This window comes from Entelurus aequoreus, linkage group LG22 (assembly GCF_033978785.1).
Source record: "Entelurus aequoreus isolate RoL-2023_Sb linkage group LG22, RoL_Eaeq_v1.1, whole genome shotgun sequence".
Lineage (NCBI taxonomy): Eukaryota > Metazoa > Chordata > Actinopteri > Syngnathiformes > Syngnathidae > Entelurus > Entelurus aequoreus.
Window position 1 is genome coordinate 37,025,998 of NC_084752.1, and position 65,031 is coordinate 37,091,028.

General features: G+C 42.3%; 2 protein-coding genes across 4 annotated transcripts; one reads left to right on the plus strand and one right to left on the minus strand.

Moving 5' to 3' along the window:
- Positions 1-10,873: 10,873 nt before the first annotated feature.
- On the minus strand, positions 10,874-11,777 carry LOC133639636 (small ribosomal subunit protein bS1m-like). Its single transcript, XM_062033120.1, has one exon. It carries the CDS (start codon positions 11,728-11,730, stop codon positions 11,260-11,262), a length of 471 nt encoding a protein of 156 aa, XP_061889104.1. The 5' UTR covers positions 11,731-11,777; the 3' UTR covers positions 10,874-11,259.
- Positions 11,501-54,459, plus strand: rcor3 (REST corepressor 3). Of its 3 annotated transcripts, none has more exons than XM_062033116.1 (12): positions 11,501-12,178; positions 12,251-12,446; positions 12,549-12,605; positions 25,914-25,991; positions 26,058-26,110; positions 36,556-36,717; positions 36,783-36,907; positions 36,964-37,318; positions 37,385-37,462; positions 37,522-37,579; positions 48,188-48,423; positions 53,697-54,459. In XM_062033116.1, the coding sequence occupies exons 2-12, from the start codon at positions 12,323-12,325 to the stop codon at positions 54,054-54,056; spliced, it is 1,686 nt and encodes a 561-aa protein (XP_061889100.1). In that variant the 5' UTR covers positions 11,501-12,178; positions 12,251-12,322; the 3' UTR covers positions 54,057-54,459. The 3 variants fall into 3 exon arrangements, with proteins under 3 accessions (XP_061889100.1, XP_061889098.1, XP_061889101.1); XM_062033117.1 differs by having other exon boundaries at positions 11,505-12,446; positions 36,964-37,042; positions 37,100-37,318; XM_062033114.1 differs by having other exon boundaries at positions 11,503-12,446.
- Positions 54,460-65,031: the final 10,572 nt, after the last annotated feature.

The window sequence follows — 65,031 nt, forward strand, 5'->3', positions numbered from 1 at the left end:
AAGTGAAGTGTGAATTATATTTATATAGCGCTTTTCTCTAGTGACTCAAAAGAGCTTTTACATAGTGAAACCCGATATCTAAGTTTGGGTGGCACCGGGAGCAGGTGGGTAAAGTGTCTTGCCCAAGGACACAACGGCAGTGACGAGGATGGCGGAAGTGGGGTTTGAACCTGGAACCCTCAAATTGCTGGCACGGCCACTCTACCAACAGAGCCATACCGCCCTGTCACCACATGACCACTGCTGGAGAAATGCTACACAGGAACACATTTACACTTTACTGGCCAGTGTACAAAACAAGTTATTTAGAAATCAATAAACCCGCATCAGCAATTAAAACATATCTTATGTGCTACTGTCAAAATTAAAATGGAAAAAAAACATTTTTAACGTGAAGAAATAAAGAAATAAAATATCTGAACTCACAATCTGCAGAACCCATTCCAGCTTGCGGGGTTGGCCGACGTGGTCTCACAAGATGTAGTTTCTCTTGAAATATCCTTCTTGAAAATGGCCTTGCAAATATGGGTGTTGTCTTGTCTCGTCATAGAAGATGCAGACCAGGCGTGTTGGCTGACTTCTTCAAGTTTACTCCACAGCGTGCTCGACAACATCCAGCATGTCTACGTAGACAACCTAAACGTGGCTACTGCGCATGCTCTTCACTACTGTGGCATGCTGGGTAATGGAGTTCTTATGTTCCCTAGCTCATGACATCACTATATATATCTGCCTTACGCCATCAGAAGGCCTTACTGACAACAACTCTTGATCTGATTGGCTATCGCAACTGTCTATCAACTGTATGTGTCCGTTCACTTACAGTGCACTGAATGTATCACTGCATGTGTTCACTTACAGTGCACTGAATGTATCACTGTATGTGTTCACTTACAGTGCACTGTATGTGTTCACTTACAGTGCACTGTACGTGTTCACCACTGTATGTATCACTGTAAGTGAACACATACAGTGATACATTCAGTGCACTGTAAGTGACCACATACAGTGCACTGTAAGTGAACACATACAGTGCACTGTAAGTGAACACATACAGTGATACATTCAGTGCACTGTAAGTGAACACATGCAGCGATGCATTCAGTGAAACATGTGTACACATGTACTAGAAATATGTATACACATGTACTAGAAATATGTGTACACGTGTACTAGAATATGTATACACATGTACTACAAATATGTGTACACATGTACTAGAAATATGTATACACATGTACTAGAAATATGTGTACACATGTACTAGAAATATGTATACACATGTACTAGAAATATGTATACACATGTACTAGAAATATGTGTACACATGTACTAGAAATATGTGTACACATGTACTAGAAATATGTATACACATGTACTAGAAATATGTGTACACATGTACTAGAAATATATATACACATGTACTAGAAATATGTATACACATGTACTAGAAACATGTGTAAACATGTACTAGAAACATGTGTAAACATGTACTAGAGACATGTATAAACATGTACTAGAAATATGTGTACACGTGTACTAGAAATATGTGTACACATGTACTAGAAATATGTATACACATGTACTAGAAATATGTGTAAACATGTACTAGAAACATGTATAAACATGTACTAGAAACATGTGTACACATGTACTAGAAATATGTATACACGTGTACTAGAAATATGTATAAACATGTACTAGAAATATGTGTACACATATACTACAAATATGTATACACATGTACTAGAAATATGTGTACACATGTACTAGAAACATGTGTACACATGCACTAGAAATATGTGTACACATGTACTAGAAATATGTGTGCACATGTACTAGAAATATGTATAAACATGTACTAGAAATATGTGTACACATGTACTAGAAATATGTATACACATGTACTAGAAATATGTGTACACATGTACTAGAAATATGTATACACATGTACAAGGAATATGTGTACACATGTACTAGAAATATGTGTACACATGTACTAGAAATATGTATACACATGTACTAGAAACATGTGTACACATGTACTAGAAATATGTATACACATGTACTGGAAATATGTGTACACATGTACTAGAAACATGTGTACACATGTACTAGAAATATGTATAAACATGTACTAGAAATATGTGTACACATGTACTACAAATATGTGTACACATGTACTAGAAATATGTATACACATGTACTAGAAATATATGTGTACACATGTACTAGAAATATGTGTACACATGTACTAGAAATATGTATACACATGTACTAGAAATATGTGTAAACATGTACTAGAAACATGTATAAACATGTACTAGAAATATGTGTACACATGTACTAGAAATATGTATACACAGGTACTAGAAATATGTGTACACGTGTACTAGAAATATGTATACACATGTACTACAAATATGTATACACGTACTAGAATTATGTGTACACATGTACTAGAAATATGTATACACATGTACTAGAAATATGTGTACACAGGTACTAGAAATATGTATACACATGTACTAGAAATATGTATACACATGTACTAGAAATATGTGTACACATGTACTAGAATTATGTATACACATGTACTAGAAATATGTGTACACATGTACTAGAAATAAGTGTTCACATGTACTAGAAATATGTATCCACATGTACTAGAAATATGTGTACACATGTACTAGAAACATGTGTACACATGTACTAGAAATATGTGTACACATGTACTAGACATATGTATACACATGTACTAGAAATATGTATACACATGTACTAGAAATATGTGTACACATGTACTAGAAATATGTATACACATGTACTAGAAATATGTATACACAGGTACTAGAAATATGTGTACACATGTACTAGAAATATGTATACACATGTACTAGAAATATGTGTACACGTACTAGAAACATGTGTACACATGTACTAGAAATATGTATACACATGTACTAGAAATATGTGTACACATGTACTAGAAATATGTGTACACGTGTACTAGAATATGTATACACATGTACTACAAATATGTGTACACATGTACTAGAAATATGTATACACATGTACTAGAAATATGTGTACACATGTACTAGAAATATGTATACACATGTACTAGAAATATGTATACACATGTACTAGAAATATGTGTACACATGTACTAGAAATATGTATACACATGTACTAGAAATATGTATACACATGTACTAGAAATATGTATAAACATGTACTAGAAATATGTGTACACATGTACTAGAAATATGTATACACATGTACTAGAAATATGTGTACACAGGTACTAGAAATATGTATACACATGTACTAGAAATATGTATACACATGTACTAGAAATATGTGTACACATGTACTAGAAATATGTATACACAGGTACTAGAAATATGTGTACACATGTACTAGAAATATGTATACACATGTACTAGAAATATGTGTACACATGTACTAGAAATATGTGTACACATGTACTGGAAATATGTATACACATGTACTACAAATATGTGTACACATGTACTAGAAAGTGTACTTTAAAGAGGTTTCACTCACTAAATAACACAAAGTGTACATTGAGGTTTGACACACTAAATAACACAAAAAGTGTACTTTAATGAGATTTGACACACTAAATACACAAAGTGTACTTTAATGAGGTTTGACACACTAAATAACACAAAAAGTGTACTTTAATGAGGTTTCACACACTAAATAACACAAGTGTACTTTAATGAGGTTTGACACACTAAATAACACAAAAAGTGTACTTTAATGAGGTTTCACACACTAAATAACACAAAGTGTACTTTAATGCGGTTTCACACACTAAATAACACAAAAAGTGTACTTTAATGCGGTTTCACACACTAAATAACACAAAAAGTGTACTTTAATGAGGTTTCACACACTAAATAACACAAAAAGTGTACTTTATTGAGGTTTCACACACTAAATAACACAACAAAGTGTACTTTAATGAGGTTTGACACATTAAATAACACAACAAGTGTACTTTAATGAGGTTTCACACACTAAATAACACAAAAACTGTACTTTAATGAGGTTTCACACACTAAATAACACACAAAGTGTACTTTAATGAGATTTGACACACTAAATACACAGAGTGTACTTTAATCAGGTTTCACACACTAAATAAAACAAAAAGTGTACTTTAATGAGATTTGACACACTAAATACACAAAGTGTACTTTAATGAGGTTTGACACACTAAATAACAAAAAGTGTACTTTAATGAGGTTTCACACACTAAATAACACAAAAAGTGTACTTTATTGAGGTTTCACACACTAAACAACACAAAAAGTGTACTTTAATGAGATTTGACACACTAAATACACAAGGTGTACTTTAATGAGGTTTGACACACTAAATAACAAAAAGTGTACTTTAATGAGGTTTCACATACTAAATAACACAAAAAGTGAACTTTATTGAGGTTTCACACACTAAATAACACAAAAAGTGTACTTTAATGAGGTTTGACACACTAAATAACACAAAAAGTGTACTTTAATGGGATTTGACACACTAAATACACAAAGTGTACTTTAATGAGGTTTGACACACTAAATAACAAAAAGTGTACTTTAATGAGGTTTCACATACTAAATAACACAAAAAGTGAACTTTATTGAGGTTTCACACACTAAATAACACAACAAAGTGTACTTTAATGAGGTTTGACACACTAAATAACACAAAAAGTGTACTTTAATGAGGTTTCACACACTAAATAACACAAAAAGTGTACTTTAATTAGGTTTCACACACTAAATAACACAAAAATTGTACTTTAATGAGGTTTGACACACTAAATAACACAAAAAGTGTACTTTAATGAGGTTTGACACACTAAGTAACACAAAAAGTGTATTTTAATGAGGTTTCACACACTAAATAACACAAAAAGTGTACTTTAATGAGGGTTGACACACTAAATAACACAAAAAGTGTATTTTAATGAGGTTTCACACACTAAATAACACAAAAAGTGTACTTTAATGAGATTTGACACACTAAATACACAAAGTGTACTTTAATAAGGTTTCACACACTAAATAACACAAAAAGTGTACTTTAATGAGATTTGACACACTAAATACACAAAGTGTACTTTAATGAGGTTTGACACACTAAATACACAAAGTGTACTTTAATGAGGTTTCACACACTAAGTAACACAACAAGTGTACTTTAATGAGGTTTCACACACTAAATAACACAAAAAGTGTACATTAATGAGGTTTCACACACTAAATAACAAAAGAAGTGTACTTTAATGAGGTTTCACACACTAAATAACACAAGTGTACTTTAATGATGTTTGACACACTAAATAAAACAAAAAGTGTACTTTAATGAGATTTGACACACTAAATACACAAAGTGTACTTTAATGAGGTTTGACACACTAAATAACAAAAAGTGTACTTTAATGAGGTTTCACACACTAAATAACACAAAAAGTGTACTTTATTGAGGTTTCACACACTAAATAACACAACAAAGTGTACTTTAATGAGGTTTGACACACTAAATAACACAAAAAGTGTACTTTAATGAGGGTTCACACACTAAAAAACACAAAAAGTGGACTTTAATGAGGTTTCACACACTAAATAACACAAAACTTGTACTTTAATGAGGTTTGACACACTAAATAACACAACAAGTGTACTTTAATGAGGTTTGACACACTAAATAACACAACAAGTGTACTTTAATGAGGTTTCACACACTAAATAACACAAAAAGTGTACTTTAATGAGGTTTCACACACTAAATAAAAAGTGTACCTTAATTAGGTTTCACACACTAAATAACACAAAAAATTGTACTTTAATGAGGTTTGACACACTAAATAACACAAGTGTACTTTAATGAGGTTTGACACACTAAATAACACAAGTGTACTTTAATGAGGTTTGACACACTAAATAACACAAAAAGTGTACTTTAATGAGATTTGACAAACTAAATACACAAAGTGTACTTTAATGAGGTTTCACACACTAAATAACACAAAAAGTGTACTTTAATGAGGTGTCACACACTAAATAACACAAAAAGTGTCCTTTAATGAGATTTGACATACTAAATACACAAAGTGTACTTTAATGAGGTTTCACACACTAAATAACACAAGTGTACTTTAATGAGGTTTGACACTTTAAATAACACAAGTGTACTTAAATGAGGTTTGACACACTAAATAACACAAAAAGTGTACTTTAATGAGATTTGACACACTAAATACACAAAGTGTACTTTAATGAGGTTTGACACACTAAATAACAAAAAGTGTACTTTAATGAGGTTTCACATACTAAATAACACAAAAAGTGAACTTTATTGAGGTTTCACACACTAAATAACACAACAAAGTGTACTTTAATGAGGTTTGACACACTAAATAACACAAAAAGTGTACTTTAATGAGGTTTCACACACTAAATAACACAAAAAGTGTACTTTAATTAGGTTTCACACACTAAATAACACAAAAATTGTACTTTAATGAGGTTTGACACACTAAATAACACAAAAAGTGTACTTTAATGAGGTTTGACACACTAAATAACACAAAAAGTGTACTTTAATGAGGTTGCACACACTAAATAACACAAAAAGTGTACTTTAATGAGATTTGACACACTAAATACACAAAGTGTACTTTAATGAGGTTTGACACACTAAATAACAAAAAGTGTACTTTAATGAGGTTTCACATACTAAATAACACAAAAAGTGAACTTTATTGAGGTTTCACACACTAAATAACACGACAAAGTGTACTTTAATGAGGTTTGACACACTAAATAACACAAAAAGTGTACTTTAATGAGGTTTCACACACTAAATAACACAAAAAGTGTACTTTAATTAGGTTTCACACACTAAATAACACAAAAATTGTACTTTAATGAGGTTTGACACACTAAATAACACAAAAAGTGTACTTTAATGAGGGTTGACACACTAAATAACACAAAAAGTGTATTTTAATGAGGTTTCACACACTAAATAACACAAAAAGTGTACTTTAATGAGATTTGACACACTAAATACACAAAGTGTACTTTAATAAGGTTTGACACACTAAATACACAAAGTGTACTTTAATGAGATTTGACACACTAAATACACAAAGTGTACTTTAATGAGGTTTGACACACTAAATAACAAAAAGTGTACTTTAATGAGGTTTCACACACTAAATAACACAAAAAGTGTACTTTATTGAGGTTTCACACACTAAATAACACAACAAAGTGTACTTTAATGAGGTTTGACACACTAAATAACACAAAAAGTGTACTTTAATGAGGGTTCACACACTAAAAAACACAAAAAGTGGACTTTAATGAGGTTTCACACACTAAATAACACAAAACTTGTACTTTAATGAGGTTTGACACACTAAATAACACAACAAGTGTACTTTAATGAGGTTTGACACACTAAATAACACAACAAGTGTACTTTAATGAGGTTTCACACACTAAATAACACAAAAAGTGTACTTTAATGAGGTTTCACACACTAAATAAAAAGTGTACCTTAATTAGGTTTCACACACTAAATAACACAAAAAATTGTACTTTAATGAGGTTTGACACACTAAATAACACAAGTGTACTTTAATGAGGTTTGACACACTAAATAACACAAGTGTACTTTAATGAGGTTTGACACACTAAATAACACAAAAAGTGTACTTTAATGAGATTTGACAAACTAAATACACAAAGTGTACTTTAATGAGGTTTCACACACTAAATAACACAAAAAGTGTACTTTAATGAGGTGTCACACACTAAATAACACAAAAAGTGTCCTTTAATGAGATTTGACATACTAAATACACAAAGTGTACTTTAATGAGGTTTCACACACTAAATAACACAAGTGTACTTTAATGAGGTTTGACACTTTAAATAACACAAGTGTACTTAAATGAGGTTTGACACACTAAATAACACAAAAAGTGTACTTTAATGAGATTTGACACACTAAATACACAAAGTGTACTTTAATGAGGTTTGACACACTAAATAACAAAAAGTGTACTTTAATGAGGTTTCACATACTAAATAACACAAAAAGTGAACTTTATTGAGGTTTCACACACTAAATAACACAACAAAGTGTACTTTAATGAGGTTTGACACACTAAATAACACAAAAAGTGTACTTTAATGAGGTTTCACACACTAAATAACACAAAAAGTGTACTTTAATTAGGTTTCACACACTAAATAACACAAAAATTGTACTTTAATGAGGTTTGACACACTAAATAACACAAAAAGTGTACTTTAATGAGGTTTGACACACTAAATAACACAAAAAGTGTACTTTAATGAGGTTGCACACACTAAATAACACAAAAAGTGTACTTTAATGAGATTTGACACACTAAATACACAAAGTGTACTTTAATGAGGTTTGACACACTAAATAACAAAAAGTGTACTTTAATGAGGTTTCACATACTAAATAACACAAAAAGTGAACTTTATTGAGGTTTCACACACTAAATAACACGACAAAGTGTACTTTAATGAGGTTTGACACACTAAATAACACAAAAAGTGTACTTTAATGAGGTTTCACACACTAAATAACACAAAAAGTGTACTTTAATTAGGTTTCACACACTAAATAACACAAAAATTGTACTTTAATGAGGTTTGACACACTAAATAACACAAAAAGTGTACTTTAATGAGGGTTGACACACTAAATAACACAAAAAGTGTATTTTAATGAGGTTTCACACACTAAATAACACAAAAAGTGTACTTTAATGAGATTTGACACACTAAATACACAAAGTGTACTTTAATAAGGTTTGACACACTAAATACACAAAGTGTACTTTAATGAGATTTGACACACTAAATACACAAAGTGTACTTTAATGAAGTTTGACACACTAAATACACAAAGTGTACTTTAATGAGGTTTCACACACTAAACCAACACTGCATCACTGGCCAAGAGGGCTCAACAGCGCCTCTACTTCCTCCGCAAACTGCGAAGAGCAAAAGCCTCAGCCTCCATCATGCACTCCTTCTACCGGGGCGTCATTGAGAGCATCCTGACCAGCTGCATAACTGTGTGGTACGGAGGCTGCACGGCGTCCTGCCGCAGGACGCTGCAGCGCACAGTTAGGGCAGCTGAGAAGATCGTCGGTGCCCCCCTCCCCTCCCTCCAGGACATTTACAACACACGCCTGTCACGCAAAGCACTCCGCGTGGCAGGCGACATCACACACCCCTCACACGGCTTCTTCAGACTGCTGCCATCCGGCAGACGACTGAGAAGCCTCCGAGCTCGAAGCTGTAGGCTGAGAGACAGCTTCATCCATCAGGCTGTCAGGAAGCTGAACTCTCTCCCGGCCCCCCCCCCCCCCCTTCTCACTCTGCCCTGCAATCTGATCTGAACTGTGAACTGAGACACTACACCCCCCCCCCCCCCACTCACCCACACACACACACACACACACACACACACACACACACACACCATCTATCACTTAGCCACTTTACTCCGGACTCAAAATGCTGCTAACTGTTTTAACTGTTTACACTGTTTACATTGCACTTTGCACTCCCATCTAAATACTTGAATACATACGTTGCAATATAGATATTCTGGTAATATCTTCTTCCCCTGTATATTTTTCCCCCCCCTCATGCGACTGTTTAAATTGTTGTCTTTTTTTTATTCTTCTTTTACACTTTATATTTATAGACACCGTGGTTGTGAGAGGAACGTAATTTCGTCCACCTGTATGTCCTGTACAAACAGTTGTTTGACAATAAAGCTGACTTTGACTTTGACTTTGACTTTGACTAAGTAACACAAGTGTACTTTAATGAGATTTGACACACTAAATACACAAAGTGTACTTTAATGAAGTTTGACACACTAAATACACAAAGTGTACTTTAATGAGGTTTCACACACTAAGTAACACAAGTGTACTTTATTGAGGTTTCACACACTAAATAACACAACAAAGTGTACTTTAATGAGGTTTGACACACTAAATAACACAAAAAGTGTACTTTAATGAGGTTTGACACACTAAATAACACAAAAAGTGTACTTTAATGAGGGTTCACACACTAAAAAACACAAAAAGTGTACTTTAATGAGGTTTCACACACTAAATAACACAAAACGTGTACTTTAATGAGGTTTGACACACAAAATAACACAAGTGTACTTTAATGAGGTTTGACACATTAAATAACACAACAAGTGTACTTTAATGAGGTTTCACACACTAAATAACACAAAAAGTGTACTTTAATGAGATTTGACACACTAAATAAAAAGTGTACCTTAATGAGGTTTCACACACTAAATAACACAAAAAGTGTACTTTATTGAGGTTTCACACACTAAATAACACAACAAAGTGTACTTTAATGAGGTTTGACACACTAAATAACACAAAAAGTGTACTTTAATGAGGTTTCACACACTAAATAACACAAAAAATTGTACTTTAATGAGGTTTGACACACTAAATAACACAAGTGTACTTTAATGAGGTTTGACACACTAAATAACACAAGTGTACTTTAATGAGGTTTGACACACTAAATAACACAAAAAGTGTACTTTAATGAGGTTTCACACACTAAATAACACAAAAAATTGTACTTTAATGAGGTTTGACACACTAAATAACACAAGTGTACTTTAATGAGGTTTGACACACTAAATAACACAAGTGTACTTTAATGAGGTTTGACACACTAAATAACACAAAAAGTGTACTTTAATGAGATTTGACAAACTAAATACACAAAGTGTACTTTAATGAGGTTTCACACACTAAATAACACAAAAAGTGTACTTTAATGAGGTGTCACACACTAAATAACACAAAAAGTGTCCTTTAATGAGATTTGACATACTAAATACACAAAGTGTACTTTAATGAGGTTTCACACACTAAATAACACAAAAAGTGTACTTTGAGATTTGACACACTAAATACACAAAGTGTACTTTAATGAGGTTTGACACACTAAATAACAAAAAGTGTACTTTAATGAGGTTTGACACACTAAATAACACAACAAGTGTACTTTAATGAGGTTTGACACACTAAATAACACAAAAAGTGTACTTTAATGAGGTTTCAGACTGTCCAAACGCCAGTGTACAGGGTGACGTCACGGTGCAGACGGCAGTCTACTGGGTGACGTCACGGCCAATAGGAGCGTCCTGAGGGATGATTATGTCGGCCTCCGCCTCCAACAAGGAAGTGTCGGTGGTCCCGCCCAGGAAGCGTGACGTCACTTCCAGGTCGTGCAGCCTCAGGTGGACAGTGCTGCCGCGCGTCAGACTGTGTGCGCGTGCGGGCCGCCGACACACGCAGTGAAACTTGGCGCCAAAATCCACGTAGAGGTGGTCGCCGACCACGTGGTAGACCGTACCCACCGCCATCTTGTACCGGGCATCTCCCATCTGCACCAGCGGGCTGGCACGCAGCAGCGCGGCGAAGCTGACCTCTGGAGCCTTCGACGGCGAGCTGAAGGCGGCGGCGAAACCCGACTTTGGCTTGTCGTCGTCGGCCTGCTGGCTGCCTGAAGTCGCGGAGCAGAAGGTCCTGAGCGGGCAGGACAGCAGCGCAACTGGCCTCGTCCTCCATAGCAACGCCATCTTGCCCCTCTTCTTCTTCTTCCTCTTCTTCCGGTGGCCGGCGGAAGTAGACTTCTTAGGCGCACTGCTGCCCCCCGCAGTTCCTTGGTGGGATAGCTTAAACACTTTGTACTACTATCTGTCTTTGAATAGTTTTATATCTTCATCTTTGACTTCATGTACTTAGTGTGTGTATTTATGTACAAACATACATAGCGAAGTCATGGTAAGACAAATGGAATACAGAAATGGTAGACAGTATAACAAAGTATAGAAATAATTATGTTTATACGTGTGTACATGCGCATGTGCACAGGGAGAAAATAGAAAATACAAGTCAAATCAAAACATCATGTTGCTTGTTATTGTGGGATCGTGCTGGCGGAAGGATCTACTTTCCAGCTCTGTGGCATCACTGCAGGGGAATAACAATCCGCGTTGGTTAGGTCCTCGTCCTTCGTGAGTGTGTGTAAGTGAGTGTGTACTTCGTGTTGCCACAACAAGTGTCCGTCTGTAAACAACAACATGCGCGGCGTGTAAGGTCCGCCGCGGTGCACATTGACGGCAACAGCAGGCCCCCGAAGCGAGGAAGGCGACACCATCTTCCGCCGACATGCCGGGAATGATGGACAAAGGTTCGGAATATTTGGGCAAAGCTCGTTCTAATGGCACCAAGAGTCCGTCCAACGCCTCCAACGGACATTTGACGGACGACAGCGGCAGTGACGACGACCACGGTGGGTAGCCTCGAACACGCTAGCAGGCTGCTAGCTAGCTAGCTAAAGTAGCTGCTGCTCCAAAATGTAAACAACATTTTTTTTGGTTGCTTTTCCCCTCAGATGTTGGAATGAGAGTCGGAGCAGATTACCAAGCACACATCCCCGACTTTGATGCTGGTGAGCAGCTTTCACTTTCATTCTCTTCATTTCTACTCTCTCACTCGACCTGTCCGCGGGTGTAGTAGCCTCGGTCCGTGTAGTAGCCTCGATCCATATTCAGTAACACGGATGTAGTAGCCTCGGTCCATGTCCACTAACACGGATGTAGTAGCCTCGGTCCATGTTCACTAACATGGATGTAGTAGCCTCGGTCCATGTTCACTAACATGGATGAAGTAGCCTCGGTCCATGTTTACTGACATTGATGTAGTAGCCTCGGTCCATGTTCACTAACATGTATGTAGTAGCCTCGGTCCATGTTCACTAACATGTATGTAGTAGCCTCGGTCCATGTTCACTAACATGGATGTAGTAGCCTCGGTCCATGTTCACTAACATGGATGTAGTAGCCTCGGTCCATGTTCACTAACATGGATGTAGTAGCCTCGGTCCATGTTCACTAACATGGATGTAGTAGCCTCGGTCCATGTTCACTAACATGGATGTAGTAGCCTCGGTCCATGTTCACTAACATGGATGTAGTAGCCTCGGTCCATGTTTACTGACATTGATGTAGTAGCCTCGGTCCATGTTTACTAACATTGATGTTGTAGCCTCGATCCATGTTTACTAACACGGATGTAGTAGCCTCTGTCCATGTTCACTATCATGGATTTAGTAGCCTCGGTCCATGTTTTCTGACATTGATGTAGTAGCCTCGGTCCATGTTCACTAACACGGATGTAGTAGCCTCTGTCCATGTTCACTATCATGGATTTAGTAGCCTCGGTCCATGTTTTCTGACATTGATGTAGTAGCCTCGGTCCATGTTTACTAACATTGATGTTGTAGCCTCGGTCCATGTGTACTACAACACGGATGTAGTAGCCTCGGTCCATGTTCACTAAGATGGATGTAGTAGCCTCGGTCCATGTTCACTAACATGTATGTAGTAGCCTCGGTCTATGTTCACTAAGATGGATGTAGTAGCCTCGGTCCATGTGGATGTAGTAGCCTCGGTCCATGTTTACTGACATTGATGTAGTAGCCTCGGTCCATGTTCACTAAGATGGATGTAGTAGCCTCGGTCCATGTTCACTAACATGTATGTAGTAGCCTCGGTCCATGTTCACTAAGATGGATGTAGTAGCCTCGGTCCATGTGGATGTAGTAGCCTCGGTCCATGTTTACTGACATTGATGTAGTAGCCTCGGTCCATGTTCACTAACATGGATGTAGTAGCCTTGGTCCATGTTCACTAACATGGATGTAGTAGCCTCGGTCCATGTTCACTAACATGGATGTAGTAGCCTCGGTCCATGTTTACTGACATTGATGTAGTAGCCTCGGTCCATGTTTACTAACATTGATGTTGTAGCCTCTGTCCATGTTCACTAACATGGATGTAGTAGCCTCGGTCCATGTTCATTATCACGGATTTAGTAACCTCGGTCCATGTTCACTACAACACGGATGTAGTAGCCTCGGTCCATGTTCACTAACATGGATGTAGTAGCCTCGGTCCATGTTCACTAACATGGATGTAGTAGCCTCGGTCCATGTTTACTAACATTGATGTTGTAGCCTCGGTCCATGTTTACTAACACGGATGTAGTAGCCTCGGTCCATGTTCACTATCACGGATGTAGTAGCCTCGGTCCATGTTCACTAAGATGGATGTAGTAGCCTCGGTCCATGTTTACTGACATTGATGTAGTAGCCTCGGTCCATGTTCACTAACAAGGATGTAGTAGCCTCGGTCCATGCTCACTAACATGGATGTAGTAGCCTTGGTCCATGTTCACTAACATGGATGTAGTAGCCTCGGTCCATGTTCACTAACATGGATGTAGTAGCCTCGGTCCATGTTCACTAACATGGATGTAGTAGCCTCGGTCCATGTTTACTGACATTGATGTAGTAGCTTCGGTCCATGTTTACTAACATTGATGTTGTAGCCTCGGTCCATGTTTACTAACACGGATGTAGTAGCCTCGGTCCATGTTCACTATCACGGATTTAGTAACCTCGGTCCATGTTTACTAACACGGATGTAGTAGCCTCGGTCCATGTTCACTAACACGGATGTAGTAGCCTCGGTCCATGTTCACTAACATGGATGTAGTAGCCTCGGTCCATGTTCACTAACATGGATGTAGTAGCCTCGGTCCATGTTTACTGACATTGATGTAGTAGCCTCGGTCCATGTTTACTGACATTGATGTAGTAGCCTCGGTCCATGTTTACTAACATTGATGTAGTAGCCTCGGTCCATGTTCACTAAGATGGATGTAGTAGCCTCGGTCCATGTTCACTAACATTGATGTAGTAGCCTCGGTCCATGTTTACTAACACGGATGTAGTAGCCTCGGTCCATGTTCACTAACACGGATGTAGTAGCCTCGGTCCATGTTCACTAACATGGATGTAGTAGCCTCGGTCCATGTTCACTAACATGGATGTAGTAGCCTCGGTCCATGTTTACTGACATTGATGTAGTAGCCTCGGTCCATGTTCACTAACATGGATGTAGTAGCCTCGGTCCATGTTTACTGACATTGATGTAGTAGCCTCGGTCCATGTTCACTAACACATATGTAGTAGCCTCGGTCCCTTTTCACTAACACAGATGTAGTAGCCTCGGTCCATGTTCACTGACACATATGTAGTAGCCTCGGTCCCTGTTCACTAACACAGATGTAGTAGCCTCAAACCATGTTCACTAACACATATGTAGTAGCCTCGGTCCATGTTCACTAACACAGATGTAGTAGCCTCGGTCCCTGTTCACTAACACAGATGTAGTAGCCTCGGTCCATGTTCACTGACACATATGTAGTAGCCTCGGTCCATGTTCACTAACACAGATGTAGTAGCCTCAAACCATGTTCACTAACACAGATGTAGTAGCCTCGGTCCCTTTTTACTAACACAGTTGTAGTAGCCTCGGTCCGTGTTCACTAACGCAGATGTAGTAGCCTCTGTCCGTGTTCACTAACACGGATGTAGTAGCCTCGGTCCGTGTTCACTAACACAGATGTAGTAGCCTCGGTCCCTGTAAACTAACATGGATGTAGTAGCCTCGGTCCATGTAGTAGCCTCAGTCCCTTTTCACTAACGTAGCTGTAATAGCCTCGGTCCATGTTCCCTAACAGGGATGTAGTAGCCTTGTTCCCTGTACACTAACACTGATGTAGTAGCCTCGGTCCCTGTTCACTAACGTGGATGTAGTAGCCTCGGCCCGGGTTCATGAACACGGATGTAGTAGCCTCGGTCCATGTTCACTAACACGGATGTAGTAGCCTCGGTCCATGTTCACTAACACGGATGGAGTAGCCTCGGTCCCTTTTCACTAACGTAGCTGTAGTAGCCTCGGTCCATGTTCACTAACAGGGATGTAGTAGCCTCCGTCCCTGTTCACTAACACTGATGTAGTAGCCTCGGATCCTGTTCACTAACGTGGATGTAGTAGCCTCGGCCCGGGTTCATGAACATGGATGTAGTAGCCTCGGTCCATGTTCACTAACACGGATATAGTAGCCTCGATCCGTGTTCACTAACACAGATGTAGTAGCCTCGGTCCATGTTCACTAACACATATGTAGTAGCCTCGGTCCCTGTTCACTAACACAGATGTAGTAGCCTCGGTCCATGTTCACTAACACATATGTAGTAGCCTCGGTCCCTGTTCACTAACACAGATGTAGTAGCCTCGGTCCCTGTTCACTAACACAGATGTAGTAGCCTCAAACCATGTTCACTAACACATATGTAGTAGCCTCGGTCCATGTTCACTAACACAGATGTAGTAGCCTCGGTCCCTTTTTACTAACACAGTTGTAGTAGCCTCGGTCCGTGTTCACTAACGCGGATGTAGTAGCCTCTGTCCATGTTCACTAACAGGGATGTAGTAGCCTTGTTCCCTGTACACTAACACTGATGTAGTAGCCTCGGTCCCTGTTCACTAACGTGGATGTAGTAGCCTCGGCCCGGGTTCATGAACACGGATGTAGTAGCCTCGGTCCATGTTCACTAACACGGATGTAGTAGCCTCGGTCCATGTTCACTAACACGGATGGAGTAGCCTCGATCCGTGTTCACTAACACAGATGTAGTAGCCTCGGTTAATGTTAACTAACATGGATGTAGTATCCTCGGTCCCTGTTCACTAACATGGATGTAGTAGCCTCGATCCGTGTTCACTAACACAGATGTAGTAGCCTCGGTCCATGTTCACTACAACACGGATGTAGTAGCCTCGGTCCTTGTTCACTAACATGGATGTAGTAGCCTTGGTCCATGTTCACTAAGATGGATGTAGTAGCCTCGGTCCATGTTCACTAATGTGGATGTAGTAGCCTCGGTCCCTGTTCACTAACATGGATGTAGTAGCCTTGGTCCATGTTCACTAACATGGATGTAGTAGCTTCGGTCCATGTTCACTAACATGGATGTAGTAGCCTCGGTCCATGTTCACTAAGATGGATGTAGTAGCCTCGGTCCATGTTCACTAATGTGGATGTAGTAGCCTCGGTCCATGTTCACTAAGATGGATGTAGTAGCCTCGGTCCATGTTCACTAAGATGGATGTAGTAGCCTCGGTCCCTGTTCACTAACGTGGATGTAGTAACCTCGGCCCGGGTTCATGAACACGGATGTAGTAGCCTCGGTCCATGTTCACTAACATGGATATAGTAGCCTCGATCCGTGTTCACTAACACAGATGTAGTAGCCTCGGTTAATGTTCACTAACGTGGATGTAGTAGCCTCGGTCCATGTTCACTAACATGGATGTAGTAGCCTTGGTCCATGTTCAAAAATGTGGATGTAGTAGCCTCGGTCCCTGTTCACTAACACAGATGTAGTAGCCTCGGTCCCTGTTCACTAACATGGATGTAGTAGCCTCGGTCCCTGTTCACTAATGTGGATGTAGTAGCCTCGGTCCATGTTCACTAATGTGGATGTAGTAGCCTCGGTCCATGTTCACTAATGTGGATGTAGTAGCCTCGGTCCCGGTTCACTAACACATATGTAGTAGCCTCAGTCCATGTTCACTAAGATGGATGTAGTAGCCTTGGTCCCTGTTTACTAACACAGATGTAGTAGCCTCTGTCCATGTTCACTAACATGGATGTAGTAGCCTCGGTCCATGTTCACTAAGATGGATGTAGTAGCCTCGGTCCATGTTCACTAACATGGATGTAGTAGCCTCGGTCCATGTTCACTAACATGGATGTAGTAGCCTCGGTCCATGTTTACTAATGTGGATGTAGTAGCCTCGGTCCATGTTCACTAATGTGGATGTAGTAGCCTCGGTCCATGTTCACTAACACAGATGTAGTAGCCTCGGTCCATGTTCACTAACATGGATGTAGTAGCCTCGTGTTCACTAATTAGTAATAGTATTTTCAATTACCAAAGCAATTAAGTATTTTATTACAATTAGCAATATTTTCTACTACCAATGATGTCTTTTATTACAATTAATCCATCCATCCATCCATTCTACCGCTTGTCCCTTTTGGGGTCGCGGGGGTGGGGGGTGCTTAATAATATTTTCAATTACCAAAGTAATCAGGTATTTTATTACAATTAGTAATAGTATTTTCTATTACCAAAGTATTCAAGTATTTCATTACTATTAGTAATAATTTCTAATACAAAAGTAATCAAGTAGTGTACTACAATTAGTAGTATTTTCTATTACCAAAGTAATCAAGTTTTTTTTTTACAATTAGTAAAAATATTTTCTATTACTAAAGTAATCAAGTATTTTATTACAATTAGTAATAATATTTTCTATAACCAAATCAAGTATTTTATTACATTTAATAAAATGTTGCGCTACCAAAGTAATCAAGTATTTTATGAAAATTAGTAATAATATTTTCCATAACCAAAGTAATCAAGTATTTTATTACAATTGAAAAATGTTGTGCTACCAAAGTAATCAAGTATTTCATTACTACAACCAAAATAATCAGGTATTTTATTACTATTAGTAAAATGTTGTGCTACCAAAGTAATCAATTATTTTTATTATAATTAATAATACGATTTTCTACTACCAAAGTAATCAAGTATTTTTTTTACTATTATTAAAATGTGGTGCTACCAAAGTAATCCATTATTTTTATTATAATTAATAATACGATTTTCTACTACCAAAGTAATCAAGTATTTTTTTTACTATTATTAAAATGTGGTGCTACCAAAGTAATCAAGTATTTCATTACAATTATTAATAAATTTTTCTACTACCAAAGTAATCAAGTATTTTATTACTATTAGTAAAATGTTGTGCTACCAAAGTAATCAAGTATTTTATTACTCTTAGTAAAATGTTGTGCTACCAAAGTAATTACATTTTCCGTTACTACAAGTAATGTTGTTTGCAATTACTTAAGTAATCAGGTATAATATTACTTTGAGTAATCATGTTTCCTGTTAGTTGTTCTGTGTTCAAAGTGTTTCCATTCCCAAATGTTCCTGATGAAATGTATTATTCCTCCATCAATAATAAAGTAGTAGACATTCATTACTAAAGTAATCCTGAATATTCCAACAGTAATCTGTATTTTTAAGTAAGGATGTCAAAGTAATGAGTTGTGAGCACATGTTTGGAGTACTATAACAGGAGTACTATTGTTGTGTATAGTATGGAGTACTATACCAGGAGTACTATTGTTGTGTATAGTATGGAGTACTAAAACAGGAGTACTATTGTTGTGTATAGTATGGAGTACTATACCAGGAGTACTATTGTTGTGTATAGTATGGAGTACTATACCAGGAGTACTATTGTTGTGTATAGTATGGAGTACTATACCAGGAGTACTATTGTTGTGTATTGTATGGAGTACTATAACAGGGAGTACTATAACAGGAGTACTATTGTTGTGTATAGTATGGAGTACTATAACAGGAGTACTATTGTTGTGTATAGTATGGAGTACTATACCAGGAGTACTATTGTTGTGTATTGTATGGAGTACTATAACAGGGAATACTATAACAGGAGTACTATTGTTGTGTATAGTATGGAGTAGTATAACAGGAGTACTATTGTTGTGTATAGTATGGAGTACTATAGCAGGAGTAGTAGTATAGTATGGAGTAGTAGTAGTATAGTATGGAGTAGTATAACAGGAGTAGTATTGTTGTGTATAGTATGGAGTAGTATAGTATGGAGTAGTAGTATAGTATGGAGTAGTAGCATAGTATGGAGTAGTATAACAGGAGTAGTATTGTTGTGTATAGTATGGAGTAGTAGTATAGTATGGAGTAGTAGCATAGTATGGAGTAGTATAACAGGAGTAGTATTGTTGTGTATAGTACGGAGTAGCAGTGTTGTATGGAGTAGTATAACAGGAGTAGTATTGTTGTGTATAGCATGGAATACTATAACAGGAGTAGTAGTATAGTATGGAGTAGTAGTGTAGTATGGAGTACTATAGCAGGAGTAGTAGTATAGTATGGAGGAGTAGTAGTATAGTATGGAGTAGTATAACATGAGTAGTATTGTTGTGTATAGTATGGAGTAGTAGTAGTATAGTATGGAGTAGTATAACATGAGTAGTATTGTTGTGTATAGTATGGAGTAGTATAGTATGGAGTAGTAGTATAGTATGGAGTAGTAGCATAGTATGGAGTAGTATAACAGGAGTAGTATTGTTGTGTATAGTATGGAGTAGTAGTATAGTATGGAGTAGTAGTATAGTATGGAGTGGTATTGTTGTTTATAGTATGGAGTAGTATAACAGTAGTAGTATAGTATGGAGTAGTAGCATAGTATGGAGTAGTATAACAGGAGTAGTATTGTTGTGTATAGTATGGAGTAGTAGTGTTGTATGGAGTCGTATAACATGAGTAGTATTGTTGTGTATAGTATGGAGTAGTAGTATAGTATGGTGTAGTAGTATAGTATGGAGTAGTATTGTTGTGTATAGTATGGCGTACTATAACAGGAGTAGTAATATAGTATGGAGTAGTAGCATAGTATGGACTAGTATTGTTGTGTACATTATGGAGTAGTAGTGTTGTATGGAGCAGTACAGAGGTGGGACCAAGTCATTGCTTTGCAAGTCACAAGTAAGTCTCAAGTCTTTGCCCTCAAGTCTCGAGTCAAGTCCCGAGTCAAGACAGGCAAGTCCCGAGTCAAGTCCAAAGTCAAGACTGGAAAGTCTCAAGTCAAGTCACAAGTCCTGCATTTTGAGTTTCGAGTCCTTTCAAGTCCTTTTAACCACAGACTAATATTTTTACACAGATTGTATATGCTTTTAAACCGCTGTATTTATTTATTAAAACAAGTGCATTTGAAATTGCAGGAAAAAAAATAGTACTGACATTGCAATTCATAATAGCACTATTAACCAGTCATTTTAATAGTTTAAACAATTTTAAACATTTAACTCATTCCTTTACAGAATAAACACATTTGCAAAAACAAGTGCAACTGTACTTATTTGTACAAATGTGTTAACATTGTATTTCCATGGCATATTGCATTGTAACTAGTTCCACAGCAGTCTCTATTCTGTTCTTACCTTATCTCATTCAATCAATCAATCAATGTTTATTTATATAGCCCTAAATCACAAGTGTCTCAAAGGGCTGTACAAGCCACAACGACATCCTCGGTACAGAGCCCACATACGGGCAAGGAAAAACTCACCCCAGTGGGACGTCGGTGAATGACTATGAGAAACCTTGGAGAGGACCGCATATGTGGGTAACCCCCCCCCCTCTAGGGGAGACCGAAAGCAACGGATGTCGAGTGGGTCTAACATAACATTGTGAAAGTCCAGTCCACAGTGGATCCAACACATCAGCGGGAGTCCAGTCCACAGCGGGGCCAACAGGAAACCATCCCGAGCGGAGACGGGTCAGCAGCGCAGAGATGTCCCCAACCGATGCACAGGCTAGTGGTCCACCCGGGGTCCCGGCTCTGGACAGCCAGCACTTCATCCATGGCCACCGGACCTATGCAACTCCCCCTCGCAAGGGACAGGGGAGAAGAGGAGAGAAGAAAAGAAACGGCAGATCAACTGGTCTAAAAAAAGGGGGGGTCTATTTAAAGGCTAGATTATACAAATGAGTTTTAAGATGGGACTTAAATGCTTCTACTGAGGTAGCATCTCTAACTGTTACCGGGAGGGCATTCCAGAGTACTGGAGCCTGAATAGAAAACGCTCTATAGCCCGCAGACTTTTTTTTGGCTCTGGGAATCACTAATAAGCCGGAGTTCTTTGAACACAGATTTCTTGTCGGGACATATGGTACAATACAATCGGCGAGATAGGCTGGAGCTAAACCGTGTAGTATTTTATACGTAAGTAGTAAAACCTTAAAGTCGCATCTTAAGTGCACAGGAAGCCAGTGCAAGTGAGCCAGTATAGGCGTAATATGATCAAACTTTCTTGTTTTTGTCAAAAGCCTTGCAGCCGCATTTTGTACCAACTGTAATCTTTTAATGCTAGACATAGGGAGGCCTGAAAATAATACGTTACAGTAATCGAGACGAGATGTAACGAACGCATGAATAATGATCTCAGCGTCGCTAGTGGACAAGATGGAACGAATTTTAGCGATATTACGGAGATGAAAGAAGGCCGTTTTAGTAACACTCTTAATGTGTGACTCAAACGAGAGAGTTGGGTCGAAGATAATACCCAGATTCTTTACCGAGTCTCCTTGTTTAATTGTTTGGTTGTCAAATGTTAAGGTGGTATTATTAAATAGATGTTGGTGTCTAGCAGGACCGATAATCAGCATTTCCGTTTTCTTAGCGTTGAGTTGCAAAAAGTTAGCGGACATCCATTGTTTAATTTCATTAAGACACGCCTCCAGCTGACTACAGTCCGGCGTGTTGGTCAGCTTTAGGGGCATGTAGAGTTGAGTGTCATCAGCATAACAGTGAAAGCTAACACCGTACTTGCGTATGATGTCACCCAGCGGCAGCATGTAAATACTAAAGAGTGCAGGGCCAAGAACCGAACCCTGGGGAACTCCGCACGTTACCTTGACATCATTGATCTCATCTCATACTGTATGTGTGTTTATGTGTGCGTACACATGAAAAACATAACAAATACATGAACATAACAATGAACAGAGTTGTACTTTTTAGATGTCAGGGCCCTATGCATTATGTACACATATTCTTAATATAGTATACATTTTAACTGACCTTTATTTGACTATGTTTGTCTTTTTGTAGGTGGCTAAAATACGCGGTGCAGCTGACCGCCGTCTAACGTTATGTTACTGTGTGTGATACATTGACTAACGTGACGTTATTATGTAGGTACCTCATGCAACCCTGCTTAAAAAAATCACTTGACCAAAAGTATGAATAAGGTAGCAAACTGCAGTGGACGCAACATATTGCTGTGTTTGAAATGATGTTATAACCATAGACATCTTTTAAGTAGACGCAGTATTGGTTGCTGTGACGCGAGCAAATTGCATCTTGAAGTGGTGATGAGGAGCCGGCGAGCAGCCTAAACTGACAGTTGACAGGTAGAAAACAAAGATGCCGGGCTGATGTTCAGCGTTTTCCTGCTCAAATGAGCAGACCGTTGAAAATAGGAATCGGGGGATTACTTTTCACAAGTAAGATTTAACATTAAAGTACTATTGGTTGTATTTTATGAAAATAACATTACCACAGAGTTCAGAAGGAGCAAAGATCTTCAATATTTGTATGTGAAAATCACAAATAAATCTTCTGGGGGAGGATGACGCCCCTACAGGGGTTTGGTTTACAAACTTTCAGCCCCACCTAAAACAAAATTCACCAGCCACCACTGATTATGATGCATTCTCATTTTAGGCAAAATATAAGACAATACTTTCTTAACAGTATAATCGTAACCAGGAATAAGTCTTCAAGTAACAATATTAAAATACTAACATTGTTGGGTAAGACAGCATTTGGTTTTATTCTGAATCCAGTGAAACAGATTGGTGGTTTTAGCTGATATAAAGACTTTCAGGTGTTTATATATGTTTAAGTATTTGGCAGACGCTTTTATCCAAAGCGACATACATAAAAAATACATATATAACAATCACTGTAAACATGATCATTTAAGGGAAGAATGTAATACAAAATATCAATACAAAGTGTCAAGACAGAATAAACTCTCTGCTGCTGCAGCAACAGAGATACGGTCTATAAGATATATAGATATCTAATGTATTCATACATTGTTTATGTAGGATATACGCATGTATATATAACGTAATCATATTGTTTCTTCAATTTAAAAAATAGCTGACCGTTTTTTCCCCCTTCTCTGGGCTTATATTCCCAGTTTTGATCTCGGACGTCTGGTCACTTATAGCATATAAGAATATTCTATTACTGTTAAGCAAACTATGAATAATAAAACATGTGTCCGTTATCATAGCTACACGTATGACAAAAAAGCGCGTGAAAATGAGTGGTATTCAGTGAGGTAAAATGAATTAAATGCGCTGACAGTTCATTGCTCCTGCCAAATGAATTGCACTGAGTGGAGCGGATCACCACTCCAAGATGGCGGCCCCGCGTCTCGTCTGCGCCAGTAAGCAGTAGCGTTCGATGCTGCGTCTACTTATAAGATGTCTATGGTTATGACGTTAGCAGTGAGTTTACAGCCTCACTGATTTAACTACACAGCAAACAAAAGTCATGTTACTTAGCCAATAAACGTTATCTTACATTCATTACTTACCCTTGTTTGTGCAACTTCAAATGTCGAACGAAGTTGGAAGTTGTTGCGTCTCCGTCTGTAATATTCGAACTGCGTGATTTGCATACGGCAATTCGTTTTTTGTTGACCAAGTCGTAGTTTTTATACCCGAAAGAAACCAACTTTGGTATAAATCTTTCTCACTGGCGCGTTGTTTGACAACTCTTGTTCATTGGTTGTCCTGCAATTTGATTGGCTGAATGCTGTGTGATGAAAACAATGTAGATCTAATTTGATTGGCTGTTGTACTGAGAGCACACACGCTGACACGCAGCACACACGCTGATAGACAGACACGTACAAAATGAAAGCTACGGAGCGCTCCCAAATAACTTTTTAAACTTTAGGTTTTGGGGAAAGTAGCAAGTCATGTCAAGTCAAAAGGCTCAAGTCCAAGTGAAGTCACAAGTCATTGATGTTAAAGTCTAAGTCGAGTTGCAAGTCTCTTTACATTTTGTCAAGTCGAGTCTAAAGTCATCAAATTCATGACTCGAGTCTGACTCGAGTCCAAGTCATGTGACTCGAGTCCACACCTCTGGAGCAGTATAACATGGGTAGTATTGTTGTGTATAGTATGGAGTAGTAGTATAGTATGGAGTAGTAGTATAGTATGGAGTAGTATTGTTGTGTATAGTATGGAGTAGTATAACAGGAGTAGTAGTATAGTATGGAGTAGTAGTATAGTATGGAGTAGTATTGTTGTGTATAGTATGGATTAGTATAGCAGGAGTAGTAGTATAGTATGGAGTAGTAGCATAGTATGGAGTAGTATAACATGAGTAGTATTGTTGTGTATAGTATGGAGTAGTAGTGTTGTATGGAGTAGTATGACATGAGTAGTATTGTGTATGGTATGGAGTAGTAGTGTTGTATGGAGTAGTATAATATGAGTAGTATTGTTGTGTATAGTATGGAGTAGTGTTGTATGGAGTAGTATAACATGAGTAGTATTGTTGTGTATAGTATGGAGTAGTAGTGTTGTATGGAGTAGTATAACATGAGTAGTATTGTTGTGTATAGTATGGAGTAGTAGTGTTGTATGGAGTAGTATAACATGAGTAGTATTGTTGTGTATAGTATGGAGTAGTAGTGTTGTATGGAGTAGTATAACATGAGTAGTATTGTTGTGTATAGTATGGAGTAGTAGTGTTGTATGGAGTAGTATAACATGAGTAGTATTGTTGTGTATAGTATGGAGTAGTAGTGTTGTATGGAGTAGTATAACATGAGTAGTATTGTTGTGTATAGTATGGAGTAGTAGTGTTGTATGGAGTAGTATAACATGAGTAGTATTGTTGTGTATAGTATGGAGTAGTAGTGTTGTATGGAGTAGTATAACATGAGTATTATTGTTGTGTATAGTATGGAGTAGTAGTGTTGTATGGAGTAGTATAACATGAGTAGTGTTGTTGTGTATAGTATGGAGTAGTAGTGTTGTATGGAGTAGTATAACATGAGTAGTATTGTTGTGTATAGTATGGAGTAGTAGTGTTGTATGGAGTAGTATAACATGAGTATTATTGTTGTGTATAGTATGGAGTAGTAGTGTTGTATGGAGTAGTATAACATGAGTAGTATTGTTGTGTAGGATGCAGCAAGTATTGGGAGAAGGACAATGGAGGGATGCTGGTGTGGTCGCCACATCACAACATCGAGGACACCAAGCGTGAGTTGAGACAAATGCTACTTGGATGTGTGCTGGTTGCCATAGTAACAGCTGTCTTCCCCACAGTGGACGAGTACATGGCACTGGCCAAGGAGAAACATGGATACAACGTTGAACAGGTACCTACTTGTCCTTCTCAACACTCAGCTATGAACATGCAGATGATGGACCTAGTGGGGGCATACATACATACTAGGGGTGTGGGGAAAAATCGATTCGAATTCGAATCACGATTCTCACGTTGTGCGATTCAGAATCGATTCTTATTTTTTTAAAAAATCAAATTTTTTAATTTTTTAAATTATTTAAAAAAAAAAATTATTTTTTTTTTTAATTAATCAATCCAACAAAACAATACACAGCAATACCATAACAATGCAATCCAATTCCAAAACCAAACCTGACCCAGCAACACGATTCGATATTGAATCGAATCGTGCGACACCCAAAGATTCACAGCCCTAATATATATATATATATATATATATATATATATATATATATATATATATATATATATATATATATATATATATATATATATATATATATGTATGTATATATATATATATATATATATATATATATATATATATATATATATATATATATATATATATATATATATATATATATTAGGGCTGTGAATCTTTGGGTGTCGCACGATTCGATATTGAATCGAATCGTGCGACACCCAAAGATTCACAGCCCTAATATATATATATATATATATATATATATATATACATACATATATATATATATATATATATATATATATATATATATATATATATATATATATATATACATATATATATATATATATACATATATATATACATACATATATATATATATATATATTAGGGGTGTGGGAAAAAATCGATTGAATTCGAATCGCGATTCTCACGTTGTGTGATTCAGAATCGATTCTCATTTTTAAAAAATCGATTTTTTTTTGATTTTTTTTTATAAAAAACTTTATTTTTGATTTTTTTTAATTAATCAATCCAACAAAACAATACACAGCAATACCATAACAATGCAATCCAATTCCAAAAGCAAACCCGACCCAGCAACACTCAGAACTGCAATAAACAGAGCAATTTAGAGGAGACAGAAACACGACACAGAACAAACCAAAAGTAGTGAAACAAAAATTAATATTATCAACAACAGTATCAATATTAGTTACAATTTCAACATAGCAGTGATTAAAAATCCCTCATTGACATTATCATTAGACATTTATAAAAATGTTTTAAAAAAGAATAGTGTCACAGTGGCTTACACTTGCATCGCATCTCATAAGCTTGACAACACACTGTGTCCAATATTTTCACAAAGATAAAATAAGTCATATTTTTGGTTCATATAATAGTTAAAACAAATGTACATTATTGCAATCAGTTGATAAAACATTGTCCTTTACAATTATAAAAGCTTTTTACAACAATCTACTACTCTGCTTGCATGTCAGCAGACTGGGGTAGATCCTGCTGAAATCTATGTATTCCATGAATAGACAATCCTTTTGAATCTTGGCAAAAATCTTAGCCACACGATTATCAAATGTAATAGGAAAATGAATTCATACTGACCAAACTGGCTTCATGGAAGGTTGACAATCTTCAGACAATACAAGGAAATTGTTGAATGTTATTTACTATGCTAGAAGTCTCCCTTATCCCACAGCAGTATGTACTGTTGATGCGGAGAAGGCATTCCACCGCATAAACTGCTCATTTATGTTTTGCACATTACGTAAATTTGGATTTGGAGATAATTTTATACAATGGATTAAGATGTTTTATACAAGGCCCATGGCATCAGTCAAAACCAATAATCATATTTCAGAACCTTTTTCGTTAAAAAGAGGAGTAAAACAGGGATGTCCTGCATCTGGATTATTATTTAATTTGGTTATTGAACCCTTAGCTGCAAAAATAAGAAGTGAAAATAATATTCATGTTATAAAAATTGGCTCTCAGTATAATAAACTATGGATGTATTGTGACGACATAATTCTCTACCTGTCACATGTTAACTCCTCTCTACACTATATCAATAATGTCATCACTGAATAAGGCTGTTTATCAGGGTATAAAGTCAATTGGGACAAATGTGAAATATTACCACTTAACACTTCAAGAAATCACAAGTTCAGAACTCCAAAATTGGGTTTGGTTTTGAAATTGTATTGCATTATTATGGTATTGTTGTGTATTGTTTTCATTTAAAAAAAAAAAAAAATCGTTTTTGAATCGAGAATCGTGTTGAATTGAAAAAAAAAAAATCGATTTTGAATCGAATCGTGACCCCAAGAATCGATTCTGAATCGAATCGTGGGACACCCAAAGATTCCCAGCCCTAATATATATATATATATATATATATATATATATTTTTTTTTTTTATATGTATATATATATATATAGTATGTATATATAATGGCTGAGTGTAATATATATATATATATATACACAGTATATTAGGGCTGTGAATCTTTGGGTGTCCCACGATTCGATTCAATATCGATTCTTGGGGTCACGATTCGATTATAATAGATTTTTTTCAATTCAACAAGATTCTCGATTCAAAAACGATTTTCTCCCGATTCAAAGGGATTCTCTATTCATTCAATACATAGGTTTCAGCAGGATCTACCCCAGTCTGCTGACATGCAAGCAGAGTAGTAGATTTTTGTAAAAAGCTTTTATAATTGTAAAGGACAATGTTTTATCAACTGATTGCAATAATGTACATTTGTTTTAACTATTAAATGAACCAAAAATATGACTTATTTTATCTTTGTGAAAATATTGGACACAGTGTGTTGTCAAGCTTATGAGATGCGATGCAAGTGTAAGCCACTGTGTGTTATATCTATATATATATATATATATATATATATATATATATATATATATATATATATATATATATATATATATATATATATATATATATATATATATATATATATATATATATATAAAAAACTCTGCCATAATATATACATACTATATATATATATATATATATATTACACTCAGCCATAATATATACATACTATATATATATATATATATATATATATATATATATATATATATATATATATATATATATATATATATATATATATATATATATATATATATATATATATATATATATATATATATATATATATATATATATATATATATATATATATATATATATATATATATACCGTAATTTCCGGACTATAAGCCGCTACTTTTTCCCCTCGTTCTGGTCCCTGCGGCTTATACAACGGTGCGGCTTATATACGCCCTGTTCTTCTCCGGCACCGACGAAGAGGATTTCGGTGGTTTTAGTACGCAGGAGGAAGACGATGACACAATGATTAAAGACTGACTTTTCATATACCGGTAGGCTGGTTATTTTGATAACGTACAGGCGAGCACTTTGTATTACTTTGCACCGTTGTATTATTTGTACTCTGCATGAATGCTGTTCGCCATGTCAAAGATGTGAAAGTTTGATTGAATGATTGAAAGATTTATTGTTAATAAATGGGACGCTTTGCGTTCCCAAACAGTCATCTCTGTCCCGACATTCCCCTCCGTGGTAGCAGGAACCCCTATATACTACGCTAATTACACATCAAAAACCTGCGGCTTATAGTCAGGTGCGGCTTATATATGGAGCAATCTGTATTTTCCCCTAAATTTAGCTGGTGCGGCTTAGTCAGGTGCGGCTTAGAGTCCGGAAATTACGGTATATATATATATATATATATATATATATATACACCGTATTTTTCAGACTATAAGTCGCAGTTTTTTTCATAGTTTGGGGGTGCGACTTATACTCAGGAGCGTCTTATGTGTGAAATTATTAACACATTACCTTAAAATATCAAATAATATTATTTAGCTCATTCACGTAAGAGACTAGACGTATAAGATTTCATGGGATTTATCCAATCCAATCCACTTTATTTATATAGCACATTTAAACAACAAAATGTTTCCGAAGTGCTGCACAACAATATTAAAAACAATATTCAAATATTATCCTTAGCTCCACCAATGACTGAATAAAAACAAAAAAATAAATACATGTAAAACCAATATAAAATAAATATGATTAAAAACGATTTTAAAGGGTGAAACCAATTAAAACAGTAAATAGAAATCAACATTTTAAAAACACAGAGGCCCACACAACTCATGTAGTGTTAAAAGCCAGAGAATAAAAGTGGGTCTTAAGACGAGACTTAAAACACTCCACTGTGGGAACAGTTGGAACATGGAGGGGCAGAGTGTTCCAGAGCTGAGGGCCGACCACAGAGAAGGCCCTGTCTCCCCTGGTTTTAAGTCTGATCTTGGGCACCACGAGCTGGAGCTGGCTCTCGGACCTCAGAGCTCGCGCAGGATTGTAAATTTGGATGAGGTCTGATCAGGAGTGACAGATTGTTTGGTAAACGTATAGCATGTTCTATATGTTATAGTTATTTCAATGACTCTTACCATAATATGTTACGTTAACATACCAGGCACGTTCTCAGTTGGTTATTTATGCCTCATATAACGTACACTTATTCAGCCTGTTGTTCACTATTCTTTATTTATTTTAAATTGCCTTTCAAATGTCTATTCTTGGTGTTGGATTTTATCAAATACATTTCCCCAATAAATGCGACTTATACTCCAGTGCGACTTATATATGTTTTTTTCCTTCTTTATTGTGCATTTTCGGCCGGTTCGACTTATACTCCGGGGCGACTTATACTGCGAAAAATACGGTATATATATTACACTCAGCCATAATATATACATACTATATATATATATATATATATATATATATGTATGTATGTATGTATGTATGTATGTATGTATGTATTATGGCAGACATATATATATATATATATATATATATATATATGTATGTATGTATGTATATATATATATATGTATATATGTATATATATATATATATATGTATATATGTATATATATATATATATATATATATGTATGTATGTATATATATATATATACATACTGTGTATATATATATATATATTAGGGATGTCCGATAATGGCTTTTTTGCCGATATTCCGATATTGTCCAACTCTTAATTACCAATACCGTTATCAACTGATACCGATATATACAGTCGTGGAATTAACACATTATTATGCCTAATTTGGACAACCAGGTATGGTGAAGATAAGGTACTTTTTAAAAAAATTAATCAAATAAAATAAGATAAATAAATTAAAAACATTTTCTTGAATAAAAAAATAAAGTAAAACAATATAAAAACAGTTACATAGAAACTAGTAATTAATGAAAATGAGTAAAATTAACTGTTAAAGGTTAGTATTATTAGTGGACCAGCAGCACGCACAATCATGTGTGCTTACGGACTGTATCCCTTGCAGACTGTATTGATATATATTGATATATAATGTAGGAACCAGAATATTAATAACAGAAAGAAACAACCCTTTTGTGTGAGTGTGAATGAGTGTAAATGGGGGAGGGAGGTTTTTTGGGTTGTTGCACTAATTGTAAGTGTATCTTGTGTTTTTTATGTTGATTTAATAAAAAAACAAAAAAAACACCAAAAAAAACCTCGATACCGATAATTTAAAAAATGATACCGATAATTTCCGATATTACATTTTAAAGCATTTATCGGCCGATAATATTGGCAGGCTGATATTATCGGACATCTCTAATATATATATATGTATATATATATATATATATATATATATATATATATATATATATATATATATATATATATATATATATATATATATATATATATATATATATATATATTACACTCAGCCATAATATATGCACATATATATATAGAGATGCACAATAAGGAGGCACTTAAAGAAAAATGGGCTGCATGGTAGAGTCGCCAGAAAAAAAGCCATTTCTGCGCAAGTGTCACAAAGTATCCCGCTTACATTAGGCCAAACAGCACAGAGACAAGCCTCAAAACTTCTGGAACAAAGTAATTTGGAGTGATGGCTTTCTTCTGGTGACTCGACCATGCAGCCCATTTTTCTTCAAGTGCCTCCTTATTGTGCATCTTGAAACAGCCACACCACAATTATTCAGAGAGTCCTGTATTTCAGCTGAAGTTATTTGTGGATTTTTCTTTGCATCTCGCACAATTTTCCTGGCAGTTGTGGCTGAAATCTTTGCTGGTCTACCTGAATCCCTCATTTCTCACTTCTTAATCAGCGTTTGAACACTGCTGATTGGCATTCTCAATTCCTTGGATATCTTTTTATACCCCTTTCCTGTTTTATGCAGTTCAATTACCTTTTCTCGCAGATCCTTTGACAATTATTTTGCCTTCCCCATGACTCAGAATCCAGAAACATGTGTGCAGCACTGGATGAAAGATGCAATGGTCTGTCAGAAGCCCAGAAACTCACTGACCTTTTATACACACACATTAATTACAAACAAACATGTCACCGGTGAGGATTGGAACCTTGATTAGCCATTCAAACCTGTTTGTGTCAACTTTTGTGCATGTTATCAGATCAAAGTCACTGGGGTATGTAAACTTTTGATCAGGGTCATTTGGGTACTTTCTTTTGTCATTTTGATTTAAAAAGAGTAAACACAGTGGTTTGCCAATAAATAGCTTCACACAACCATTAAGCATGAGTGGAAGAAAGGTTTTTGTGTTATCATTCATATTCTCTGAAGAATGGCCAAGAAATCATAAATTCTCCCAGGGTATGTAAACTTATGAGCACGACTCTATGTATATATATATATAAATCTATATGTATGTATATATTATGGCTGAGTGTAATATATATATATATATATATATAAATAATGATGTGACCAACTTCCTCCAGGAGTGATGACGTCACACTCACACTCACACACACACACACACACACACACACACACACACACACACACATGTATATATATATATACACAAATCCCGTTTCCATATGAGTTGGGAAATTGTGTTAGATGTAAATATAAACGGAATACAATGATTTGCAAATCATTTTCAACCCATATTCAGTTGAATATGCTACAAAGACAACATATTTGATGTTCAAACTGATAAAACTTTTTTTGTTGTTGCAAATAATTATTAACTTTAGAATTTGATGGCAGCAACACGTGACAAAGAAGTTGGGAAAGGTGGCAATAAATACTGATAAAATTGAGGAATGCTCATCAAACACTTATTTGGAACATCCCACAGGTGAACAGGCTAATTGGGAACAGGTGGGTGCCATGATTGTGTATAAAAGTAGATTCCATGAAATGCTCAGTCATTCACAAACAAGCATGGGGCGAGGGTCACCACTTTGTCAACAAATGCGTGAGCCAATTGTTGAACAGTTTAAGAAAAACCTTTCTCAACCAGCTATTGCAAGGAATTTACGAATTCACCATCTACGCTCCGTAATATCATCAAAGGGTTCAGAGAATCTGGAGAAATCACTGCACGTAAGCAGCTAAGCCCGTGACCTTCCATTCCTCAGGCTGTACTGCATCAACAAGCGACATCAGTGTGTAAAGGATATCACCACATGGGCTCAGGAACACTTCAGAAACCCACTGTCAGTAACTACAGTTGGTCGCTACATCTGTAAGTGCAAGTTAAAACTCTCCCATGCAAGGCGAAAACCGTTTATCAACAACACCCAGAAACGCCTTCGGCTTCGCTGGGCCTGAGCTCATCTAAGATGGACTGATACAAAGTGGAAAAGTGTTCTGTGGTCTGACGAGTCCACATTTCAAATTGTTTTTGGAAACTGTGGACGTTGTGTCCTCCGGACCAAAGAGGAAAAGAACCATCCGGATTGTTCTGGGCGCAAAGTGTAAAAGGCAGCATGTGTGATGGTATGGGGGTGTATTAGTGCCCAAGACATGGGTAACTTATGCTAGGTTCACACCAACGGCGCTTTAAAGCGGCATGCAAAGCGGCGTTAAAGCGTAACAAAGCGTGATTAAAGCGTGAGGGTCCTAATGGATCGTGGGAAAGCTTGTAGTGAAGCGGGACATGCGGCAAGATAGCCAAAATTTTTTAAACGGTTTAAAAAAATTCGGCGCTCTGTCAAGAATGGAATAAAGCGCCGAGAGCGTATCAAAGCGTGACAAAGCGTAGGAAAGCTTAACAGATCTTGGTTCAAAGCGCGGACCCCAGTCTACAACTACAAATAGGAAGTGACTGTGATATTGACTAGTGACATTGAAACTTTATGTAAAACCAACACAGGATTACAAATCCATTCTCTTTTGCATCATTGCCTTTTTTATACGATGATCATTGTTTCTGTACTTCTGTGAGTTTGCTGTTTGATGTTACAGTTTGACATTACTGTCTATAATTTTTCTGTATGAAAATGTAAACAAAAAGTGTTCTTATCTTTCTACTTTGTGGACAATGTTGATCCACTCTCTTGTATCATCTCATACAACATAATGTACCCTTTGTCATATGAAGCCCACATTATGTAACCTGATTGGTGAACTGTGATACTATTTGTGCTTTTTTGTTTGGTCAAGTTTGTTGCTTGCTGTACATGTTGATAACATCTTCCTTAATAATAAAGAGAATATGTTACGTTTAAAAGAAATGCCTTTTATTATTGTCAACTAGCATAAGAAATGAAAGATAGATATTTATTAAGATGACAAAGAAATGAAGATATAAAACATAATATAACGGAAAAAAAAGATTAAAATTACCAACATAAGGTAAATATTGTACATATTATATATTGTTATGAAGGTGTCTGTTACTACATTATATATATACTTGCAGTGTATATATTGTACATATTACATATTGTTATGAAGGTGTCTGTTACTACATTATATATATACTTGCAGTGTATATATTATACATATTACATATTGTTATGAAGGTGTCTGTTACTACATTATATATATATACTTGCAGTGTATATATTGTATATATTACATATTGTTATGAAGGTGTCTGTTACTACATTATATATATACTTGCAGTGTATATATTGTACATATTACATATTGTTATGAAGGTGTCTGTTACTACATTATATATATACTTGCAGTGTATATATTGTACATATTACATATTGTTATGAAGGTGTCTGTTACTACATTATATATATACTTGCAGTGTATATATTATACATATTACATATTGTTATGAAGGTGTCTGTTACTACATTATATATATATACTTGCAGTGTATATATTGTATATATTACATATTGTTATGAAGGTGTCTGTTACTACATTATATATATACTTGCAGTGTGTATATTGTACATATTACATATTGTTATGAAGGTGTCTGTTACTACATTATATATATACTTGCAGTGTGTATATTGTACATATTACATATTGTTATGAAGGTGTTTGTTACTACATTATATATATATACTTGCAGTGTATATATTGTACATATTACATATTGTTATGAAGGTGTCTGTTACTACATTATATATATACTTGCAGTGTATATATTGTACATATTACATATTGTTATGAAGGTGTCTGTTACTACATTATATATATACTTGCAGTGTATATATTGTACATATTACATATTGTTATGAAGGTGTCTGTTACTACATTATGTATATACTTGCAGTGTATATATTGTATATATTGTACATATTACATATTGTTATGAAGGTGTCTGTTACTACATTATGTATATACTTGCAGTGTATATATTGTATATATTGTACATATTACATATTGTTATGAAGGTGTCTGTTACTACATTATATATATACTTGCAGTGTATATATTGTACATATTACATATTGTTATGAAGGTGTCTGTTACTACATTATATATATACTTGCAGTGTGTATATTGTACAGATTACATATTGTTATGAAGGTGTTTGTTACTACATTATATATATATACTTGCAGTGTATATATTGTACATATTACATACTGTTATGAAGGTGTCTGTTACTACATTATATATATACTTGCAGTGTGTATATTGTGCATATTACATATTGTTATGAAGGTGTCGGTTACTACATTATATATATACATGCAGTGTGTATATTGTACATATTACATATTGTTATGAAGGTGTCTGTTACTACATTATATATATACTTGCAGTGTATATATTGTACATATTACATATTGTTATGAAGGTGTCTGTTACTACATTATATATATACTTGCAGTGTATATATTGTACATATTACATATTGTTATGAAGGTGTCTGTTACTACATTATATATATATATATACTTGCAGTGTGTATAAAAAGGTTTTGAAGGCTATTAGCCGTATCTTCCAAGTGTTTATTATGGTCTTAAAAATAAAAAAAAAGAGTTGTGTTCATGATTGTGAAGGATAGGCAAAATAACAAAGAAGTGCAGTTGTCCTTTAACATTATTTATGTCCATCTTCTTCTCACTGTGTGTGTGTGTGTGTGTGTGTGTGTGTGTGTGTGTGTGTGTGCGTGTGTGTGTGTGTGTGTGTGTGTGTGTGTGTGTGTGTGTGTGTGTGTGTGTAGGCCCTGGGCATGCTGTTCTGGCACAAACACAACATCGAGAAGTCTTTAGCGGACCTTCCCAACTTCACGCCGTTTCCTGACGAGTGGACGGTGGAGGACAAAGTTCTTTTTGAGCAAGCCTTCAGTTTCCACGGCAAGAGTTTCCACCGCATCCAACAGATGGTAAGGTCAGGGCTGCAAGGCCCGCCTCCTGCTCTGCTGCTGGCTGTTGATTGGCTGTTGTTCAGCTGCCAGACAAGTCCATCTCCAGTCTGGTCAAGTACTACTACTCCTGGAAGAAGACCCGCTCCAGAACCAGTCTGATGGACCGACAAGCTCGCAAGCTGGCCAGCAGAAGTAACCAGGGGGACAGGTAAGCCCCGCCCACTGGCCTGAGGCGACGCCCCCATGACCATGATGTGCTCGCAGTGAGGAGGAGATGGAGGAGACTCATGCCATAGAAACCAACGACAGCGACTACGACCCCAACAAGGAAGCCAAGAAAGAGGTCAGTGGTTGCCATGGTGATCCTTCCTTCTGCTCAAGACGGCCTTCATCTCCTCAGCCCAACCAGGCCGAGCCGTCCACGCTGGCGTCCAAGTTGGCGTTGGGTCGGCGGGAGCACCAGACGCTGCAGCATCGCCACCATCAGCGCTCCCGGTGCCGCCCTCCCAAAGGCATGTACCTGACCCAGGACGACGTGGTGGCCGTGTCCTGTAGCGCCGCCGCCGCCAACGCACTCCTGCGCCAGCTGGACATGGAGCTGGTGTCCCTCAAGAGGCAGGTAGGAGGCGCTAACAAAGCATCTGCTAGCACGGCTATGTGGAGACACGCTTGCTGTGGCCTACAGGTCCAGAACGCCAAGCAGATGAACAGCGGACTCAAGCAGGTGTTGGAGGTCGGCATCAACCACCTGCGCCTGCCTGAGGTGTGTGAAGAAGCACCTTCAAGCACCACCTCTGTCCTGGCTAACATCTTTCCTTTCAGTGCGCTCAGAAGGTCAACGCTCGCTGGACCACTGATGAGCAGCTACTGGCCGTGCAAGGTGAGTTCTGCTCACCACCCGCTTCACCCTCTCAACATGACCTCTGCTCTGCTTCACCCTCTCAACGTGACCTCTCTGCTCTGCTTCACCCTCTCAACATGACCTCTCTGCTCTGCTTCACCCTCTCAACATGACCTCTCTGCTCTGCTTCACCCTCTCAACATGACCTCTGCTCTGCTTCACCCTCTCAACATGACCTCTCTGCTCTGCTTCACCCTCTCAACATGACCTCTGCTCTGCTTCACCCTCTCAACATGACCTCTCTGCTCTGCTTCACCCTCTCAATGTGACCTCTGCTCTGCTTCACCCTCTCAACATGACCTCTGCTCTGCTTCACCCTCTCAACGTGACCTCTGCTCTGCTTCACCCTCTCAACATGACCTCTGCTCTGCTTCACCCTCTCAACATGACCTCTCTGCTCTGCTTCACCCTCTCAACATGACCTCTCTGCTCTGCTTCACCCTCTCAACATGACCTCTCTGCTCTGCTTCACCCTCTCAACATGACCTCTGCTCTGCTTCACCCTCTCAACATGACCTCTGCTCTGCTTCACCCTCTCAACATGACCTCTGCTCTGCTTCACCCTCTCAACATGACCTCTCTGCTCTGCTTCACCCTCTCAACGTGACCTCTGCTCTGCTTCACCCTCTCAACATGACCTCTGCTCTGCTTCACCCTCTCAACGTGACCTCTGCTCTGCTTCACCCTCTCAACGTGACCTCTGCTCTGCTTCACCCTCTCAACATGACCTCTCTGCTCTGCTTCACCCTCTCAACGTGACCTCTGCTCTGCTTCACCCTCTCAACATGACCTCTGCTCCGCTTCACCCTCTCAACATGACCTCTGCTCTGCTTCACCCTCTCAACATGACCTCTGCTCTGCTTCACCCTCTCAACATGACCTCTCTGCTCTGCTTCACCCTCTCAACATGACCTCTGCTCTGCTTCACCCTCTCAACATGACCTCTCTGCTCTGCTTCACCCTCTCAACATGACCTCTCTGCTCTGCTTCACCCTCTCAACATGACCTCTGCTCTGCTTCACCCTCTCAACGTGACCTCTGCTCTGCTTCACCCTCTCAACATGACCTCTGCTCTGCTTCACCCTCTCAACATGACCTCTGCTCTGTTTGACCCTCTCAACATGACCGCTCTGCTTCACCCTCTCAACATGACCTCTCTGCTCTGCTTCACCCTCTCAACATGACCTCTGCTCTGCTTCACCCTCTCAACATGACCTCTGCTCTGCTTCACCCTCTCAACGTGACCTCTGCTCTGCTTCACCCTCTCAACGTGACCTCTGCTCTGCTTCACCCTCTCAACATGACCTCTCTGCTCTGCTTCACCCTCTCAACGTGACCTCTGCTCTGCTTCACCCTCTCAACATGACCTCTGCTCCGCTTCACCCTCTCAACATGACCTCTGCTCCGCTTCACCCTCTCAACATGACCTCTGCTCTGCTTCACCCTCTCAACATGACCTCTGCTCCGCTTCACCCTCTCAACATGACCTCTGCTCTGCTTCACCCTCTCAACATGACCTCTGCTCTGCTTCACCCTCTCAACATGACCTCTCTGCTCTGCTTCACCCTCTCAACATGACCTCTGCTCTGCTTCACCCTCTCAACATGACCTCTGCTCTGTTTGACCCTCTCAACATGACCTCTGCTCTGCTTCACCCTCTCAACATGACCTCTGCTCTGCTTCACCCTCTCAACATGACCTCTGCTCTGCTTCACCCTCTCAACATGACCTCTCTGCTCTGCTTCACCCTCTCAACATGACCTCTCTGCTCTGCTTCACCCTCTCAACATGACCTCTCTGCTCTGCTTCACCCTCTCAACATGACCTCTGCTCTGCTTCACCCTCTCAACATGACCTCTCTGCTCTGCTTCACCCTCTCAACATGACCTCTGCTCTGCTTCACCCTCTCAACATGACCTCTCTGCTCTGCTTCACCCTCTCAACGTGACCTCTGCTCTGCTTCACCCTCTCAACATGACCTCTGCTCTGCTTCACCCTCTCAACGTGACCTCTGCTCTGCTTCACCCTCTCAACGTGACCTCTGCTCTGCTTCACCCTCTCAACATGACCTCTCTGCTCTGCTTCACCCTCTCAACGTGACCTCTGCTCTGCTTCACCCTCTCAACATGACCTCTGCTCCGCTTCACCCTCTCAACATGACCTCTGCTCTGCTTCACCCTCTCAACATGACCTCTGCTCTGCTTCACCCTCTCAACATGACCTCTCTGCTCTGCTTCACCCTCTCAACATGACCTCTGCTCTGCTTCACCCTCTCAACATGACCTCTCTGCTCTGCTTCACCCTCTCAACATGACCTCTGCTCTGCTTCACCCTCTCAACATGACCTCTGCTCTGTTTGACCCTCTCAACATGACCTCTGCTCTGCTTCACCCTCTCAACATGACCTCTGCTCTGCTTCACCCTCTCAACATGACCTCTCTGCTCTGCTTCACCCTCTCAACATGACCTCTGCTCTGCTTCACCCTCTCAACATGACCTCTGCTCTGCTTCACCCTCTCAACATGACCTCTGCTCTGCTTCACCCTCTCAACATGACCTCTCTGCTCTGCTTCACCCTCTCAATATGACCTCTGCTCTGCTTCACCCTCTCAACATGACCTCTGCTCTGCTTCACCCTCTCAACATGACCTCTGCTCTGCTTCACCCTCTCAATGTGACCTCTGCTCTGCTTCACCCTCTCAACATGACCTCTCTGCTCTGCTTCACCCTCTCAACATGACCTCTGCTCTGCTTCACCCTCTCAACATGACCTCTGCTCTGCTTCACCCTCTCAACATGACCTCTGCTCTGCTTCACCCTCTCAACATGACCTCTGCTCTGCTTCACCCTCTCAACATGACCTCTGCTCTGCTTCACCCTCTCAACATGACCTCTGCTCTGCTTCACCCTCTCAACATGACCTCTCTGCTCTGCTTCACCCTCTCAATATGACCTCTGCTCTGCTTCACCCTCTCAACATGACCTCTGCTCTGCTTCACCCTCTCAACATGACCTCTCTGCTCTGCTTCACCCTCTCAACATGACCTCTGCTCTGCTTCACCCTCTCAACATGACATCTCTGCTCTGCTTCACCCTCTCAACATGACCTCTGCTCTGCTTCACCCTCTCAACATGACCTCTCTGCTCTGCTTCACCCTCTCAACATGACCTCTGCTCTGCTTCACCCTCTCAACATGACCTCTCTGCTCTGCTTCACCCTCTCAACGTGACCTCTGCTCTGCTTCACCCTCTCAACATGACCTCTGCTCTGCTTCACCCTCTCAACGTGACCTCTGCTCTGCTTCACCCTCTCAACGTGACCTCTGCTCTGCTTCACCCTCTCAACATGACCTCTCTGCTCTGCTTCACCCTCTCAACGTGACCTCTGCTCTGCTTCACCCTCTCAACATGACCTCTGCTCCGCTTCACCCTCTCAACATGACCTCTGCTCTGCTTCACCCTCTCAACATGACCTCTGCTCTGCTTCACCCTCTCAACATGACCTCTCTGCTCTGCTTCACCCTCTCAACATGACCTCTGCTCTGCTTCACCCTCTCAACATGACCTCTCTGCTCTGCTTCACCCTCTCAACATGACCTCTGCTCTGCTTCACCCTCTCAACATGACCTCTGCTCTGTTTGACCCTCTCAACATGACCTCTGCTCTGCTTCACCCTCTCAACATGACCTCTGCTCTGCTTCACCCTCTCAACATGACCTCTCTGCTCTGCTTCACCCTCTCAACATGACCTCTCTGCTCTGCTTCACCCTCTCAACATGACCTCTGCTCTGCTTCACCCTCTCAACATGACCTCTGCTCTGCTTCACCCTCTCAACATGACCTCTCTGCTCTGCTTCACCCTCTCAATATGACCTCTGCTCTGCTTCACCCTCTCAACATGACCTCTGCTCTGCTTCACCCTCTCAACATGACCTCTGCTCTGCTTCACCCTCTCAACGTGACCTCTGCTCTGCTTCACCCTCTCAACATGACCTCTCTGCTCTGCTTCACCCTCTCAACATGACCTCTGCTCTGCTTCACCCTCTCAACATGACCTCTGCTCTGCTTCACCCTCTCAACATGACCTCTGCTCTGCTTCACCCTCTCAACATGACCTCTGCTCTGCTTCACCCTCTCAACATGACCTCTGCTCTGCTTCACCCTCTCAACATGACCTCTGCTCTGCTTCACCCTCTCAACATGACCTCTCTGCTCTGCTTCACCCTCTCAATATGACCTCTGCTCTGCTTCACCCTCTCAACATGACCTCTGCTCTGCTTCACCCTCTCAACATGACCTCTCTGCTCTGCTTCACCCTCTCAACATGACCTCTGCTCTGCTTCACCCTCTCAACATGACGTCTCTGCTCTGCTTCACCCTCTCATGTGACCTCTGCTCTGCTTCACCCTCTCAACATGACCTCTGCTCTGCTTCACCCTCTCAACATGACCTCTGCTCTGCTTCACCCTCTCAACGTGACCTCTGCTCTGCTTCACCCTCTCAACATGACCTCTCTGCTCTGCTTCACCCTCTCAACGTGACCTCTGCTCTGCTTCACCCTCTCAACATGACCTCTCTGCTCTGCTTCACCCTCTCAACATGACCTCTGCTCTGCTTCACCCTCTCAACATGACCTCTCTGCTCTGCTTCACCCTCTCAACGTGACCTCTGCTCTGCTTCACCCTCTCAACATGACCTCTGCTCTGCTTCACCCTCTCAACGTGACCTCTGCTCTGCTTCACCCTCTCAACGTGACCTCTGCTCTGCTTCACCCTCTCAACATGACCTCTCTGCTCTGCTTCACCCTCTCAACATGACCTCTGCTCCGCTTCACCCTCTCAACATGACCTCTGCTCTGCTTCACCCCTCTCAACATGACCTCTGCTCTGCTTCACCCTCTCAACATGACCTCTGCTCTGCTTCACCCTCTCAACATGACCTCTCTGCTCTGCTTCACCCTCTCAACATGACCTCTCTGCTCTGCTTCACCCTCTCAACATGACCTCTGCTCTGCTTCACCCTCTCAACATGACCTCTGCTCTGCTTCACCCTCTCAACATGACCTCTGCTCTGCTTCACCCTCTCAACATGACCTCTGCTCTGCTTCACCCTCTCAACATGACCTCTGCTCTGCTTCACCCTCTCAACATGACCTCTCTGCTCTGCTTCACCCTCTCAACATGACCTCTGCTCTGCTTCACCCTCTCAACATGACCTCTGCTCTGCTTCACCCTCTCAACATGACCTCTGCTCTGCTTCACCCTCTCAACATGACCTCTGCTCTGCTTCACCCTCTCAACATGACCTCTGCTCTGCTTCACCCTCTCAACATGACCTCTGCTCTGCTTCACCCTCTCAACATGACCTCTGCTCTGCTTCACCCTCTCAACATGACCTCTGCTCTGCTTCACCCTCTCAACATGACCTCTGCTCTGCTTCACCTCTCAACATGACCTCTGCTCTGCTTCACCCTCTCAACATGACCTCTGCTCTGCTTCACCTCTCAACATGACCTCTGCTCTGCTTCACCCTCTCAACATGACCTCTGCTCTGCTTCACCCTCTCAACATGACCTCTGCTCTGCTTCACCCTCTCAACATGACCTCTGCTCTGCTTCACCCTCTCAACATGACCTCTCTGCTCTGCTTCACCCTCTCAACATGACCTCTGCTCTGCTTCACCCTCTCAACATGACGTCTCTGCTCTGCTTCACCCTCTCAATGTGACCTCTGCTCTGCTTCACCCTCTCAACATGACCTCTGCTCTGCTTCACCCTCTCAACATGACCCTCTGCTCTGCTTCACCCTCTCAACGTGACCTCTGCTCTGCTTCACCCTCTCAACATGACCTCTCTGCTCTGCTTCACCCTCTCAACGTGACCTCTGCTCTGCTTCACCCTCTCAACATGACCTCTCTGCTCTGCTTCACCCTCTCAACATGACCTCTGCTCTGCTTCACCCTCTCAACATGACCTCTCTGCTCTGCTTCACCCTCTCAACGTGACCTCTGCTCTGCTTCACCCTCTCAACATGACCTCTGCTCTGCTTCACCCTCTCAACGTGACCTCTGCTCTGCTTCACCCTCTCAACGTGACCTCTGCTCTGCTTCACCCTCTCAACATGACCTCTCTGCTCTGCTCCACCCTCTCAACATGACCTCTGCTCCGCTTCACCCTCTCAACATGACCTCTGCTCTGCTTCACCCTCTCAACATGACCTCTGCTCTGCTTCACCCTCTCAACATGACCTCTGCTCTGCTTCACCCTCTCAACATGACCTCTCTGCTCTGCTTCACCCTCTCAACATGACCTCTCTGCTCTGCTTCACCCTCTCAACATGACCTCTGCTCTGCTTCACCCTCTCAACATGACCTCTGCTCTGCTTCACCCTCTCAACATGACCTCTGCTCTGCTTCACCCTCTCAACATGACCTCTGCTCTGCTTCACCCTCTCAACATGACCTCTGCTCTGCTTCACACCTCATCAACATGACCTCTCTGCTCTGCTTCACCCTCTCAACATGACCTCTGCTCTGCTTCACCCTCTCAACATGACCTCTGCTCTGCTTCACCCTCTCAACATGACCTCTGCTCTGCTTCACCCTCTCAACATGACCTCTGCTCTGCTTCACCCTCTCAACATGACCTCTGCTCTGCTTCACCCTCTCAACATGACCTCTGCTCTGCTTCACCCTCTCAACATGACCTCTGCTCTGCTTCACCCTCTCAACATGACCTCTGCTCTGCTTCACCCTCTCAACATGACCTCTGCTCTGCTTCACCCTCTCAACATGACCTCTGCTCTGCTTCACCCTCTCAACATGACCTCTGCTCTGCTTCACCCTCTCAACATGACCTTGCTCTGCTTCACCCTCTCAACATGACCTCTGCTCTGCTTCACCCTCTCAACATGACCTCTGCTCTGCTTCACCCTCTCAACATGACCTCTGCTCTGCTTCACCCTCTCAACATGACCTCTGCTCTGCTTCACCCTCTCAACGTGACCTCTGCTCTGCTTCACCCTCTCAACGTGACCTCTGCTCTGCTTCACCCTCTCAACATGACCTCTCTGCTCTGCTTCACCCTCTCAACGTGACCTCTGCTCTGCTTCACCCTCTCAACATGACCTCTGCTCCGCTTCACCCTCTCAACATGACCTCTGCTCTGCTTCACCCTCTCAACATGACCTCTGCTCTGCTTCACCCTCTCAACATGACCTCTCTGCTCTGCTTCACCCTCTCAACATGACCTCTGCTCTGCTTCACCCTCTCAACATGACCTCTCTGCTCTGCTTCACCCTCTCACATGACCTCTGCTCTGCTTCACCCTCTCAACATGACCTCTGCTCTGTTTGACCCTCTCAACATGACCTCTGCTCTGCTTCACCCTCTCACATGACCTCTGCTCTGCTTCACCCTCTCAACATGACCTCTCTGCTCTGCTTCACCCTCTCAACATGACCTCTCTGCTCTGCTTCACCCTCTCAACATGACCTCTGCTCTGCTTCACCCTCTCAACATGACCTCTGCTCTGCTTCACCCTCTCAACATGACCTCTCTGCTCTGCTTCACCCTCTCAATATGACCTCTGCTCTGCTTCACCCTCTCAACATGACCTCTGCTCTGCTTTCACCCTCTCAACATGACCTCTGCTCTGCTTCACCCTCTCAACGTGACCTCTGCTCTGCTTCACCCTCTCAACATGACACTCCTCTGCTCTGCTTCACCCTCTCAACATGACCTCTGCTCTGCTTCACCCTCTCAACATGACCTCTGCTCTGCTTCACCCTCTCAACATGACCTCTGCTCTGCTTCACCCTCTCAACATGACCTCTGCTCTGCTTTCACCCTCTCAACATGACCTCTGCTCTGCTTCACCCTCTCAACATGACCTCTGCTCTGCTTCACCCTCTCAACATGACCTCTCTGCTCTGCTTCACCCTCTCAATATGACCTCTGCTCTGCTTCACCCTCTCAACATGACCTCTGCTCTGCTTCACCCTCTCAACATGACCTCTCTGCTCTGCTTCACCCTCTCAACATGACCTCTGCTCTGCTTCACCCTCTCAACATGACGTCTCTGCTCTGCTTCACCCTCTCAATGTGACCTCTGCTCTGCTTCACCCTCTCAACATGACCTCTCTGCTCTGCTTCACCCTCTCAACATGACCTCTGCTCTGCTTCACCCTCTCAACGTGACCTCTGCTCTGCTTCACCCTCTCAACATGACCTCTCTGCTCTGCTTCACCCTCTCAACGTGACCTCTGCTCTGCTTCACCCTCTCAACATGACCTCTCTGCTCTGCTTCACCCTCTCAACATGACCTCTGCTCTGCTTCACCCTCTCAACATGACCTCTCTGCTCTGCTTCACCCTCTCAACGTGACCTCTGCTCTGCTTCACCCTCTCAACATGACCTCTGCTCTGCTTCACCCTCTCAACGTGACCTCTGCTCTGCTTCACCCTCTCAACGTGACCTCTGCTCTGCTTCACCCTCTCAACATGACCTCTCTGCTCTGCTTCACCTCTCAACATGACCTCTGCTCCGCTTCACCCTCTCAACATGACCTCTGCTCTGCTTCACCCTCTCAACATGACCTCTGCTCTGCTTCACCCTCTCAACATGACCTCTGCTCTGCTTCACCCTCTCAACATGACCTCTCTGCTCTGCTTCACCCTCTCAACATGACCTCTCTGCTCTGCTTCACCCTCTCAACATGACCTCTGCTCTGCTTCACCCTCTCAACATGACCTCTGCTCTGCTTCACCCTCTCAACATGACCTCTGCTCTGCTTCACCCTCTCAACATGACCTCTGCTCTGCTTCACCCTCTCAACATGACCTCTGCTCTGCTTCACCCTCTCAACATGACCTCTCTGCTCTGCTTCACCTCTCAACATGACCTCTGCTCTGCTTCACCCTCTCAACATGACCTCTGCTCTGCTTCACCCTCTCAACATGACCTCTGCTCTGCTTCACCCTCTCAACATGACCTCTGCTCTGCTTCACCCTCTCAACATGACCTCTGCTCTGCTTCACCCTCTCAACATGACCTCTGCTCTGCTTCACCCTCTCAACATGACCTCTGCTCTGCTTCACCCTCTCAACATGACCTCTGCTCTGCTTCACCCTCTCAACATGACCTCTGCTCTGCTTCACCCTCTCAACATGACCTCTGCTCTGCTTCACCCTCTCAACATGACCTCTGCTCTGCTTCACCCTCTCAACATGACCTCTGCTCTGCTTCACCCTCTCAACATGACCTCTGCTCTGCTTCACCCTCTCAACATGACCTCTGCTCTGCTTCACCCTCTCAACATGACCTCTCTGCTCTGCTTCACCCTCTCAACATGACCTCTGCTCTGCTTCACCCTCTCAACGTGACCTCTGCTCTGCTTCACCCTCTCAACATGACCTCTGCTCTGCTTCACCCTCTCAACATGACCTCTGCTCTGCTTCACCCTCTCAACGTGACCTCTGCTCTGCTTCACCCTCTCAACATGACCTCTCTGCTCTGCTTCACCCTCTCAACGTGACCTCTGCTCTGCTTCACCCTCTCAACATGACCTCTCTGCTCTGCTTCACCCTCTCAACATGACCTCTGCTCTGCTTCACCCTCTCAACATGACCTCTCTGCTCTGCTTCACCCTCTCAACGTGACCTCTGCTCTGCTTCACCCTCTCAACATGACCTCTGCTCTGCTTCACCCTCTCAACGTGACCTCTGCTCTGCTTCACCCTCTCAACGTGACCTCTGCTCTGCTTCACCCTCTCAACATGACCTCTCTGCTCTGCTTCACCCTCTCAACATGACCTCTGCTCCGCTTTACCCTCTCAACATGACCTCTGCTCTGCTTCACCCTCTCAACATGACCTCTGCTCTGCTTCACCCTCTCAACATGACCTCTGCTCTGCTTCACCCTCTCAACATGACCTCTCTGCTCTGCTTCACCCTCTCAACATGACCTCTCTGCTCTGCTTCACCCTCTCAACATGACCTCTGCTCTGCTTCACCCTCTCAACATGACCTCTGCTCTGCTTCACCCTCTCAACATGACCTCTGCTCTGCTTCACCCTCTCAACATGACCTCTGCTCTGCTTCACCCTCTCAACATGACCTCTGCTCTGCTTCACCCTCTCAACATGACCTCTCTGCTCTGCTTCACCCTCTCAACATGACCTCTGCTCTGCTTCACCCTCTCAACATGACCTCTGCTCTGCTTCACCCTCTCAACATGACCTCTGCTCTGCTTCACCCTCTCAACATGACCTCTGCTCTGCTTCACCCTCTCAACATGACCTCTGCTCTGCTTCACCCTCTCAACATGACCTCTGCTCTGCTTCACCCTCTCAACATGACCTCTGCTCTGCTTCACCCTCTCAACATGACCTCTGCTCTGCTTCACCCTCTCAACATGACCTCTGCTCTGCTTCACCCTCTCAACATGACCTCTGCTCTGCTTCACCCTCTCAACATGACCTCTCTGCTCTGCTTCACCCTCTCAACATGACCTCTCTGCTCTGCTTCACCCTCTCAACATGACCTCTCTGCTCCGCTTCACCCTCTCAACATGACCTCTGCTCCGCTTCAGGAGTGCGCAAGTACGGCAAGGACTTCCAGGCCATCGCCGACGTCATCGGGAACAAGACGCTCGGACAGGTCAAGAATTTCTTCGTCAACTACCGGCGGCGTTTCAACCTGGAGGAGGTGCTTCAGGAGTGGGAGGCGGAGCAAGGGACCAATGGGGACGGTGCCGTCTCGGGGGAGGAGGGAAAGAACCTGTCTGCCACACCTTCAGGGAAGAGCACCGACGAGGAAGATGAAGAGGTCAGTGACATGAGGTCACTTATATGTGTCAACATGACTGAGCAGGAAGATGAAGATGAATACATCACATTGATGTATTTGGAGAGTTACTCTGCTAAAGTCTCCACTTTGACCAATTATTGGAGCAGAAGAAAAACAATATGAGGTCATCCTAAATAGCATGATCACACATGCTGCTAAATAGCATGATCACACATGCTGCTAAATAGCATGATCACACATGCTGCTAAATAGCATGATCACACATGCTGCTAAATAGCATGATCACACATGCTGCTAAATAGCATGATCACACATGCTGCTAAATAGCATGATCACACATGCTGCTAAATAGCATGATCACACATGCTGCTAAATAGCATGATCACACATGCTGCTAAATAGCATGATCACACATGCTGCTAAATAGCATGATCACACATGCTGCTAAATAGCATGATTACACATGCTGCTAAATAGCATCATCACGCATGCTGCTAAATAGCATGATTACACATGCTGCTAAATAGCATGATCACACATGCTGCTAAATAGCATGATCACACATGCTGCTAAATAGCATGATCACACATGCTGCTAAATAGCATGATCACACATGCTGCTAAATAGCATGATCACACATGCTGCTAAATAGCATGATCACACATGCTGCTAAATAGCATGATCACACATGCTGCTAAATAGCATGATCACACATGCTGCTAAATAGCATGATCACACATGCTGCTAAATAGCATGATCACACATGCTGCTAAATAGCATGATCACACATGCTGCTAAATAGCATGATCACACATGCTGCTAAATAGCATGATCACACATGCTGCTAAATAGCATGATTACACATGCTGCTAAATAGCATGATCACACATGCGGCTAAATAGCATGATCACACATGCTGCTAAATAGCATGATCACACATGCTGCTAAATAGCATGATCACACATGCTGCTAAATAGCATGATTACACATGCTGCTAAATAGCATGATCACACATGCTGCTAAATAGCATGATCACACATGCTGCTAAATAGCATGATCACACATGCTGCTAAATAGCATCATCACGCATGCTGCTAAATAGCATGATTACACATGCTGCTAAATAGCATGATCACACATGCTGCTAAATAGCATGATCACACATGCTGCTAAATAGCATGATCACACATGCTGCTAAATAGCATGATCACACATGCTGCTAAATAGCATCATCACGCATGCTGCTAAATAGCATGATTACACATGCTGCTAAATAGCATGATCACACATGCTGCTAAATAGCATGATTACACATGCTGCTAAATAGCATGATCACGCATGCTGCTAAATAGCATGATCACACATGCTGCTAAATAGCATGATCACACATGCTGCTAAATAGCATGATCACACATGCTGCTAAATAGCATGATCACACATGCTGCTAAATAGCATGATCACACATGCTGCTAAATAGCATGATCACACATGCTGCTAAATAGCATGATCACACATGCTGCTAAATAGCATGATCACACATGCTGCTAAATAGCATGATCACACATGCTGCTAAATAGCATCATCACGCATGCTGCTAAATAGCATGATTACACATGCTGCTAAATAGCATGATCACACATGCTGCTAAATAGCATGATTACACATGCTGCTAAATAGCATGATCACGCATGCTGCTAAATAGCATGATCACACATGCTGCTAAATAGCATGATCACACATGCTGCTAAATAGCATGATCACACATGCTGCTAAATAGCATGATCACACATGCTGCTAAATAGCATGATCACACATGCTGCTAAATAGCATGATCACACATGCTGCTAAATAGCATGATCACACATGCTGCTAAATAGCATGATCACACATGCTGCTAAATAGCATGATCACACATGCTGCTAAATAGCATGATCACACATGCTGCTAAATAGCATGATCACGCATGCTGCTAAATAGCATCATCACGCATGCTGCTAAATAGCATGATTACACATGCTGCTAAATAGCATGATCACACATGCTGCTAAATAGCATGATTACACATGCTGCTAAATAGCATGATCACGCATGCTGCTAAATAGCATGATCACACATGCTGCTAAATAGCATGATCACACATGCTGCTAAATAGCATGATCACACATGCTGCTAAATAGCATGATCACACATGCTGCTAAATAGCATGATCACACATGCTGCTAAATAGCATGATCACACATGCTGCTAAATAGCATGATCACACATGCTGCTAAATAGCATGATCACACATGCTGCTAAATAGCATGATCACACATGCTGCTAAATAGCATGATCACACATGCTGCTAAATAGCATGATCACACATGCTGCTAAATAGCATGATCACACATGCTGCTAAATAGCATGATCACACATGCTGCTAAATAGCATGATCACACATGCTGCTAAATAGCATGATCACACATGCTGCTAAATAGCATGATCACGCATGCTGCTAAATAGCATCATCACGCATGCTGCTAAATAGCATGATTACACATGCTGCTAAATAGCATGATCACACATGCTGCTAAATAGCATGATTACACATGCTGCTAAATAGCATGATCACGCATGCTGCTAAATAGCATGATCACACATGCTGCTAAATAGCATGATCACACATGCTGCTAAATAGCATGATCACACATGCTGCTAAATAGCATGATCACACATGCTGCTAAATAGCATGATCACACATGCTGCTAAATAGCATGATCACACATGCTGCTAAATAGCATGATCACACATGCTGCTAAATAGCATGATCACACATGCTGCTAAATAGCATGATCACACATGCTGCTAAATAGCATGATCACACATGCTGCTAAATAGCATGATCACGCATACTGCTAAAAAGGACTATCCTAAATACTTCTTAGATGGAAATGTAAAAAATGACAATATGAAGGAAGTATTTCAAAGTACTTTGTGAACATTGGAGCAAATCTGGAGGAAAAGATTCCAGATCGTGACTTGAATGACACCATAGATACAACTCTATGTTCCTAGAAGAGGAAATAATCAATATTGTTCAATAAGGTCAATCAAAGACCTCAACTGATTGCTACAAAATTGCTATGAAAATGATGGAAAATTTTATTGAAGAGATTTCAGAACCTTTAGCATAAATCAGCAACCTATCATTTCAAACATCAAATGAACATTTATAAGACTGGAGACAAACTACTCACTTGTTTCTCTACTTCCACCATTTTCTACAGTCATTGAACAAGTGTTTAACAACAGATGAGACAAACTAATGTGTAAACACTCCCAGACAAGCAATGCAGACACAGAGTCAACATCCATGGCAGTAATGGAAATAATGGAAGAGATGTTAAAAAATGTGCTGCTGCAGAGTTAAGGGGTTTAACAATAACATTTGACACAATTCATCTTAAAGGCCTACTAAAATGAATTTTTCTTATTTAAACGGGGATAGCAGATCCATTCTATGTGTCATACTTGATCATTTCGCGATATTGCCAATATTTTTGCTGAAAGGATTTAGTAGAGAACATCGACGATAAAGTTCGCAACTTTTGGTCGCTGATAAAAAAGCCTTGCCTGTACCGGAAGTAGCGTGACGTCACAGGTTGAAAGGCTCCTCACATTTCCCCATTGTTTACACCAGCAGCGAGAGCGATTCGGACCGAGAAAGCGACGATTACCCCATTAATTTGAGCGAGGATGAAAGATTTGTGGATGAGGAACGTGAGAGTGAAGGACTAGAGTGCAGTGCAGGACGTATCTTTTTTCGCTCTGACCGTAACTTAGGTACAAGCTGGCTCATTGGATTCCACACTTTCTCCTTTTTCTATTGTGGATCACGGATTTGTATTTTAAACCACCTCGGATACTATATCCTCTTGAAAATGAGAGTCGAGAACGCGAAATGGACATTCACAGTGACTTTTATCTCCACGACAATACATCGGCGAAGCTCTTTAGCTACGGAGCTAACGTGATAGCATCGTGCTTAAATGCAGATAGAAACAAAATAAATAAACCCCTGACTGGAAGGATAGACAGAAGATCAACAATACTATTAAACCATGGACATGTAACCACACGGTTAATGCTGTACCGCCTGGCAAAGCCTAGCAATGCTGTTGCTAACGACGCCATTGAAGCTAACTTAGCCACGTTTTCAACCGGAAGTTTCTCTGGAAATTTAAAATTGCACTTTATAAGTTAACCCGGCCGTATTGGCATGTGTTGCAATGTTAAGATTTCATCATTGATATATAAACTATCAGACTGCGTGGTCGCTAGTAGTGGGTTTCAGTAGGCCTTTAAAGGTAAATTGAGCAAATTGGCTATTTCTGGCAATTTATTTAAGTGTGTATCAAACTGGTAGCCCTTCGCATTAATCAGTACCCAAGAAGTAGCTCTTGGTTACAAAAAGGTTGGTGAGCCCTGGCCTACATGTAGTAAATATATGCTAGCATGTTAGCATGTATGTCCATGAGTCATTGCGTGGGCTAGCATGCTAACATGGTTGTTATTGACAATAAAGTTGACATACCGAACTCCATGGCTCCTTTAATGATGTTGAAAATGTCCTCTTAAACTAGGGACTTTATTTCTTTGATATTTTCTTATTGAAGATTATACTGATGTTATTTTCAAGGCTTTTGAACATTTCTACGTGCATCTTTACTCATGTTAAATATGTTGGCCCTGCCATGTACCTCTGCAGCTGGGATAGGCTCCAGCCACCCCGAGAGGGACAAGCGGTAGAAAATGGATGAGTGAATGGACGGAGGGAAATATTTGTTTCAATTTAAACAACTTGACGCACATATTGGGCTTTGACTTTGTCTGAATTCACTGGCTGGGGGAAAGTAGCCATGTGTGTCCCAATGCTTTAAACACTTGGCGGGTAAACAGGCATACTCCTAGTCATTTTCTATGTCAACAAAGTAAGCATGCCTGATAGAAAACACTCAAAAGTCATTAGTCTGCTTCTCTTCTGGTATCTGCCATACTTGTTGTCATGGTGAAGACATCTTGAACATCTTCTCTTTGACGCTATCCATCGAAACCATGTCAGATCAATATGTACCTTCATCTATCAATCTATCCTGACAACCCTGATTGTTAGCGATCAATAACTATTGTAAGTCATCAATAAGTCATGAATCCCTTATTAGTTATAACTATTAAACCAAGTTGTAAGTCATCAATAAGTCAGACATTGTGTATGAAGTGATTTAAGCTCCGCCCCCTCTTCTTCTTCAAAGGCTCAAGTCAGCTCAGGTGCGTCACCTGGCTCATCGTCCTCTCAGGCAGCGGTGGCATCAAGCCCCGCCTCCGCCCTCCATCAGCCCCCGCCCCTCCTGCGCCCCTCCCTGCCGGCCACGCCCTCTTTGCATCGCCAGCCGCCGCCTCTACAACAGCAGGCTCGCTTCCTGCAGCCCCGCCCCTCCCTGCAGCAGCCTCCGCCTCTCATCCGTCCGACCAATCCCCCGCCCCCACGTCTAAACCCCCGCCCTTCCGTGTCCACGCCCCTCGCCGCTAGTGCAGGGGCGACGAGTGCAAGCGGCGCTCAGCAGCCCGCCATTGTGGCGGCCAACCAATCAGACTCCTCCTCCCTCCACTGACCAACCAATCAGACTCCTCCTCCCTCCACTGACCAACCAGGACCAGCTGGTCAACAACAGTCAAGACAAATGTAGATCATGTACAGAAAGCTATCTGCTGGGATAGGCTCCAGCATTCATTTTTCTTTTTTCTGTATACATTCAATCAATCATGTACATCGTGATCAATAAGTTTGGTATAGTAATACAAACTGATGATTTACATGCTAATCAATAAGTTTGGTATAGAAATACAAACTGATGATTAATGTGCTAATCAATAAGTTTGGTATTGAAATACAAATGGATGATTTACATGCTAATCAATAAGTTTGATGCCACTAGCTGAAGGTTGAAGTGTTTATTGAAAGGTTTGTGTTGTTAAAACAAGAACTTAAGTTGATTACAATTAAAATGTATTAGAAACGGATCTATTGATATGATCAATCATTGTCCATCTTCTTTATGATGTCATCAGACTGTGCTGCCATGACAACAGAAAGGCATTGATCAAGGGGGTCCCTACGTGTGATGTCTATTGCAGTGGACCAAGGGGGTCCCTACGTGTGATGTCTATTGCAGTGGACCAAGGGGGTCCCTACGTGTGATGTCTATTGCAGTGGACCAAGGGGGTCCCTACATGTGATGTCATGTGGACACCAGACCAGAGTGGTAGCAGACACCAGACCAGAGTGGTAGCAGACACCAGACCAGAGTGGTAGCAGAGAAGAAGAAGATGATCATGTGAGTAAAAAGAGTAGAATGTTAGACTTGTGATCTTCACGCAGTCAAACAATTGATGTTCTGATTTAGTTGTGAAGAAGTACCTTGAAAGGTCAAACGTCACGCTGCCAACAGGAAGTGTGACCATCACATATCACGCTGCCAACAGGAAGTGTGACCATCACATATCACGCTGCCAACAGGAAGTGTGACCATCACATATCACGCTGCCAACAGGAAGTGTGACCATCACATGTCACGCTGCCAACAGGAAGTGTGACCATCACATATCTCGCTGCCAACAGGAAGTGTGACCATCACATATCACGCTGCCAACAGGAAGTGTGACCATCACATATCACGCTGCCAACAGGAAGTGTGACCATCACATATCACGCTGCCAACAGGAAGTGTGACCATCACATATCACGCTGCCAACAGGAAGTGTGACCATCACATGTCACGCTGCCAACAGGAAGTGTGACCATCACATGTCACACTGCCAACAGGAAGTGTGAACATCACATGTCACACTGATGGTTTTAACCATCATTGAGGTCATAAGAAGAATATAGTTTGTGTAAGACATCATGTGGTACATCATCCTCTCAATATACCATCTTTGGTCATGTACATGTGTACTGTATCACGTCACATGTCACGATGTAAACAGGAAGTGTTATGTTACATGTCACAATGTAAACAGGAAGTGTTATGTTACATGTCACAATGTAAACAGGAAGTGTTATGTTACATGTCACAATGTAAACAGGAAGTGTTATGTTACATGTCACAATGTAAACAGGAAGTGTTATGTTACATGTCACAATGTAAACAGGAAGTGTTATGTTACATGTCACAATGTAAACAGGAAGTGTTATGTCACAATGTAAACAGGAAGTTTTGTCACAATGTAAACAGGAAGTGTTATGTCACATGTCATGCTGTAAACAGGAAGTGTTATGTCACATGTCATGCTGTAAACAGGAAGTGTTATGTCACATGTCATGCTGTAAACAGGAAGTGTGATGTCACATGTCACGCTGTAAACAGGAAGTGTGACGTCACATGTCACGCTGTAAACAGGAAGTGTGAGGTCACATGTCACACTGTAAACAGGAAGTGTGAGATCACATGTCACGCTGTAAACAGGAAGTGTGAGGTCACATGTCACACTGTAAACAGGAAGTGTGACGTCACATGTCACGCTGTAAACAAGAAGTGTGACGTCACGTGTCACAATGTAAACAGGAAGTGTGACGTCACATGTCACGCTGTAAACAGGAAGTGTGACGTCACATGTCACAATGTAAACAGTAAGTGTGACGTCACATGTCACGCTGTAAACAGGAAGTGGGACGTCACATGTCACAATGTAAACAGGACGTGTGACGTCACATGTCACGCTGTAAACAGGAAGTGTGACGTCACATGTCACTCTGTAAACAGGAAGTGTGACGTCACATGTCACTCTGTAAACATGAAGTGTGATGTCACATGTCACGATGTAAACAGGAAGTGTTATGTCACATGTCACGCTGTAAACAGGAAGTGTTATGTCACATGTCACGCTGTAAACAGGAAGTGTTACGTCACATGTCACGATGTAAACAGCTGTTTTGTGCTTTGTAGTGTGGATATGGGCTTGTAGATGTTTATTTGCCACAGATACATACGTTCCTGCTTTGCACACAGTGCATTCTGCTTCCCATGTGTCACGGCCAGGACCAAAACACAAATACTTTTCCCGCAAATCATCCGTGAAGTTGCATTAACATTTCGGCATTTCTTGTTCTCATGTCTGTCTCTCCACTCACTAGCTCTCTTGCTCTGTGTCTCTGCCCCTCCCTCACCAATGTTTCTGCGTGTGCGCACCTTCAGTTTTTTTTTTTAACCCCTTCTTAACTTAACCCTGGACGTACATTGAAAATACACGCAACCCTAATTCAAAATGCCGGACATTTGAGGCATTTAAGAAACCCCGCCCGGACACCCCCGCAAAAGAGGACATGTCCGGGGAAAAGAGGACGTATGGTCAGCCTACTCTAGACGAGGTATGATGGTGCAGAAGCTAGGTCAGGTATTGTGGGGCCAGGCCATTTAGGGATTTAAAAACAATTAAAAGTAATTTAAAATCAATGCGGTGACGGACAGGGAGGCAGTGGAGTGAGGCCAGGACTGGGGTGATGTGCCCGCAAACGGAGGAGTGATGCCTGATCAATGCCAGCGTACAGTGAGTTGTTGTCTAGCCGGTGTGTGATGAAGGCGTGGATAGCAGTCTCCAGGTCGCTCTGGGAGAGATAGGCCTTGGTCTTTGCTAGGGTTCTGAGATGGTAAAAGATGGTACTAACCACTGAGCTGACCTCTTTGGTGAATTTGAAGGCACTATCAAAGATCACTCTGAGATTTCTCATGGAGGACCGGATGTTTTCACCCAGAGGACCTAGAGCACTGACAAACGAGACCGGAGATGTTTCGCCGAAGATGATGATCTCGGTCTTGCTCTCATTAAGGTTGAGGAAGTTAGCACTCATCCATGCTTTAATGTCAGTCGCACAGTCAAGCAGTGGCTGAAATGCCACCTGTACTGTGGCCTTAAGAGGTAAGTAGATCTGAACATCACTGGCGTAACAATGGGATGAGACATTGTGCTTGACCAGGATTTCACCTAAAGGTAGTATGTACAGTAGGAAGAGTATGGGACCTAGGATTGACCCTTGAGGAACCCCACAGGTAAGGGGGGCCACAGAGGAGAGAAAGTCTCCTAGCTGCACAGAAAAACTCTGGTCAGTTAGGTAGGACTGAAACCAGCTTAAGGCTACACCTGAGATGCCCACGTACTGCTTCAGTCGTGACAGTAGGATCCTGTGATCCACCGTGTCGAAGGCAGCTGTGAGGTCCAGATGCGCCAGGATCACAGGACTACCAGAGTCAGCGGCCAGAAGCAGATCGTTTTGCAGTCTCTGTGAGATGTTTTGAAACCAGACTGGAATTTCTCGTGGATGTTATTTATAGCTAGAAAAGATTGTAACTGGACATACACTACTCTCTCTCAAGGACTTTGGACAGAAAGGGTAACTGAGAGATGGGCCTGAAGTTGGAAAGAACAGAGGTGTCGAGGTTTTTCTTTTTAATTAAAGGCTGCACCACAGCAAGCTGAAAAGCAGCCGGGACATATCCGGAGGTGAGGCAGGTGCTAATCAACCATAAAATAGTAGGGCCGACTGAATCAAGGACTTCTTTGAGAAGGCGAGAGGGAAGGCTATCTGATGGGCAATATGTGGGCTGCAGGTGTTTGACTGCGTCCGAGAGGGAGATAGGCTCGAAAACAGCAAGCAGGGGAGGAGGAGGGAGAGGGGGAGCAGAGATGTCAGATGGTCTGAGTGCAGAGATTTTGTCAATGGAGAAGTTTAGAAAACTTTCACAGAGGACAGGTGAGGGGACAACAGGTGACACATGGCGGGGGCTGATGAGAGAGTTTAAAACTTGAAAAAGAACTTGGGGTTTGTGACTGTTACTGGAGATCAAGGTAGAAATATACTTTGTTTTTTACGCTTTTACGGCTCGTTGGTATTCAGACAGGGAGTCCCGCAGGATTTGGAGGGAGACGTGAAGCCTATCTTTCACCCACTTTCGCTCCGCGTGCCTGCAAATGACTCCGCGTGAAGTCATTTAGCCATGGTGTTAGAAGAGCTTTGCCACGTTTGGATCTGAGGGACGCAACAGAGTCTAAAATATCAGTACAAGCCGAGGTAAACATGGAACAAATCTGGTCAGCAGTGAAATCCCAGGTTACACCCAGTGCACAGACTGAAGAGCTATTGAAGGCAACTGAGAAAATAGCAGCAGTTGAAGGGTTGATCATGCGTGAGCGGTACATGGGAATTATTACCAGAGCACGGGATTACCGTTGTAAACAAAATTGGCGAACGGTCAGAGAGAGACATAGCACATATTTCATTTACAGACACAGGATAAACCATAGGATACCACGAGATCTAAAGTGTGTCCCTTTTCGTGTGTCGGGCCAATGACAGATTGCTTGAGGTCAAATGAATCGAGGAGTTTCAGAAAATCTCGGGCCAGAGGTTTTGATTGGCAGCAAACGTGAACATTAAAATCGCCACAGATTACAATTTGGTTGTAATTCACCAAGATCCCCGACAGAAAACCAGCAAAGTGATGTAAAAAGTCTTTGTTGAATTTAGGTGGACGGTACACCACTGTCTTTGGAGGTGGGAGGAAGCCGGAGTGCCCGGAGGGAACCCGTGACTGGGGGATAAGTTGATTGGCAACACTAAATGGTCCCTAGTGTGTGAATGTGAGTGTGAATGTTGTCTGTCTATCTGTGTTGGCCCTAAGATGAGGTGGCGACTTGTCCAGGGTGTACCCCGCCTTCCGCCCGATTGTAGCTGAGATAGGCTCCAGTGCCCCCCGCGACCCCGAAGGGAATAAGCGGTAGAAAATGGATGGATGGTACACCACTGCGCACAGAACAGGGGGAGACAGAGTTCATTCAAAGAGTTGCAGTTCAAAACTAGCATAGGTAAGGTGTAGAACCTGCCGGCAAGTCAACAAAGATTTGTAAACCGAGGCTAAACCTCCTCCGCACCTGCCCGTAGTCCTGGAAGATTTGAGGAAATCACAATCCGGTGGAAGCAATTCAGAGAATGCTACATTGTCTCCAACAGTCAACCAGGTCTCGGTGAGGAACATGAAATCCCACTCGTGTGTGGTAAAGAAGTCGTTGAGCCTGAACGTTTTGACATTTATCAGAGCCATCCAAAGATTAAACTGATACAGCACGCTTCAGCATGCGTAGGGTAGAGTGGTCTACACCATTCCCACACCCACGGGCCAAAGAGTGCCAGGAGACCAGGCCAGGAGGAGTTAACCGGGAGGAGAAGCAGCGGAGAAGAGCCGGTGGCAGTAGTGCCAGGAGGTCGCCCAGGGTAGGGACGACGGGTGGGATCCAGCGCCGGGCATCGGAGGTAGGCCGGCAGCGTCCACCAGGGAGGAGGCGATGATCGAGAGGATGTCAGCAGGATCAGCCCGTGCCCAGGTGTGTCTTGTCACTAAGGATTGTGCCCGTGCCCAGGTGTGTCTTGTCACTAAGGATTGTGCCCGTGCCCAGGTGTGTCTTGTCACTAAGGATTGTGCCCGTGCCCAGGTGTGTCTTGTCACTAAGGATTGTGCCCGTGCCCAGGTGTGTCTTGTCACTAAGGATTGTCACACACCTGTGCCCGTGCCCAGGTGTGTCTTGTCACTAAGGATTGTCACACACCTGTGCCCGACCCAGGTGTGTCTTGTCACTAAGGATTGTGCCCGTGCCCAGGTGTGTCTTGTCACTAAGGACTGTGCCCGTGCCCAGGTGTGTCTTGTCACTAAGGATTGTCACACACCTGTGCCCGTGCCCAGGTGTGTCTTGTCACTAAGGATTGTGCCCGTGCCCAGGTGTGTCTTGTCACTAAGGACTGTGCCCGTGCCCAGGTGTGTCTTGTCACTAAGGATTGTGCCCGTGCCCAGGTGTGTCTTGTCACTAAGGATTGTGCCCGTGCCCAGGTGTGTCTTGTCACTAAGGATTGTCACACACCTGTGCCCGTGCCCAGGTGTGTCTTGTCACTAAGGATTGTGCCCGTGCCCAGGTGTGTCTTGTCACTAAGGATTGTCACACACCTGTGCCCGTGCCCAGGTGTGTCTTGTCACTAAGGATTGTGCCCGTGCCCAGGTGTGTCTTGTCACTAAGGATTGTCACACACCTGTGCCCGTGCCCAGGTGTGTCTTGTCACTAAGGATTGTGCCCGTGCCCAGGTGTGTCTTGTCACTAAGGATTGTGCCCGTGCCCAGGTGTGTCTTGTCACTAAGGATTGTGCCCGTGCCCAGGTGTGTCTTGTCACTAAGGATTGTGCCCGTGCCCAGGTGTCTTTTCACTAAGGATTGTGCCTGTGCCCAGGTGTGTCTTGTCACTAAGGATTGTGCCCGTGCCCAGGTGTGTCTTGTCACCAAGGACTGTGCCCGTGCCCAGGTATGTCTTGTCACTAAGGATTGTGCCCGTGCCCAGGTGTGTCTTGTCACTAAGGATTGTGCCCGTGCCCAGGTGTGTCTTGTCACTAAGGATTGTCACACACCTGTGCCCGTGCCCAGGTGTGTCTTGTCACTAAGGATTGTGCCCGTGCCCAGGTGTGTCTTGTCACTAAGGATTGTGCCCGTGCCCAGGTGTGTCTTGTCACTAAGGATTGTGCCCGTGCCCAGGTGTGTCTTGTCACTAAGGATTGTGCCCGTGCCCAGGTGTGTCTTGTCACTAAGGATTGTGCCCGTGCCCAGGTGTGTCTTGTCACCAAGGACTGTGCCCGTGCCCAGGTATGTCTTGTCACTAAGGATTGTGCCCGACCCAGGTGTGTCTTGTCACTAAGGATTGTGCCCGTGCCCAGGTGTGTCTTGTCACTAAGGATTGTGCCCGTGCCCAGGTGTGTCTTGTCACTAAGGATTGTGCCCGTCCCCAGGTGTGTCTTGTCACTAAGGATTGTGCCCGTGCCCAGGTGTGTCTTGTCACTAAGGATTGTGCCCGTGCCCAGGTGTGTCTTGTCACTAAGGATTGTGCCCGTGCCCAGGTGTGTCTTGTCACTAAGGATTGTGCCCGTGCCCAGGTGTGTCTTGTCACTAAGGATTGTCACACACCTGTGCCCGTGCCCAGGTGTGTCTTGTCACTAAGGATTGTCACACACCTGTGCCCGACCCAGGTGTGTCTTGTCACTAAGGATTGTGCCCGTGCCCAGGTGTGTCTTGTCACTAAGGACTGTGCCCGTGCCCAGGTGTGTCTTGTCACTAAGGATTGTCACACACCTGTGCCCGTGCCCAGGTGTGTCTTGTCACTAAGGATTGTGCCCGTGCCCAGGTGTGTCTTGTCACTAAGGACTGTGCCCGTGCCCAGGTGTGTCTTGTCACTAAGGATTGTGCCCGTGCCCAGGTGTGTCTTGTCACTAAGGATTGTGCCCGTGCCCAGGTGTGTCTTGTCACTAAGGATTGTCACACACCTGTGCCCGTGCCCAGGTGTGTCTTGTCACTAAGGATTGTGCCCGTGCCCAGGTGTGTCTTGTCACTAAGGATTGTCACACACCTGTGCCCGTGCCCAGGTGTGTCTTGTCACTAAGGATTGTGCCCGTGCCCAGGTGTGTCTTGTCACTAAGGATTGTCACACACCTGTGCCCGTGCCCAGGTGTGTCTTGTCACTAAGGATTGTGCCCGTGCCCAGGTGTGTCTTGTCACTAAGGATTGTGCCCGTGCCCAGGTGTGTCTTGTCACTAAGGATTGTGCCCGTGCCCAGGTGTGTCTTGTCACTAAGGATTGTGCCCGTGCCCAGGTGTCTTTTCACTAAGGATTGTGCCTGTGCCCAGGTGTGTCTTGTCACTAAGGATTGTGCCCGTGCCCAGGTGTGTCTTGTCACCAAGGACTGTGCCCGTGCCCAGGTATGTCTTGTCACTAAGGATTGTGCCCGTGCCCAGGTGTGTCTTGTCACTAAGGATTGTGCCCGTGCCCAGGTGTGTCTTGTCACTAAGGATTGTCACACACCTGTGCCCGTGCCCAGGTGTGTCTTGTCACTAAGGATTGTGCCCGTGCCCAGGTGTGTCTTGTCACTAAGGATTGTGCCCGTGCCCAGGTGTGTCTTGTCACTAAGGATTGTGCCCGTGCCCAGGTGTGTCTTGTCACTAAGGATTGTGCCCGTGCCCAGGTGTGTCTTGTCACTAAGGATTGTGCCCGTGCCCAGGTGTGTCTTGTCACCAAGGACTGTGCCCGTGCCCAGGTATGTCTTGTCACTAAGGATTGTGCCCGACCCAGGTGTGTCTTGTCACTAAGGATTGTGCCCGTGCCCAGGTGTGTCTTGTCACTAAGGATTGTGCCCGTGCCCAGGTGTGTCTTGTCACTAAGGATTGTGCCCGTCCCCAGGTGTGTCTTGTCACTAAGGATTGTCACACACCTGTGCCCGTGCCCAGGTGTGTCTTGTCACTAAGGACTGTGTCCGTGCCCAGGTGTGTCCTGTCACTAAGGATTGTGCCCGTGCCCAGGTGTGTCTTGTCACTAAGGACTGTGTCCGTGCCCAGGTGTGTCCTGTCACTAAGGATTGTGCCCGTGCCCAGGTGTGTCTTGTCACTAAGGATTGTGCCCGTGCCCAGGTGTGTCTTGTCACTAAGGATTGTGCCCGACCCAGGTGTGTCTTGTCACTAAGGATTGTGCCCGTGCCCAGGTGTGTCTTGTCACTAAGGATTGTGCCCGTGCCCAGGTGTGTCTTGTCACTAAGGATTGTCACACACCTGTGCCCGTGCCCAGGTGTGTCTTGTCACTAAGGACTGTGCCCGTGCCCAGGTGTGTCTTGTCACTAAGGATTGTGCCCGTGCCCAGGTGTGTCTTGTCACTAAGGATTGTGCCCGTGCCCAGGTGTGTCTTGTCACTAAGGATTGTGCCCGTGCCCAGGTGTGTCTTGTCACTAAGGATTGTCACACACCTGTGCCCGTGCCCAGGTGTGTCTTGTCACTAAGGATTGTCACACACCTGTGCCCGACCCAGGTGTGTCTTGTCACTAAGGATTGTGCCCGTGCCCAGGTGTGTCTTGTCACTAAGGACTGTGCCCGTGCCCAGGTGTGTCTTGTCACTAAGGATTGTCACACACCTGTGCCCGTGCCCAGGTGTGTCTTGTCACTAAGGATTGTGCCCGTGCCCAGGTGTGTCTTGTCACTAAGGACTGTGCCCGTGCCCAGGTGTGTCTTGTCACTAAGGATTGTGCCCGTGCCCAGGTGTGTCTTGTCACTAAGGATTGTGCCCGTGCCCAGGTGTGTCTTGTCACTAAGGATTGTCACACACCTGTGCCCGTGCCCAGGTGTGTCTTGTCACTAAGGATTGTGCCCGTGCCCAGGTGTGTCTTGTCACTAAGGATTGTCACACACCTGTGCCCGTGCCCAGGTGTGTCTTGTCACTAAGGATTGTGCCCGTGCCCAGGTGTGTCTTGTCACTAAGGATTGTCACACACCTGTGCCCGTGCCCAGGTGTGTCTTGTCACTAAGGATTGTGCCCGTGCCCAGGTGTGTCTTGTCACTAAGGATTGTGCCCGTGCCCAGGTGTGTCTTGTCACTAAGGATTGTGCCCGTGCCCAGGTGTGTCTTGTCACTAAGGATTGTGCCCGTGCCCAGGTGTCTTTTCACTAAGGATTGTGCCTGTGCCCAGGTGTGTCTTGTCACTAAGGATTGTGCCCGTGCCCAGGTGTGTCTTGTCACCAAGGACTGTGCCCGTGCCCAGGTATGTCTTGTCACTAAGGATTGTGCCCGTGCCCAGGTGTGTCTTGTCACTAAGGATTGTGCCCGTGCCCAGGTGTGTCTTGTCACTAAGGATTGTCACACACCTGTGCCCGTGCCCAGGTGTGTCTTGTCACTAAGGATTGTGCCCGTGCCCAGGTGTGTCTTGTCACTAAGGATTGTGCCCGTGCCCAGGTGTGTCTTGTCACTAAGGATTGTGCCCGTGCCCAGGTGTGTCTTGTCACTAAGGATTGTGCCCGTGCCCAGGTGTGTCTTGTCACTAAGGATTGTGCCCGTGCCCAGGTGTGTCTTGTCACTAAGGATTGTGCCCGTGCCCAGGTGTGTCTTGTCACCAAGGACTGTGCCCGTGCCCAGGTATGTCTTGTCACTAAGGATTGTGCCCGACCCAGGTGTGTCTTGTCACTAAGGATTGTGCCCGTGCCCAGGTGTGTCTTGTCACTAAGGATTGTGCCCGTGCCCAGGTGTGTCTTGTCACTAAGGATTGTCACACACCTGTGCCCGTGCCCAGGTGTGTCTTGTCACTAAGGATTGTCACACACCTGTGCCCGTGCCCAGGTGTGTCCTGTCACTAAGGATTGTGCCCGTGCCCAGGTGTGTCTTGTCACTAAGGACTGTGTCCGTGCCCAGGTGTGTCCTGTCACTAAGGATTGTGCCCGTGCCCAGGTGTGTCTTGTCACTAAGGATTGTGCCCGTGCCCAGGTGTGTCTTGTCACTAAGGATTGTGCCCGACCCAGGTGTGTCTTGTCACTAAGGATTGTGCCCGTGCCCAGGTGTGTCTTGTCACTAAGGATTGTGCCCGTGCCCAGGTGTGTCTTGTCACTAAGGATTGTCACACACCTGTGCCCGTGCCCAGGTGTGTCTTGTCACTAAGGACTGTGCCCGTGCCCAGGTGTGTCTTGTCACTAAGGATTGTGCCCGTCCCCAGGTGTGTCTTGTCACTAAGGATTGTCACACACCTGTGCCCGTGC

What these genes read in the sequence shown, in the direction of transcription:
- rcor3 (XM_062033116.1), top strand. Translation starts at nt 12,323, where the DNA reads ATGCCGGGAATGATGGACAAAGGTTCGGAATATTTGGGCAAAGCTCGT. An exon ending in TCCACCGCATCCAACAGATG is followed by an intron (nt 36,718 to 36,782) that starts GTAAGGTCAGGG and finishes GCTGTTGTTCAG; the next exon opens with CTGCCAGACAAGTCCATCTC. An exon ending in AGAAGTAACCAGGGGGACAG is followed by an intron (nt 36,908 to 36,963) that starts GTAAGCCCCGCC and finishes ATGTGCTCGCAG; the next exon opens with TGAGGAGGAGATGGAGGAGA.
- LOC133639636 (XM_062033120.1), bottom strand. Translation starts at nt 11,730, where the DNA reads ATGGCGTTGCTATGGAGGACGAGGCCAGTTGCGCTGCTGTCCTGCCCG.